Source organism: Oncorhynchus clarkii, unplaced genomic scaffold, assembly GCF_045791955.1.
Source record: "Oncorhynchus clarkii lewisi isolate Uvic-CL-2024 unplaced genomic scaffold, UVic_Ocla_1.0 unplaced_contig_8551_pilon_pilon, whole genome shotgun sequence".
NCBI lineage: Eukaryota > Metazoa > Chordata > Actinopteri > Salmoniformes > Salmonidae > Oncorhynchus > Oncorhynchus clarkii.
The window spans coordinates 1-57,810 of NW_027258720.1; the positions used below are offsets into that span (position 1 = coordinate 1).

The 57,810-nt window shown below is 44.1% G+C and overlaps 3 protein-coding genes and 2 non-coding genes across 5 annotated transcripts; 2 read left to right on the plus strand and 3 right to left on the minus strand.

Annotated features, from left to right (window-relative positions):
• Positions 1–1,810: 1,810 nt before the first annotated feature.
• Positions 1,811–23,143, plus strand: LOC139398319 (uncharacterized). Its single transcript, XM_071144383.1, has 9 exons — positions 1,811–1,948; positions 2,928–3,106; positions 3,877–3,999; positions 4,546–6,946; positions 8,699–8,809; positions 10,286–10,421; positions 12,224–12,349; positions 19,903–20,063; positions 20,931–23,143. The coding sequence occupies exons 2-9, from the start codon at positions 3,047–3,049 to the stop codon at positions 23,141–23,143; spliced, it is 5,331 nt and encodes a 1,776-aa protein (XP_071000484.1). The 5' UTR covers positions 1,811–1,948; positions 2,928–3,046.
• Positions 11,955–12,026, minus strand: trnae-uuc (transfer RNA glutamic acid (anticodon UUC)). Its single transcript has one exon. It is a non-coding gene; the product is annotated as a tRNA-Glu (tRNA).
• Positions 23,144–27,177: 4,034 nt separating the features above from the next.
• trnae-uuc (transfer RNA glutamic acid (anticodon UUC)) lies at positions 27,178–27,249 on the minus strand. Its single transcript has one exon. It is a non-coding gene; the product is annotated as a tRNA-Glu (tRNA).
• Positions 27,250–27,520: 271 nt separating this feature from the next.
• On the plus strand, positions 27,521–36,567 carry LOC139398318 (arachidonate 5-lipoxygenase-activating protein-like). Its single transcript, XM_071144382.1, has 5 exons — positions 27,521–27,662; positions 28,255–28,333; positions 34,537–34,607; positions 34,691–34,772; positions 34,867–36,567. The coding sequence occupies exons 1-5, from the start codon at positions 27,593–27,595 to the stop codon at positions 35,027–35,029; spliced, it is 465 nt and encodes a 154-aa protein (XP_071000483.1). The 5' UTR covers positions 27,521–27,592; the 3' UTR covers positions 35,030–36,567.
• Positions 36,312–39,281, minus strand: LOC139398317 (mesenteric estrogen-dependent adipogenesis protein-like). The gene is made up of 5 exons (XM_071144381.1): positions 39,010–39,281; positions 38,748–38,884; positions 38,064–38,179; positions 37,709–37,879; positions 36,312–37,214 (listed from the first exon to the last, which is right to left on the minus strand). Exons 1-5 carry the CDS (start codon positions 39,204–39,206, stop codon positions 37,194–37,196), a joined length of 642 nt encoding a protein of 213 aa, XP_071000482.1. The 5' UTR covers positions 39,207–39,281; the 3' UTR covers positions 36,312–37,193.
• Positions 39,282–57,810: the final 18,529 nt, after the last annotated feature.

Sequence of the window (57,810 nt, forward strand, 5' to 3'; positions counted from 1 at the left end):
ATTATTAGTATCAGTATTCATATTAGTACAGCAATTATTATTAGTAGTATTCATATTAGTACAGCAATTATTCACATTATGATGACCATGTAATCTTATATTATTATCAAATCTATTAAATAGATTGGACCTCTACTCTACAATGTCTGCTGTGTGTTGCAGGCAACTGTGCTGAATCTGCTGTTCTTCTTGATTTCAATCAAAATGTACCAGTCTCATAGAGGTAGATAGAGGACTCATCCTTGTGTCTGTGACAGAATTATTATTATTATTATTTGTTTTATTTATTTCACCTTTATTTAACCAGGTAGGCTAGTTGAGAACAAGTTCTCATTTACAACTGCGACCTGGCCAAGATAAAGCACAGCAGTTCGACACATACAACAACACAGAGTTACACATGGAATAAACAAACATACAGTCAATAATACAGTAGAAAAAAAGAAAAGTCTATATACAGTGAGTGCAAATGAGGTCAAATAAGGGAGTTAAGGCAGTAAATAGGCCATGGTGGCGAAGTAATTACAATATAGCAATTAAACACTGGAATGGTAGATGGGCAGAAGACGAATGTGCAAGTAGAGATACTGGGGTGCAAAGGAGCAAGATAAGTAAATAAATACAGTATGGGGATGATGTAGTTGGATGGGCTGTTTACAGATGTGCTATGTACAGGTGCAGTGATCTGTGAGCTGCTCTGACAGCTGGTGCTTAAAGTTGGAGAGGGAGATACGAGTCTCCAGCGCCAGTGATTTTTGCAGTTCATTCCAGTCATTGGCAGCAGAGAACTGGAAGGAAAGGAGGACAAAGGAGGAATTGGCTTTGGGGGTGACCAGTGAGATATACCTGCTGGAGCGCGTGATATGGGTGGGTGCTGCTATGGTGACCAGTGAGCTGAGATAAGGCGGGGATTTACCTAGCAGAGACTTATAGATGACCTGGGGCCAGTGGGTTTGGCGCCGAGAATGAAGCGAGGGCCAGCCAACGAGAGCATACAGGTCGCAGTGGTGTGTAGTATATGGGGCTTTGGTGACAAACGTATGGCACTGTGATAGACTGCATCTAATTTGTTGAGTTGAGTGTTGGAGGCTATTTTATAGATGACATCGCTGAAGTCGAGGATCAGTAGGATGGTCAGTTTTACGAGGGTATGTTTGGCAGCATGAGTGAAGGATGCTTTGTTGCGAAATAGGAAGCCGATTTTAGATTTAATTTTGGATTGGAGATGCTTAATGTGAGTCTGGAAGGAGAGTTTACAGTCTAGCCAATGGGCAGTACCATTGAGACAATCCGTTCTGAAGTAATCAATTTTCTTGTCTGATCCTTCCTGATGTCCCGGTTGGACATGGATCAGCCAATGAAGTTAGAAGTCCCACCCAGTTGATTATATTAAAATGGTGGAAGTCCTCAGTCGCACCGCCCATGATAAATAGCCTTTTTGCCACTAGAGGCCTCTATCCTTATCTATGACCAGTCTAGCCAGTAAGGTGTTATACATTGTGTGACCATTGGGGGGTGGTACACCAAAGTCTTTTTCCTCGTTCGAAAGGAAGGTAAAAGCTTGCTACACAACCAGCGCCAGCGATTTTCATTAGCTACCACAGCCACAAAGTCATAAACCCCGCCCATTTTCTACAATTTGTCTTCTTAAAATCTGATTTCCAACCTAACCTCCACCTCATTATTAACCGTATGCCTAAAAAAAAAAAAAAAAAAATTAAGACCAAATTTGTAGCTTTTCATGAATTTTCTACAATGCAGACAATTTTGACTTTGTGTGTGGGTTATCTAGTGGAACGCCCCCAACCGGAAACACAACGTTTCGATCCCGAAAGAGCGGTACACGTGGAAAAACACCGGGGACCCGAGTTGATGAATTAATTAAATTCAGATGGATTATTGGAATCATATTCATCTCTAAATTGGATATAATAAGCGCTTTACTGAGGTATGTTAAAATATTAGCAAGGTTTGAGGTCTAGCGTTTTTTCAAACTGCTAGCTAGCATGGCATTGCTAACAACTAACAAAAACCGCACCACGTTATAGCTAACGTTACTATTTTTTTCACAGTAAGATTAAATCACATTCCCTGCATTGTCATATCAACTGTGTTACGGACATTAGTATGAACGATTATGGGTGTATAACGTTTAGCGATTAATTTAGCTAACTTCGTTAGATATCCAAACGTAATGCCAACGTTTTGCTGCATGTGTACTTTGCCAATGTACTGTCTGTCAGCGTGACAATTGTTAACTTTGACCAACAGACCAGCATCTGCGTTAGACCCTTCTGACTCCCAGAAAGCTCCGACTCAAACTCCCATTCACTAGCTCTGCAAGCGTTATAATGGCAAAATGCGTTCATTGAATTTCGCTGAGAAACTACCTTAATTTACTCCCGTTATGGCCGGTATAAAAAAAAGGCTTAAGTAAATCGGTCAAATAAAAATATTAGCTCAAATACCTTTTCAGTATATCCTGTTACTATCATCCGTAAAATATATTTTCAAATCAACTGGTCCTGGTTAAGCATGATCAACAGTACAACTATAAAACTCGAATAACCAAAATAACTTCGCTCATTGGTTTATTATTATAACGCCTATGAATCGGAGCATTCTGGACTTTAGAGGTCCCTAACGTAAAGATACTGGTTGAACTAGGTAACTACTTAATCATGAAACCCTATATTCTACCCCTGAAAGACCGTGCTTAGCTACACTAATCTTCAGTTCTGGTGGCTAGAATAGGGCTGTGTTGCACATCTGAATAAATATGGTAGTCAATTGCCTTGTCAGAAGGCCGGAGTTCCATTGGCTGACATGGGTTCATTCTCTGACTCTTCTTCTTTAGATACATACATCTCTTGGTAACACTCACTGTACCTAACATCTTCTGCTTTGTTGTTGTCCCTCCCCCATAGCCTACCATGCTGAGGTGGTGAGACTGGGTGGTCACAGTGATATGGTAATGTAAAGTGAATGACGCAGGACACTGACAGTACTGGCTACAACAACAACAAACAGCAGTGGTTTGCCTGTGATGAGTGGCGACGGCACTGGTTTGGGGGCCCCTGGCCCGCTAGCAGGTTATTGGGAAAAAGTCAGTTGAACTCGTATTGTCTTCCTCTCACTTACTGTCACTTGTGCAAAGCTATTTTGGGTCTGAGAGATGCTGTCTGATTGGGAAGGCAGAATCCTCTTGTATCCCAAATCAACATTCAAAATCGATCTGTTGTGTGGGTGCTTTTGAGGGCTAGATTGATTGACATTGACTGCCGGGTACAATGCAAAACTTAAAAATGATTCTCATCGACTGGATTGTAAATCCACTGTAATAAATGATATCTTGAGATACAAAAAAAAAATCTATGATACTGTGTCCTCTAATTTGATACTACACTGTACTATATGGCATTAAGATACTCTCTGATTCTAAATGATACTGTGTACGATACTCTGATGGCACTCAATTCTATTTTGACGATACCATTATCGGGATCCCCTCCCCGATGCATTAAATGAAAACACAAAGCAGGTTATACTCTTTGGTCCTTTAAAAACCTGCTGTAAGTAAAATATTGTGTGCTATATCTTGGAAAATGAATGTCTCTCTGGATGACAACATGTTTACATCTGTTTACAACATTATGGCTGTCTTCCTAAAGAAGTGAAAATCTGCTTTGTTTTTTTGTCTTCTGGCTAAGGTACTAACAAGTGTCACGATACTGGTCATACTCTGTTGTACTCAATGATACTGTACAATACTGTACAATGTGTATTTACTGTATGTGGTCTCTCCGTTGACCAGGTTACCCTCCCCTACTGATATCTATCAGGGATATTAACATGTTTTGTGATTGGTCCCTGCAGATCCAGGAACGCTCAGCTTTGTTGGAGACCTGTCCATGGTGTGCTGCTAAAGGACAGTCTCTGGCCCTGCGCTCCTACAGGATCAACTCCCAGGAGTTCATCACTCTCTGCACTGACCCACAGGTAGGGTAACGTTAACACACACACACACACATGTGCTCACGTACACAGACACACACGTATACACGCGCACACAATCAGCACAACGTCAACAAAAAACAAGGGTGGATCAATGGGTGAATCCTAAACTGTCTGAACAAGACACCGGGTTTAGTAGTTTCCTAGAGAAACTGGCCCTTGCCTGGATTTGTTTTGTTGTCCGCCATTGTGGCAGTATTATGAGAGAGTCCAGTTTTGGCTGAATTCTGTGTTACTGTCAGCGCAGTAAATGCATTCAGAAACTGTGCTAAAGTATCCTTTCACTCTGCTAGTTTATAGTCTTGAGTGTTGTCCTCTAGTGTTTTCCTGGGCCACATCCTTCAATGCAAGAGTGAAAACAAGTGGTAGGATCAAGAAACAATATGAAGCCAATGTGAAGTTTGAACTTCCCCGACAGTTACCCATCATTTCTTCATTCAGCCTCGCCTCTTGCCAGGCCATTGTAAATATGAATTTTCTTGCCTGTTTTAAATAAACAAATAAATCAAAGTAACTTATTCTCCCCTACAGTGCCTGTTTCCCTTGGTCTCTCGTCCTTTGGAGGATGTCCTGGCCAGCCTCGTACCCCCTCTACACCAAACTCAGACAGGGAGCAAGAGGAAGAGCCCCTGCGGGTTGGAAAACGGAGACCCTGTACCTTCCCCCAAACATGCACGATCGGTGGAGTCCGAAGTGGCCGAGGACGGCGTTTCACAGAGTGGAGCTCTATCAGTCAGCGGCATCACCAGCAAACTCAATGGGGAAGAAGAGTGCTTTAATGGGAAGAAGGAGAGAATCCGCCAATCAGAACACACCAGCATGGATGTGGTGAATAAAACCCTCAAACACACACTTCCTGAGACTGAGAGGGGAGGGGCCAACGCATATCACAAGGATTCTGGTTGGTCGATGCCAGAAGAAATGGACCAGGAACTCCTAGAAGAGGAACAAGATGGTGTCTGTCGCCCAGAGGACGGTACACCAACTTTAGACAAGGGTTTTCCTCTCCAAAAGAAGATGTTACCAGTCTTACAGGTGGCCGTTTCTGCTGTAGAGTCTACTGTAGAGTCTGAAGGTGAACAAAAGGAGGTTCTCTCTACTTTACAGGAGGCTGTATTTGCCCGAGAAAATACTTTCTCTGCCCCGCAAGTAGCCATTTCTCTCCCAGAGAAGATTTCACGTCCCTTACATGTGGCCGTTTCTGCCTCAACGTCTGCCCCAGAGAAACCCTTGGCCAAGGTTGCCTTAGTGGAGGTTGTCCCTACCTTCGAGGACACAGTGTCTCTCTTAGAGGCTCTGACTGCCCCAGGGGAAGTTACACAATCACGTCAGAAGGTTCACCCTCCCTTACAAAGGACTGTCAAGGTTGTGTCTGCGCCAGAGAAGGTTGTGTCTGCGCCAGAGAAGGTTGTGTCTGCGCCAGAGAAGGTTGTGTCTGCGCCAGAGAAGGTTGCGTCTGCGCCAGAGAAGGTTGTGTCTGCGCCAGAGAAGGTTGTGTCTGCGCCAGAGAAGGTTGTGTCTGCACCAGAGAAGGTTGTGTCTGCGCCAGAGAAGGTTGTGTCTGCGCCAGAGAAGGTTGTGTCTGCGCCAGAGAAGGTTGTGTCTGCGCCAGAGAAGGTTGTGTCTGCGCCAGAGAAGGTTGTGCCTGCGCCAGAGAAGGTTGTGCCTGCGCCAGAGAAGGTTGTGTCTGCGCCAGAGAAGGTTGTGTCTGCGCCAGAGAAGGTTGTGTCTGCGCCAGAGAAGGTTGTGTCTGCGCCAGAGAAGGTTGTGTCTGCGCCAGAGAAGGTTGTGTCTCTGCGCGCCAGAGAGGTTGTGTCTGCGCCAGAGAAGGTTGTGTCTGCGCCAGAGAAGGTTGTGTCTGCGCCAGAGAAGGTTGTGTCTGCGCCAGAGAAGGTTGTGTCTGCGCCAGAGAAGGTTGTGTCTGCGCCAGAGAAGGTTGTGTCTGCGCCAGAGAAGGTTGTGTCTGCGCCAGAGAAGGTTGCCATGGTTCCACCTGCCATGGAAGCTGTCCTGGTGTTGCAGGATGCTCTGACTGTCTTAGAGAATGCTTCACCTGGCATAAAGGAGGGTCTCGCTGTCTTAAAGAAAGATGAGGAAGAGGAGTGTTTAATCGAGGAGAAAGACGTGGCTATACTTGTGGCTTTGGATGATGTCCCTGCCTCAGAAGAGGTTGAGAAGGCTCTACCTGCCTTGGTGGAGGCTGTCCCTGCCTCAGAAGAGGTTGAGAACTCTCTACCTGCCTTGGTGGAGGCTGTCCCTGCCTCAGAAGAGGTTGAGAACTCTCTACCTGCCTTGGTGGAGGCTGTCCCTGCTTTAGAGAAAGATGAGGAGGAGGTGGCTACACCTGCCTTGATGGATAATGAGTGCGGAGAGGATGATCTGTCTGTCTTTGACGAGGAAGAGTGCTCCCCAGAGGTGATGTGTAGGCCCTGTAGTGTGGACCTCAGTCAGAGCAAAGTGCCTGTTGAAGTTCATGATGATGATGATGGTCCTATCAAAGCTAGAAGAAGAGCTCAGAACACCCGGCAACTAATCAGTAGCGAGGACGAGATGACCGGCGAAACCATGGAAACAGAACGGGAAGGAAGCGTCACTGAGGAAGTGAAAGTCGTGCCATCACCGCCAAAAAAGAAAATGGGCCGGCCGAGAAAGACTTCTATTATTAAATACACGCAGGTAGTGGTGCCCAACTTTGACCCGGAAGTGATCTCAACTGAGGAGTTGGTTCCGGTTCCCGGGCCTCACCTATTCTGGAGGAATGAGCATAGTCTGTGTTGGCTGGACACCTTGCTGGTAGCGCTGGTCCACCTTCACACCCTGAGGGACAGACGGCCCACCAAGAGGCCCACTGTAGGTCAACCTGTCTGGGACCTGTGTGAGAGTTACAACCGGGCCTGTGGTCTCATCACAGCCTACCAACACACTGGCGCAGGTGGGTGGACTTATCTATTTAGTAAGTTTTATTTGAATTGATGTACAACATTGGCAGCTAAGAGCTGAATATCTATTTTGAACGGGGAAGAATGTATCCGCACACACACCATCCCTTTGATACAATACATGTATTGATTGAATTACCCCTCTACAGACTTAGCCCTGTCTAAGCTCGATGTCGGCGGGGTTGTACTAAGCTATATGGAATTGTTTTAAGAAGGTCATACCAACGATAATTTATCTATTTGATTTAGAATTTTAAGACTGCTTGAAGTGTCATTTAAAAAAATAATAATAATTAATTTTTGGCCTTTCTGCTGTTAGCCCATACAAATGAATTGTATAAAATATTTACTACATGGATAAACAGATGGTCCCCTCCCCCCAACAAAAAAAATCTGAAGTAAGTTTGTTCAGAAATGTCTGTCCTATATTTGAGAGAGATAAAAGAAGAGGAAATATTATTATTTTATTTATTTATTTACATGTATTTAGCCATCAAAATGATGAAATAACACATATGGAATCATGTAGTAACCAAAAAAGTGTTAAACAAATTAAAATATATTTAATATTTTAGCCACCCTTTGCCTTGATGACAGCTTTGCACACTCTTGGCATTCTCTCAACCAGCTTCATAAATAATGCTTTTCCAACAGTCTTGAAGGAGTTCCCACATATGCTGAGCCCTTGTTGGCTGCTTTTCCTTCACTCTGCAGTCCAACTTGTCCCAAGTCATCTCAATTGGGTTGAGGTCAGGTGATTGTGGAAGGCAGGTCATCTGATGCAACACTCCATCACTCTCCTTCTTGGTCAAATAGCCCTGACACAACCTGGATGTGTGTTTTTGGGTCATTGTCCTGTTGAAAAACAAATGATAGTCCCACTAAGTGCAAACCAGATGGGATGGCGTATTGCTGCAGAATGCTGTGGTAGCCATGCTTGTTAAGTGTGCCTTGAATTCTAAAAAAATCACAGACAGTGTCACCAGCAAGACGCCTCCACACCATTACACCTCATCCTGCATGCTTCACGGTGGGAACCACACATGCGGACATCATCCATTCACGTACTCTGCGTCTCACAAAGACACGGTGGTTGGAACCAAAAATCTCACATTTGGACTCATCAGGACAGATTTCCACTGGTCTAATGTCCATTGCTCATGTTTCTTGGCCCAAGCACGTCTCTTCTTCTTATTGGTGTCCTTTAGTAGTGGTTTCTTTGCAGCACTTCGACCATGAGGCCTGATTCAAGCAGTTTCCTCTGAACAGTTGATGTTGAGATGTCTGTTAATTGAACTCTGTTAACCATTTATTTGGGCTGAAATTTCTGAGGCTGGTAACTCTAATGAACTTATCCTCTGCAGCAGAGGTAATACTGGGTCTTCCTTTCCTGTGGCGGTCCTCATGAGAGCCAGTTTCATCATAGCGCTTGAAGGTTTTTGCGACTGCACTTGAAGAAACTTCCAAAGTTCTTGACATTTTTCATATTGAATGACCTTCATGTCTCAAACTAGTGATGGACTGTCATTTCTCTTTGCTTATTTGAGCTGTTCTTGACATAATATGGACTTGGTCTTTTACCAAATAGGGCTTCTGTATACCCCCCCCCACACACACACACACACACACACACACACTTTATCACAACAGCTGCCTTCATCAGGGCTTCTCGTGTATTAATCTATTACCTAATCCTTAATACATGTTTACACCTGTTTGTGTTTTTCTCCCTCATCTCTCTCCAGACGGTGTTGTCAGAGTGCCCTCTGCGGTGTTACAGAGGGTCCAAACTGAGATGCAAGCCATCAGGATGTCCATCTTTAGACTGCTGGAGCCCCTACTGAAATGTAAACTGGGTAAGAACCTGGCTGGGGGCCTCCCGAGTGGTGCGTTGTTCTAAGGAACTGCATCACAGTGTTAGCTGCGCCACTAGAGATTCTGGGTTCGAGTCCAGGCCCTGTCGCAGCCGGCCGCGACCGGGAGACCCATGGGGTGGCGCACAATTGGCACAGCGTCGTCCGGCTTAGGGGAGGGTTTGGCTGGCAGGGATGTCCTTGTCCCATCACGCACTAGCGACTCCTGTGGCTGGCCGCTCGCAGTGCACGCTGACCCGGTCGCCAGGTGCACTGTGTTTCCTCCAACACATTGGTGCGGCTGGCTTCCAGGTTAAGTGGGCATTGTGTCAAGAAGCAGTGCAGCTTGGTTGGGTTGTGTTTTGGAGGACGCACGGCTCTCAACCTCCGTCTCTCCCGAGTCCGTACAGGAGTTGCAGCGATGAGACAAGACTGTAACTACCAATTGTATACCACAAAAAAGAGGTAGAAAAAATAAATAATAATTTAAAAAAATTAAAAACAAGAACCTGGCAGGGAATCAGAGGTGATTGGTGATGGCTCTCAGCAGTTCATAGGTCAACCAACATGTGTGAAAGCTAGAGTCTTTCTGGATAAGAGCATCTGCAAAATGACTCAGATGTGTAATAGGCTATTTGTGCATGTGACCCTGCTCTTACCTACTTAGTCTAAAGTAATATACAGTGCATTCAGAAAGTGTTCATACCCCTTGACTTATTCCACATTTTGTTGTTGCAGCTTGAATTCAAAATTCATTAAGTTGTTAGTTTTCTTTTTGTGCAAATGTATTACATTAAATACAGAAATATCTCATTTACATAAGTATTCACACCCCTGAGTTAATATTATATTGAAGCACATTTGGCTGTAGGTCTTTCTAGGTAAGTTTCTAAGAGCTTTCCACACTTGGATTGTGCAACTTTTGCGCATTATAAAAAATAAAAAAAAATGATTTGAGCTCTGTCAAATAGGTTGTTATCATTGTTAGACAACCAGTTTCGGTTCTTGCCATAGATTTACAAATAGATTCACTGTCCTCTTGGTAAGCAACTCCAGTGTAGATTTGACCTTGTGTTTTAGTTTATTGTCCTGCTGAAAGGTGAAATCCTCTCCCAGTGTCTGGTGGAAAGCAGACTGAAGCAGGTTTTCCTCTGGGATTATGCCTCTTCTGTTTCTTTCATTTTTATCTTGTAAAACTACCCATTTCATAATGATTACAAGCATACCACCTTCTCAACCATCTCTTACCTTCAGAACTAACACAAACATACCACCTTCTCAACCATCTGTTACCTTCAGAACTAACACAAACATACCACCTTCTCAACCATCTCTTACCTTCAGAATTAACACAAACATTCCACGATTGATTAAAAATGTACCTGATTTTACTTTGTGAGCTGACCCTGATTTTATTTTTTTATATATATTTTTTAATCCCTGACCTCACCCTGACCCCTGCTGTCTCCTCTCCTGCAGGTCAGAATGAGACACCTGTGTTTGCCCTGCCCCTCCTTCTCAGGGCTGACTCCTGGGCAGAACCTCTCTTCCAGCAAACTTATGAGTGGCAGTTTGAGTGTATCTCAACAACTTGTCAACATGCCACCAACACCAAGTAAGAGCCATCTTGAACTTTTAGGGACAGTTTTCTAGACATAAATATATAACCTAGTCTTGGACTAAGAAGCACTTTCAATGATGAATCTTCATCTCTCTGTGATTTAGTGATCAATATCATTATTAGTCATTATCCTAGAAGATATGTGGGGCAGGTTGCAAGTTCAAACCCCCGAGCTGACAAGGTACAAATCTGTCGTTCTGCCCCTGAACAGGCATAACTGTAGACTCTGTCATATTAACCTAATGGTCAGTACTGTAGACTCTGTCATATTAACCTAATGGTCAGTACTGTAGACTCTGTCATATTAACCTAATGGTCAGTACTGTAGACTCTGTCATATTAACCTAATGGTCAGTACTGTAGAATCTGTCATATTAACCTAATGGTCAGTCAGGTGAGAGAGCAGATTGAAACAATGAATGAAAACAAACGTTTACTCATCTAATTCCTTCCTCTATTTTGGGGATTGATATGACTCATTGAGAATCTTGGACCAGTACAGGTTTACCAAAATAGACAGGGAAGCAAGTTTACCAATATAGACAGTGAAGCAGGTTTACCAATATAGACAGTGAAGCAGGTTTACCAAAATAGACAGGGAAGCAAGTTTACCAATATAGACTGTGAAGCAGGTTTACCAAAATAGACAGTGAAGCAGGTTTACCAATATAGACAGTGAGGCAGGTTTACCAATATAAACAGTGAAGCAGGTTTACCAAAATAGACAGTGAAGCAGGTTTACCAATATAGACAGTGAAGCAGGTTTACCAATATAGACAGTGAAGCAGGTTTACCAATATAGTCAGTGAAGCAGGTTTACCAATATAGACAGTGAAGCAGGTTTACCAAAATAGACAGGGAAGCAAGTTTACCAATATAGACAGTGAGGCAGGTTTACCAATATAGACAGTGAAGCAGGTTTACCAATATAGACAGTGAAGCAGGTTTACCAATATAGACAGTGAGGCAGGTATTTGGCAACATTTTAGCAGTGCAAAGAGCAAACAATACTGTGAACCTATTGGTCTAATTAAGACTCTTCAAGGAACTTGGCCCAGTATCTACAATACAGATGGTGAAAAGGGTAGCGAATTAGTCTGTTGGAACTAAACCGTTATTTACTGGGGCGGCTGGTAGCCCTGCGGTTTAGAGCATTGGGCAAGTAACTGAAAGTTCCCTGGTTTGAATCCCAGAGCCGACGAGGTAAAAATGGTCTGTTCCCTTGAGCAAGGCACTTAAACCTTAAACCTGTTCGTAGGCACTTAAACCTTAAACCTGTTAGTTGTTCTGGATCAGAGCGTCTGCTAAATGACTCAAATGTAAATCTCATTGAATATTTCCTGTAGTTTTTGGTTTGGTATCTTTTGATGAGCTTGACTCAGTACAAGTTTACCAGATGATGAAACGAATAGATATTATTTGTTGAAACCTTCATCTCTTATATTCCTGTGTGAATTAAAATGTAATTGGTTTAGATGGCTTATAATACTTTTTAAGTGAGATGAAAACTATAAACAAAAAGACTCATTCCCATACCGGGAGTCGAACCCGGGCCGCCTGGGTGAAAACCAGGAATCCTAACCGCTAGACCATATGGGAAGCTGTGTCTGTCTGTATTTTAATTGGGCTTTTGAATAGTAACAAGAACAATGATGTAATGTTGACAGAAAGGGAGTGTACAAGGACATTTCAGAAAATAATTTTCATTAAACAAATAAAGGGGGAAACTGACTCACTCAACTGGACCAAAAGGTCTGTGTGTCTTTTATTTACTATCAAATGTATTTTTCTTTCAGATGTAAGAAGACCCTCACCACTTTCACCAAGGTGCTTTCTGATTGGCACCCTCTCAACGCAGCCCACCAATCACGTTGCAGCAAGTGTAATAAGAGGAAGCAGACCAGGATGTTGGTGCTGGAGAGGTGAGGGCGCAACTTCTAACCTTTCATACCTGGGGTGTATCTCAAACCAGGGTTGGGGACAATTCTGTTTTTTTAAATTCTGGAAGTAAATGAAATTGAAATTCTGTTCACGAATTGAGAAGTCGTCACAGAAAACAATGGGCAACTTCCTATTCAGTGGAGGAGTAGAACTGAATTGACCCCAACCCTGATCTTAAGTGAATTCTGCTCCGAGGATTTCCAGGCCCTTTTCTCTTTACCTATTCATTCAGTGCAGATGGAGGAGATGAGTAGTGGAAGCCACTGTAGACTATTGAGATGGAGCCGTATAGTTGATATTGTAGACGATTGAGATGGGGCCGTGTAGTTGATATTGTAGACGATTGAGATGGGGCCGTGTAGTTGATATTGTAGACGATTGAGATGGGGCCGTATAGTTGATATTGTAGACGATTGAGATGGGGCCGTATAGTTGATATTGTAGACGATTGAGATGGGGCCGTATAGTTGATATTGTAGACGATTGAGATGGGGCCGTATAGTTGATATTGTAGACGATTGAGATGGGGCCGTGTAGTTGATATTGTAGACGATTGAGATGGGGCCGTATAGTTGATATTGTAGACGATTGAGATGGGGCCGTATAGTTGATATTGTAGACGATTGAGATGGGGCCGTGTAGTTTTTAGAGGGCTTGAAGTTGACGTATGATGCCACCCGGTGGCCATGTTTGAAGACCACCGCATGAATTCTTCCGATAACAGCTGACTAGCTTCCAGAAAGAACATGATAACAGTGCCTAAAACGTCTTTGATTCATCAGTATTTGGCTGCTCTAACATGGCAGGAAAGACAACGGGGGAAAAAAAAACATGTTTATTGATTCCCCACAATCATGAAACACCAGGATACACCAACTGTCAGAAAAGCGAAGAAACATTTTTGCCTGTCAAGACCTGAACCCAGACAACTGTCAGTACAGGGTCTGCTACGATCATTTCATCACTGGTAAGTCAAGTCTGATCAATTTCCAGTTTAGTTTAGCCGTTATGCTAACCAGGTGTTGACAACACTGTTAAACAAAATTAGCTAGAAAGATAGCTTGTAGTCTAGCTATTAGCTTGTAGTCTAGCTATTAGCTTGTAGTCTAGCTATTAGCTTGTAGTCTAGCTATTAGCTTGTAGTCTAGCTATTAGCATGTAGTCTAGCTATTAGCATGTAGTCTAGCTATTAGCATGTAGTCTAGCTATTAGCATGTAGTCTAGCTAGTGTAGTATTCCTAATGTGATGAGTAGATTGGATGGTCATAATGTAGGCTATTAATAAGTGGGTAGTGGCATAGGCCTATAGGTTATTCTGGAGACCTTTCTGTGGCCTTATGACAAACATTTCATGGACTTGTAAAATGACTGGAGACATTAGCAGAATATTTTTTTAAAAGACGATGGTAGTCTCGGCCTACTTTGCTGACACTTGACAACAGATGAATGAAAACGACCTTGTCTAGAATGTAACCATATAATCTAGGCCTATGAAAAGGGGTCATGGCTAGAAGGGATCCAGCTATTGGTAAATTAATGTCAAGTCATTTTTTTTGTTTGTTGCATTTTAGCTAAACCTTTTCCTTACCCTAATAATTATCCTAACCTGCTATGTTAATTATCCTAGCCTGCTATGCTAATTATCCTAGCCTGCTATGCTAATTATCCTAGCCTGCTATGTTAATTATCCTAACCTGCTATGTTAATTATCCTAACCTGCTATGTTAATTATCCTAGCCTGCTATGCTAATTATCCTAACCTGCTATGTTAATTATCCTAGCCTGCTATGTTAATTATCCTAACCTGCTATGTTAATTATCCTAACCTGCTATGTTAATTATCCTAACCTGCTATGTTAATTATCCTAGCCTGCTATGCTAATTATCCTAGCCTGCTATGCTAATTATCCTAGCCTGCTATGTTAATTATCCTAACCTGCTATGTTAATTATCCTAACCTGCTATGTTAATTATCCTAGCCTGCTATGCTAATTATCCTAACCTGCTATGTTAATTATCCTAGCCTGCTATGTTAATTATCCTAACCTGCTATGTTAATTATCCTAACCTGCTATGTTAATTATCCTAACCTGCTATGTTAATTATCCTAGCCTGCTATGTTAATTATCCTAACCTGCTATGTTAATTATCCTAGCCTGCAGCGTAAATTCTCCTTATTAGCTACGAAAAGTCAAATGACGTAGTCGGATCCCTTCTAGCGATGACCATGAAAAGAGAAGACGCAAATTGAACAATCTGAGGCTCTTATAGCCTGGAGGAGGACATTATTGTCCAATGACCCAGTGATCATTTGTAGAGAACTTGATTCATAAGTAGAGGTAAAATGAATGGACATTACAGCATAGGACAAATGCCTCACTGGGATATGACAACCTGTTGTGTTGAGTAATGTTCCAGCCCAACAATATATTGAATATTTATATGACACTAAAACACCTGAACGAATTAAACACAACCAAAAGATTATGAGCCATGATGGTATTGGTGACCTTAAAGAAATGATATTCTAACATCAGGTGTGCCTCTCGTGTTTATGTACTGTAGGTTCACCAGCTGACCTCTGTCAAGACACCCATGTCGACTGAATTCCCCCTGTGAAGATCACCAATGCTGCAGGACCATCAGTTTCCCCCCTGTGAAGATGACCAATGCTGCAGAACCATCAGTTTCCCTCTGTGAAGGTGAGTAATGCTCCAGCACCATCAGTTTCCCCCCTGTGAAGATGACCAATGCTGCAGCACCATCAGTTTCCCAACTGTGAAGATGACCAATGCTGCAGCACCATCAGTTTCCCCCTGTGAAGATGACCAATGCTGCAGCACCATCAGTTTCCCCCCTGTGAAGATGACCAATGCTGCAGCACCATCAGTTTCCCCCTGTGAAGATGACCAATGCTGCAGCACCATCAGTTTCCCCCTGTGAAGATGACCAATGCTCCAGCACCATCAGTTTCCCCCCTGTGAAGATGACCAATTCTGCAGCACCATCAGTTTCCCCCCTGTGAAGATGACCAATGCTGCTGCACCATCAGTTCCCCCCCCTGTGAAGATGACCAATGCTGCAGCACCATCAGTTTCCCAACTGTGAAGATGACCAATGCTGCAGCACCATCAGTTTCCCCCCTGTGAAGATGACCAATGCTGCAGCACCATCAGTTTCCCCCCTGTGAAGATGACCAATGCTGCAGCACCATCAGTTTCCCCCCTGTGAAGATGAGTAATTCTCCAGCACCATCAGTTTCCCCCCTGTGAAGATGACCAATGCTGCAGCACCATCAGTTTCCCCCCTGTGAAGATGAGTAATTCTCCAGCACCATCAGTTTCCCCCCTGTGAAGATGACCAATGCTGCAGCATTTTATACTTCTTCGTCCTTTTCCAGATATGAAAGGAGCCATCCTTCAGTTAGACACATTGGTTGTCAAATGCTCTACTTTGGTAAATCTGAATGATTTATGTTGTGCCATTTGAGTAGTGAGCACCTTGTCATGACAAAATAAACCGTGTGAGTATATACAATGTCATTTTAAACCAAATGTAAACTACTAATGTTTATGATATTGTTAACATACTGTATTTTAATATATAGTTGTATAGGTGATATTAAAACTATATTGTGTGTCATCTCTGCTTCACCCCATTGAATAAAATGTATTTCTTATAGCCCAACTATTGTTTTTTTTCTTTTTACGATTTAAACACATTTAGCATAGACAGTGTAATCGTTGTGGTAGTCTTTGGCAAACCATCTTCATTATCACAGTGGAACCTCCAAGTGCCTCTCAGACCTTCTGGCAGACAAGTATCTGGCATGGAACTTGGTGGTAGTAGTTTGTGTGCCTCTCAGACCTTCTGGCAGACAAGTATCTGGCATGGAACTTGGTGGTAGTAGTTTGTATGTTCTAAGATAAGGATCCCATCATCTCCTACCAGACATTTCACCACCAATATTACAAGGGTTGGATTTGCACTAAAACAATGTCATGTCAACACAAGGCATGTAAAACATCTGGTGTAGTCTTAGCCTCTACAGTGCATTCGGGAAGGATTCAGACCCCCATTGACTTTTTCCACATTTTGTTATGTTACAGCCTTATTCTAGAATGGGTACACTTTTGTTTTCCTCAGCAATCTACACACAATACCCCATAATGACAAAGCAAAAACAGGTTTTTATAAATGTTTGCCTTGAGACTACAAATTGAGCTCAGGTGCATCCTGTTTCTATTGATCATCCTTGAGATGTTTCTAGAACTTGATTGGAGTCCACCTGTGGTAAATTCAATTGATTGAACATGATTTGGAAAGCCTCACACCTGTCTATATAAGGTCCCACAGTTAACAGTGGATGTCAGAGCAAAAACCAAGCCAAGAGTTCGATGGAATTGTCTGTAGAGCGCCGGGACAGGATTGTGTCGATCTGGAGAAGGGTACCAATAGGCATTGAAGGTCCCCAAGAACACAGTGGCCTCCATTCTTAAATGGAAGAAGTTTGGAAACACCAAGACTCTTCCTAGAGATGGCCGCCCGGCCAAACTGAGCAATCGGGGGAAGGGCCTTGGTCAGGGAGGTGACCAAAAACCCGATGGTCACTCTGACAGAGTTCCTCTATGGAGATGGGAGAACCTTCCAGAAGGACAACTGTCTCTGAGGACCACCAATCAGACCTTTATGGTAGAGTGGCCAGATGGAAGCCACTCCTCAGTAAAAGGCACAAGACAGCCCCCTTGGAGTTTGCCAAAAGGCACCTAAAGGACTCTCAGACCATGAGAAACCAGATTCTCTGGTCTGATGAAACCAAGATTGAACTCTTTGGCCTGAATGCCAAGCATGAAGTCTGGATGAAACCTGGCACCATCCCTACGGTGAAGCATGGTGGTGGCAGCATCATGTCTGGAGGAAACCTGACACCATCCCTACGGTGAAGCATGGTGGTGGCAGCATCATGTCTGGAGGAAACCTGGCACCATCCCTACGGTGAAGCATGGTGGTGGCAGCATCTTGCTGTTGTAATATTTCTCAGCGGCAGGGACTGGGAGACTCGGCAGGATCTAGGGAAAATGAACGGAGCAAAGTACAGAGAGATCCTTGATGAAAACCTGCCCCAGAGCGCTCAGGACCTCAGACTGGGGCGAAGGTTCACCTTCCAACAGGACAATGGCCCTAAGCGCACAGCCAAGACAAAGCCGGAGTGGCTTCAGGACAAGTCTCTGAATGTCCTTGAGTAGCCCAGCCAGAGTCCAGACTTGATCCCGATCGTACATCTCTGGAGAGACCTAAAAATAGCTGTGCAGAGACACTCTCCATCCAATCTGACAGAGCTTGAGATGATCTGCAGAGAAGAATGGAAGATACTCCCCAAATACAGGTGTTCCAAGCTTGTAGCGTCATACCCAAGAAGACTCGAGGCTGTAATCGCTGCCAAAGGTGCTTCAACGAAGTACTGAGTAAAAGGTCTGAATACTAAATGTAAATGTCATATTTCAGTTTAACCATTTTTGAACGCAGTAACGTAAATTGTGTAACAAGTCAAAGGGTCTGAATACTTTCTGAATGCACTGTACATTGTTGACTGGTATACATTTTTTTTTCTTGAACATATAGCTCAACAATATGTAAATAATGTTAGTCGATAATGCTTCAGATGGACAATGTCAAAAGGGGTGCATTGCAAATGCCTACAAGGCAGCGTTTCTCAATCTCGGTCCTTGGGACACACAGCGGTGCACATTTAGTTTTTTTTGTCCTAAGTCTACACAGCTGATTCAAATCTTGATGATAACTTAATTATTTAAATCAGCTGTGTAGTGCTAGGGGCAAAAAAAATGGAATGTGCGTACCGAGGACCAAGTTTAGGAAACCCTGCTATAAAGGCTTATGCCATCACACTGTAGGCCAGTGGTTCCCACTCCGGTCCTCGAGAACCTCCAATAGCACACAGTTTTTATTGTAGCCCCGGACAAGCACACCAGGCTGCAACAAAAATGGCTGGGAACCACTGCTGTAGACCTATGGCTGCATTGGCGTTGCAAAATGCTGCAAAATGGGTTCACGTGGCTGATAATCCTGAACAAAAGTGACAATCAAATAATACTAATTGTAAGAGCTTACAACTGAACAAAAGGTAATGTTCATTTGAGAATATGACACACAAATTAGACAGGATTGTGAGCTGTGATGAATCAACATTGACACCTAGTTCATCTTGAATAATAGTTTTAAAGTGAACAATTAAAACAAGTTTAAACACTTCACTTCAAAGAATCAACACTATTTCAGATAATTTTCAAAGTGTTTCGCGAAAAACTAACTCCTATGTAAAGGTTAGACGTGTTAGTAACAAGTAGGCTATTATTATTATTATTATTATTATTATTACTAAAGCATAAAACATGTAAATACCAGAAGGGGCCAACATTGCTCCACTGATCCCTGATCTACTGGCTGGGAGGACTTCTATTCCAGCCCAGCAATAGCACACTTCATTTTGATCAATTGAATCATGTATGTTAGTGCTGGGTTGAAACAGAAGCCTGCACGCCCAGCAGGGTTGGCCTTCTCCAGTTGTAGGAGGTTTCTACATTGTGTGTGTGACCTTTTTAAAATGTATTTTTCTTTACTCAATATGCCAACACATTTTACACATATAATCCATGGTTTAAAAGGATCCTTATTCTCTTGGGACATTCTTTAGGACCTCTTCATCTGCAGACAGGGTTTCACCGCTCTGTGTATCGGAGGACAGAACACATCACATAGAAACAGGCTGCGTTCTACTCCAGTTAGACAGCACTAAATATTATGTTGCTGTGTCTCTCATAGTTTTCCTCGCTAGGGACTGTAAACTGGGGAATCTTTTCATAGTGTCCTCCCACAAAGGTACCTAGCCTACCCAGAGTACTACTCTCCCTTCTCTGACAGCAGGAACTGCCATCTATTCCTTTCACCCGTTTCCATGGCTGTTAGCTAGCTAGCTACAAATGCATTTTGAGTTACAAAAATAAATAGATCAAGATAGGTAGCTAATATGAAGTTAGCTTGCTGGTGATATTTAATTTACTTATACAGTATGTAAAATCAGCTAGCGAACATTACATTAGCTCATTTGAGTTAGCCTGCAGCTGTCATTTTCAAAATTATATTTACTTACTTGAATAGGTTCTTCCACTGCCTCCGTTTTCTGGGTCCTTAGAAAAAAATAAATAATGGGCAATCTTCCCGACGTTTACGGTGATAGCAAAACGCAGCCAGCCATGGGGACGATTGGAGGACTTGCTGGTCTTCCAAAGCTAGGTGATTTGTGAAGCAACTGCAAGCGCTCGAGCTTGTCTTGGTTTTCCTTTTTTCATGTTTTCTGTTACAGATTGTCGTTCTGTTACCAGTCGGGTGCAGATGGAGGACAGGAAATGAGTAGAGGATTTATCATCCAACGATCGAGACACCATGTTGTAGATAATGTCTTGCTTTCTCTACCTCTTTTTCCTGAGGCTGATATGTATTCTGTCTGTTCCTCCAGGGTGTCTCCTGTGTTTGTGCTGCACTTTGTAGAAGGTCTTCCTGACAACGACCTCTGCGTGTACTCCTTCACCTTTCAGCAGCAGGAATACTCCGTCACCACAGTCATACAGTATGACCAGCAACTCAAGCACTTTGTCACCTGGATACGCAGAACTGACGGTCAGTGTGACTTTGTCATTTAGTTCAGTATAACATTATTTGTCCCTTCAGGGGCAGTTGACTGTCATTTCCTTAGTAAAGTTTGTGTTGTTGTTGTTTACTGGTCAACAAGTAAATTTGTGTTCTTTGTAAATGTATATGTCGGGATTATCAACTTCCCCAGTCAGATGAACTCGTGGCTACCATTTTTATGTCTCTGCGGACAGTTTGAAGGAAATTGCTAACTAGTGTTAGCGCAATGACTGGAAGTCTATGGTAACTACTAGCATGCTTATAGATTGCTAGTTAGCATTGGCTCGCGAAACTAACTCTTAACTTCCTTCGTACTGGATGCAAGGACATAAAAATGGTATCCCTGAGTTCATCTGACTCTGGAAGTAGATAAAGGGCTTAATTGCCAAAATCTCGAAATATCCCTTTTAAGAATGCTATATATAGCTTATTCATACCTCCATTATCAATGGATAGAAGCAATTATATTTCATAATTGAAAAGTAATGTCAGTCTCTGTCTAATTATGTGTAGCATTTATAAAATGCCAATCAGTAAGTCTCTACATTGTGTTGGGTTAACTCTTTAAAAGAGATGGACAGCACACCAAAAATACCTTCAATAATCCATTTAGTTATCACAAGGATTCAGCACCTTCCTACGATTGAGGAATGATCAGAGTGAGCATGTTATCCAGTCCTCTGTGACTGTCCACAACCAGTGTATAGAACCCATTCCTCTGTGACTGTGGTAACTCTCCCCGTCCACAACCAGTGTATAGAACCCATTCCTCTGTGACTGTGGTAACTCTCCCCCTCCACAACCAGTGTATAGAACCCATTCCTCACTCTTCTCTCATGCTGTCTCTCCCCACAGGATCGTGGTTGGAGTTTGACGATCTGAAGCACCCTAACTGTGTCTCCCACACCCAGCTGGTGGTCCCTCCTAGAGAAATCCATGTTGTCTTCTGGGAGTTGAAGACCGACAGACCGGACAACCCACAGACACCCTGCTCTCCCCCTGTATCCCTGACAAGCACTTTACTGATACACAAAGAACTGCAGCAACCTCCCTTAGCCAAACTCTTTGTCAACAATGAATCTCAAGACATCTCTCAGACGGTCTCTGATGATGCGGACACTGACATGGACACCGCCAAAACTGCTGGCTATATTGATAACGATATGGACGCAACATTAACGAATAACGTTAACTCTCCCATCGCCATCGGTTCCACCAGTGTGCTTCATGGCGTACCGGTTCAATCCTGTTACCACAACCTCTCTCTCCCCCTTCACAACGACACAGCCGTTGTCGAGGCACTGACTGTGTCTGACGATACCGACATCATGGACGCCACGGTAACCACTGGTAAAGCTGGTAACTCGTCTATCAGCACCACACTGCTTGACACCTTCGAGGGCCTCTCCCACGATGACGTTGTCACCCTGACGCTCGTAGAGGTTAAAGTTGGCTCTGATGGGAGGCCGTTGGACGACAACAATGTCTCCCTGGCTCCCGGGCAAAATGGAGACCTCAGTCCTCCTCTACCTGCTCCTACACCTGAGGCTGAGAACCCTGCACCTGCCCACGAAATGCCCCCTGAAACAGATGTTGTCGTCATCAAAAGGCCATCGTCCCCTGATACTGCCAGTGTGTTTCTCCTTGCCAGCAGTGACGGTCCTTCTGAGCCCGACTCTGAAAAGCCCACTCCTCCTAGTCCTCCCAGACTCAGAAGGGGCAGAAGCACCAGCAATAAAGCCAAAATGATGGCATCCAACACTCCAGTTGCACCAGCAGCTAAGGTGGTCGCAACAACACCACCAAGAACAGCTACACCAATGGCACTTCCTGGAAAGTGTGGTGGAATAATCCTGCCCTCAGTTGTATCTATGATGTCACCGTCATATGTGGAACCCAGCACCCCAGCACCAGAGGCCCCTACTCCTCCTTCTCCCCCGCCCCACTCCAAACCCACTACTACCTCCACCTCTCTGCAGAGCAAACCCGGCCTTCCACCACCCCCGGACCCCAACTCTCGCTGGTCCTACCTGCTTAGCCTCCACCCCACCTCCATCCCCAATCCCCCAAGACCAACCAGTCACTTCAAACACTCAACACCCAACCGGTTCCAGCAGCTTTCACATAGCTGGCAGACCCCAAGCATGGCTCCCCCCAACCCAGACGCCAGGTTGAAGAAGCCTCCGCCTCCGCCTCTACCCAAACCCAAACTAAGTAAGGTGGACAACGAGGCCCTGCCGGTGAAGGCTGCCGAGATGTACGGAGGGTTCCAGGCCAGAAGCAGGATCGTAAATATAAACATGAACAGCCCCTCCAAGACTTCATCTCCCACCCAGCTTCTCTCTCAAAGAACTGACCCTCAAAATGGCGCCTGGAAGATACCAAGTCAACCTCCCGCCCTCGTCTCGCGAAAACCACTGATCAACCACACCACTTCAGCAGTGCCTGTTGTGACCTCACTTCCTCCCTCTCCAGGAGTCACGGAGATCCCTAAAATCTCTTCCTCCAGGAAACACAGCCCCGGCAGTCAGGTCAGTGAGACCGATGCCCTCAGGTACAAGCTGCTGAAGAAGCTGAAAGCCAAGAAGAAGAAACTAGAGAAGCTGAATCAGATGCTGGGTTACCAGGGGGGTGCGGGAGGACGTGGGGAAGTAACCTGCACACCAGACATCACTGATCGGAGTCCCTCCCACACCGTGAGCTCTAGTACCTCTGTCTACGACAGCCCCGCATACGACCAGTTCTTTGCTGACCTTCTGTCGCCGGCGACGACCGCCAGCAACCTATCGCCGGACAGCACGGGCTTGCTGGAGATGCTGACCACCAATGGGCAAGAAGGGGGCGGGGACTTGGCGTGTGGGGGGAATGGTATTAGTGGAGCCTCACAGGTGGTGACACCTGTGATCTTGCATCCGGCCAATCACGGCGTAGTAGTGCCACAGCCTGGTCTAGCCGAGCCAATCACGACCTCTGGTGAGAACTTCCTGGAAGAGTTCATATCAGGGTCGGCCAATCAGCAGACGGAGATGGAGACAGATACCCTTAGTGCTCTCGACCTGTTCTTTTAGGCACGTTAACTACAGGTCTAGGATCTGCTAACAACTCTTACCCAACCCCTAAGCTTAAACTTTGGGGGGAAATGCAAAGCTTACCTCAGATCAGTGGGTAAGTCTACGTCTCAAATGGCATGCTAATCCCTATATAGAGCCTCTGGTCAAAAGTAGCACCATAGAGATCCTATTAAATTAAACTACTCTAATTCCTAATTATATGAGTAGTGCACTATAAAGGGAGTAGTGTGCCATTTTGGATGCATACAGACAGTTTCTAGCAGAAACTGCATGCTACTATTCCTTTCAGTCGGGAGAGTGAGTGAGTGAGTGAGTGAGTGAGTGAGTGAGTGTGTGCTTGGCATCAATGGGTTGTTCTGTTCTGGGTAGCATGTGTTACATGAAGCGGAATCAAACTGCCATTTTAAAGAGAGAGTTCACCTAAATTACAAAGTGACATATTGGTTTTCTTACCCTGGAAGCAGTCAATGGACAAGGTACGATGGCGATCCATGCTTTGGTTTAGTTTCCCTGCCACTGTTTCCACGGTTTCCACGTTTTAGCGTTTGTGGCACAAATCCCATTCAAGTCATGGGACCGATGTATTATTTTCTACACATCCTGTTCAAATCATATTTAAGTGACTTTGGTTAGATTCACAATGAATTTTAGATCATTTTAGATGGTTAGGACAGGATGCATGAAAAATGCTAATATCGGTCCCTTGGATGGGATTTCTGATACAAATACTAAAACGTTAGCATATGGAAACAATGCCAGGGAAACTTAACCAAAGCACGGATTGCTGTCATCCATAGACCTGCTTACAGGGTAAGGAAACCAATGCATCATTTTGTCATTTGGGTGAACTATCCCTGTAACTCTGGTAAGCACTCGGATATCGCTCATGTATTTTTTTGTGGTTTTACCAAGAATGTTGAAGTTGAACATGGAGTAATGTTAATACTCACTGAGGTTTTGTCCTCAATGGCACCCTATTCCCTACATAGTGTCCTGCTTTTGACTAGGGTCTATAGGGATCTGATCAAAAGTAGTGTACTTTTTTTTTTTAAAGGGAATAAGGTACCATTTGTGATGGAACCATTGTACTTACAGGTTCTGAGGCTTTAAGGGAGATTCAAAATGGAGGTTGTTTCAGAGTATTCTGGAACGTTAATAGACCCAATTATTTGATCCTGCTTTGTGGAAAAAAAACTGCTGAAGACAACATATGCTGTTTTTGTTGGCTTTTTCTTATTTGAGTTTGTCTGAATTACTTGAAAACTAGGATAAAAAGCCTGACATCTAGGATAAAAATATGTTTGTGTTTTAAAGGGTGGTTCGAACTCTTATCTTTTGAATGTATTTTTTGTAATACAAAACTGTGACAGAGTTCTAAAATGTTGTACTGAATCAGATACTGTATGTAATTCTAATAAAATATTCTTTACATGGATACACATGTTTTGGGGGGTATTTGTCTGAGCCAGAATCTAATAATAGTTTTTTGTATTTGCGTGAGTCCGTGTGATGTAGCTGTACCTCTTGGACAGAACGCTTGTCGGTCTTACCCCCCCCCACAAACCATCTCCTTATTTATTTGTGAATGGTAGGTAGTGGGAAATACTGTGACTCCTTGTAGCAAATCAATCAGGAGGCAAAATGCTCCATATTGACAATTTCTAGAATCTAGAAGAAATTGTTCTTGGGGAGAGTTGTGAGAAATGAACTAGCCTGTTCCCAGATAGGTATGTGCTATCATGCCAAATCCTGTGGCATGATGGCACAATAGACAGGTAGTGATACCCAGGCTAAGAATCATCAGCAACCTGCAGGAAAGTATACAGACTTTACTAAACTAAAAACGAAGGGAAGGGATATGAAAATGTGGTGATGTAGCTTTGTAGTTGTGGTCTGATTACACGGTGATAAATTGTATTGAATATACATCGTTTGGGAAGTAGTTTCACCACCGCCTGTTTACTGGTAATACAATTTCACTAGTAGTGACGCTACATATAGCATACTTTACTTCACCATAGCAGGCTCTTCGATAGTGCTAATGCGCTCCCTAAAGACCATGTCCAGTTACCCAACTTCAGTTTTTCAATATTCTACCAAAGATGATAAATAAGAGTTTATCCAGATTTTTATTACTTTTCAAGGTTCCTGTATGTGTAAGTGGGCGTTACCTCTTTCGTGTGAGCTCACGGGTCCTCCATAATATCTGGCATACTCATGCAAAAGAGAGAAATGCAGCTTTAAGCCCCCACCCTCTTCAACATACATATTAACGAATTGGCGAAGGCACTAGAATAGTCTGCAGCACCCGGCCTCACCCTACTAGAATATGAAGTCAAATGTCTACTGTTTGCTGATGATCTGGTGCTTCTGTTACCAACCAAGGAGGGCCTACCGCAGCACCTAGATCTTCTGGGCCCTGACAGTAAATCTCAGTAAGACAAAAAATAATGGTGTTCCAAAAAATGTCCAGTCGCCAGGACCACAAATACAAATTCAATCTAGACACCGTTGCCCTAGAGCACACACAAAAACTATACCATACCAACCAAGAATTCACAAAATGGGATAAACACCAAATTGAGACTGCATGCAGAATTCTGCAAAAATATCCTCTGTGTACAACGTAAAACACCAAATAATGCATGCAGAGCAGAATTAGGCTGATGCCCGCTAATGATCAACATCCAGAAAAGATCTGTTAAATTCTACAACCATCTAAGAGGCAGCGATTCCCAAACCTTCCATATCAAAGCCATCACAGAGAGATGAACCTGGAGAAGAGTCCCATAAGCAAGCTGGTCCTGAGGCTCTGTTCACAAACACAAACAGACCCCACAGAACAGCAACACAATTAGACACAACCAAATCATGAGAAAACAAAAAGATAATTACTTGACACATTGAAAATAATTTACAAAAAAACAGAGCAAACTAGAATGCTATTTTGCCCTAAACAGAGTACACAGTGGCAGAATACCTGACCACTGTGACTGACCCAATATTAAGGAAAGCTTTGACTATGTACAGACTCAGTGAGCATAGCCATACTATTGGGAAAGGCTGCCTTGGGCAGACCTGGCTCTCAAGAGTGCATACTGCCCACAAAATGAGGTGGAAACTGAGCTGCACTTCCTAACCTGCCAAATATATGACCATATTAGAGACATATTTCCTTCAGATTACACAGACCCACAAAGAATTCAAAAATAAACACAATGTTGATAAACTCCCATATCTACTGGGTGAAATTCCACAGTGTGCCATCATAGCAGCAAGATTTGTGACCTGTTGCCACAAGAAAAGGGCAACCAGTGAAGAACAAACACCATTGTAAATACAACCCATATTTATGTTTATATATTTTCCCTTTTGTACTTTACCTATTTGCACATCGTTATAACACTGTACATATACATAATATGACATTTGAAATGTCTTTATTCTTTTGGAACTTCTGTATGTGTAATGTTTACTGTAAATTTGTATTGTTTATTATCTACTTCACTTGCTTTGGCAATGTTAACATATGTTTCCCATACCAATAAAGCCCTTAAATTGAATTGATAGCTGGCTCTGGTCTACTTATTGTCCCCTCCCGCTCGCCCCATCCGCCCCGACCATAAAAAATTAGCCAGTGACATATCTCGCCTTGGGGCACCTGCTCCGCGGGGCGGGGGAAATAAGTAGACCAGAAAGAATTACGGAGTGTTTTGTCTCGCTTTCTCTACCATCTCTGGTTCTATCTAGCTACATTATGTAAATTATTATCAAATAAGGTATTTTATCAGTTGGAGGAATCAATGTTTTGTTTAATTTATTGACATAAATTATACATGTGTAACAGTCAGTACTAGCTAGGCTGATGTATTGGATGTTCTCTCGACTATCTTACGGTTACTAACGCAGAATACTCCTCGCCAATTGGAACGTCAAGCATGCATTAAAAGCATAATTGTAAAAATATGTAAGTACATTTAATTGCCTATAAAACGATTTATTGGTGAGAAGACTAGTAAGAAAAATACTCGTTCCCATACCGGGAGTCGAACCCGGGCCGCCTGGGTGAAAACCAGGAATCCTAACCGCTAGACCATATGGGAGTATGAATTTGTTTGTCATCAATGGGGTTTTGAATGAACTACGCAATGACAACAACAATGAAGTTGACGGAAAGGTGAGGGAGCTCCGTTACCAATACACACATCACTAAGGAAATCATGTCTGAGAAATAGTTTGCATAAAAACGGAGGAAAAAAACGGACAGTCTAACAGGAAGTGCAAGAGAGAGAGGGAGAGAGAGAGAGAGAGAGAGTGAGAATGTGTGCGTGTGTGAGAGAGAGACAGACACAGAGAGAGTTATAACTGTTGTCTCTCCTCCTCTATCCTTATATTCAATAAGCCTGTCCTCCCTCTGTTCTATCTGTCCCTCCGTTCTGAGTCGTCATGTTGTCCATAGTGGTGGAACACATCTTTCTCTTGGTCATCGTCACTCTCATTAGCGTCCTACAGAATGGTAAGTTAATTAATACACTTCATATCAATTATTTAGGTTATTATTATTATTATGATTTTTTTTATTTTTTATGTTTGACTAAATGTTTTATTTGATTTAAACTAGGATGTTCCATTTACATGAATAATATATGTATAGAAAGGAGGCCAAAAAGACAACTGTGGCGAAGTTACTTTTTTCTGGGTCTTTTCCCCAGACACACATTAAACCTAATCCTGGTATAAAAACCACTTTCAATGCCGATTTTTTTAGTCCAGGACTAGGCTTAATCTGCGTTTGGGAAACCGGCCCTATCTCAGGTAAGAGACTATAAATGTAATATATTTTTTGTTTGAACCAGGAAATCCCATTGAGATAAATAATGTCTTTATAAATGGTGACCTGTGGAGGATTTACTCACATTGTAAAGTAGACATTACAGACATTAGTAGTGGTGTTCTTTTTTTTTCATACTGTAAAATGTATTTATCATTTAACCTCTCGGTTGATGCTTTGAATTGAATACTATGCCTTACTTTTAAATGACTGTATATCACTTGATAACCAAGTCATTTCTGAACTGTTTTTGTTTTATCTGTCGTGTTATTTCCAGCTTTCTTTGCAACAAAGGTAGAGAGGGAGGGTAAAGAGCACAACAACAAAACTGCTTTTGAGAGAGTGTCCTGCGCCAAGTAAGTAACTTTCACACACACACGCACACCCACACACACACACACCATTTTTCCCAGACACACATTAAACCTAATCCTGGAATAAAAATATTGCTTTTAAATGCTAGTAAAACTAAGTGCATGCTCTTCAACCGTTTGCTGCCTGCCCCACTAGCATCACTGCTCTGGACGGTTCTGACCGAGAATGTGTGGACAACTACAAATACCTAGGTGTCTGGTTAGACTGTAAACTCTCCTTCCAGACTCACATTAAGCATCTCCAATCCAAAATTAAATCTAGAATCGACTTCCTATTTCGCAACAAAGCCTAGTTCCCTCATGCCGCCAAACATACCCTCGTAAAACTGACTATCCTACTGATCCTTGACTTCGGCGATGTCATTTACAAAATAGCCCCCAACACTCTACTCAGCAAACTGGATGTATTCTATCACAGTGCCATCCGTTTTTTCACCAAAGCCTCATATACTACCCACCACTGCGACCTGCATGCTCTCGTTGGCTGGCCCCCACTACATATTCGTCGCCAAACCCACCGGCTCCAGGTCATCTATAAGTCTTTGCTAGGTAAAGCCTCGCCTTATCTCAGCTCACTGGTCACCATAGCAACACCCACCCGTAGCACGCGCTCCAGCAGGTATATTTCACTGGTCACCCCTAAAGCCAACACTCCCTTTGGCCGCCTCTCCTTGCAAAAATCTCTGAAGCTGGAGTCTTATATCTCCCTCTCTAACTTTAAGCATCAGCTGTCTGAGCAGCTTACCGATATCACTGTACCTGCACACAGCCAATCTGTAAATAGCCCAGCCAACTACCTCATCCCCATATTGTTACTTATCCTCTTGCTCTTTTGCACCCCAGTATCTCTACTTGCACATTATCATCTATCACTCCAGTATTAATGCTAAATTGTAATTATTTTTGCCTCTGGTGCCTATTTAATATTTACCTCCCTACTCTTCTACATTTGCACACACTGTACATATATTTGTATTTTCTTGCGTGTTATTTGACTGTATGTTTGTTTATGTGTAACTCTGTGTTGTTGTTTTTGTCGCACTGCTTTGCTTTATCTTGGCCAGGTCGCAGTTGTAAATGAGAACTTGTTCTCAACTGGCCTACCTGGTTAAATAAAGATTAAATAAAATAAATAAATATAAAATACACACACACACACACACACTATGTACAATTACATTCTTTCCCTGTGTATTCAGAATGTGAACTAAGCCCATAATGTCACGTCCTGACCTTAGTTCCTTTTTTATGTCTCTATTTTAGTTTGGTCAGGGCGTGAGTTGGGGTGGGTATTCTATGTGTTGTCCTATATTTGTGTATTTCTGTGTTTGGCCTGGTATGGTACCCAATCAGAGGCAGCTGTTTATCGTTGTCTCTGATTGAGAACCATACTTAGGCAGCCTGTTTTCCCACTATGATTTGTGGGTAGTTGTTTTCTGTCTTTGTAAGTAGTTTACCAGACGGAACTGTTTCGGTTGTTCTTTTTGTTACTTTGTATTTTTAGGGTTCAGTGCTACTGATTAAAATGACGAACACTCACCACGCTGCATATTGGTCTGATCCTTCCTACTCCTCCTCAGAAGAGGAGGAAAACCGTTACACATAACCCAAACAAGGACGTACCATTTCAACTGTGTTTAACTGTTGATCCAGCTGGTTATCATTTCTTTACTGCTTATTTCATTTACATAAATGCTACTATCCCCGTGTATCAAGCCATAACCTAATAATAGCCATGCTGTAACCCACACAAGACTGCGTGTGTTTCTTTACACATTAGTTGTGTTGCCAATGGGAGAAGGGTTTTGCATATCCCATGTCTCCTCTCTCTCTTCCATCTGGTCACCTTTTACATGTGATTTCCATCTCTCTTAACATTACTAACCATCACATGGAGTTTCCTCAAAGTCCAACCAGACCAGGTTATAGCACCCTATTTTCTATTTATAGTGCGTAACTGTTGACCAGGGCCCATACAGTAGTGTAATATATAGGGAATAGGGTGTAGAGAATAGGGTGTAGACTCTGCTTACTGTGTGGAACTGCCCTGGGTCTTTAGGGGAGGTTAGACTCTGCTTACTGTGTGGAACTGCCCTGGGGTCTTTAGGGGAGGTTAGACTCTGCTTACTGTGTGGAACTGCCCTGGGTCTTTAGGGGAGGTTAGACTCTGCTTACTGTGTGGAACTGCCCTGGGTCTTTAGGGGAGGTTAGACTCTGCTTACTGTGTGGAACTGCCCTGGGTCTTTAGGGGAGGTTAGACTCTGCTTACTGTGTGGAACTGCCCTGGGTCTTTAGGGGAGGTTAGACTCTGCTTACTGTGTGGAACTGCCCTGGGTCTTTAGGGGAGGTTAGACTCTGCTTACTGTGTGGAACTGCCCTGGGGTCTTTAGGAGAGGTTAGACTCTGCTTACTGTGTGGAACTGCCCTGGGTCTTTAGGGGATGTTAGACTCTGCTTACTGTGTGGAACTGCCCTGGGGTTTTTAGGGGAGGTTAGACTCTGCTTACTGTGTGGAACTGCCCTGGGGTCTTTAGGGGAGGTTAGACTCTGCTTACTGTGTGGAACTGCCCTGGGGTCTTTAGGGGAGGTTAGACTCTGCTTACTGTGTGGAACTGCCCTGGGTCTTTAGGGGAGGTTAGACTCTGCTTACTGTGTGGAACTGCCCTGGGGTCTTTAGGAGAGGTTAGACTCTGCTTACTGTGTGGAACTGCCCTGGGTCTTTAGGGGAGGTTAGACTCTGCTTACTGTGTGGAACTGCCCTGGGTCTTTAGGGGAGGTTAGACTCTGCTTACTGTGTGGAACTGCCCTGGGTCTTTAGGGGAGGTTAGACTCTGCTTACTGTGTGGAACTGCCCTGGGGTTTTTAGGGGAGGTTAGACTCTGCTTACTGTGTGGAACTGCTCTGGGTCTTTAGGGGAGGTTAGACTCTGCTTACTGTGTGGAACTGCCCTGGGGTTTTTAGGGGAGGTTAGACTCTGCTTACTGTGTGGAACTGCCCTGGGTCTTTAGGGGAGGTTAGACTCTGCTTACTGTGTGGAACTGCCCTGGGGTCTTTAGGGGAGGTTAGACTCTGCTTACTGTGTGGAACTGCCCTGGGTCTTTAGGGGAGGTTAGACTCCTTACTGTGTGGAACTGCCCTGGGGTCTTTAGGGGAGGTTAGACTCTGCTTACTGTGTGGAACTGCCCTGGGGTCTTTAGGGGAGGTTAGACTGCTTACTGTGTGGATCTGCCCTGGGTCTTTAGGGGAGGTTAGACTCTGCTTACTGTGTGGATCTGCCCTGGGGTCTTTAGGGGAGGTTAGACTCTGCTTACTGTGTGGAACTGCCCTGGGTCTTTAGGGGAGGTTAGACTCTGCTTACTGTGTGGAACTGCCCTGGGTCTTTAGGGGAGGTTAGACTCTGCTTACTGTGTGGAACTGCCCTGGGTCTTTAGGGGAGGTTAGACTCTGCTTACTGTGTGGATCTGCCCTGGGGTCTTTAGGGGAGGTTAGACTCTGCTTACTGTGTGGAACTGCCCTGGGGTTTTTAGGGGAGGTTAGACTCTGCTTACTGTGTGGAACTGCCCTGGGTCTTTAGGGGAGGTTAGACTCTGCTTACTGTGTGGAACTGCCCTGGGGTCTTTAGGGGAGGTTAGACTCTGCTTACTGTGTGGAACTGCCCTGGGTCTTTAGGGGAGGTTAGACTCCTTACTGTGTGGAACTGCCCTGGGGTCTTTAGGGGAGGTTAGACTCTGCTTACTGTGTGGAACTGCCCTGGGGTCTTTAGGGGAGGTTAGACTGCTTACTGTGTGGATCTGCCCTGGGTCTTTAGGGGAGGTTAGACTCTGCTTACTGTGTGGATCTGCCCTGGGGTCTTTAGGGGAGGTTAGACTCTGCTTACTGTGTGGAACTGCCCTGGGTCTTTAGGGGAGGTTAGACTCTGCTTACTGTGTGGAACTGCCCTGGGTCTTTAGGGGAGGTTAGACTCTGCTTACTGTGTGGAACTGCCCTGGGTCTTTAGGGGAGGTTAGACTCTGCTTACTGTGTGGATCTGCCCTGGGGTCTTTAGGGGAGGTTAGACTCTGCTTACTGTGTGGATCAGCCCTGGGGTCTTTAGGGGAGGTTAGACTCTGCTTACTGTGTGGATCTGCCCTGGGGTCTTTAGGGGAGGTTAGACTCTGCTTACTGTGTGGATCTGCCCTGGGTCTTTAGGGGAGGTTAGACTGCTTACTGTGTGGAACTGCCCTGGGTCTTTAGGGGAGGTTAGACTCTGCTTACTGTGTGGATCTGCCCTGGGGTCTTTAGGGGAGGTTAGACTGCTTACTGTGTGGAACTGCCCTGGGTCTTTAGGGGAGGTTAGACTCTAATGGGTTCCTGTACAGATGTTAAACCTAATCCTGGACTAAAAGGCACACTCAATGGAAACAGCCCCATTGTACGTGTTTTGTACTCCAGGACTTGGCTTAATCTCAGACCAGGAAATCGGCCCACAGGGTGCATCTCAATAGTATGAAGTGGCTTCCTCTCCTTGTCTCCTTTCCTTCAAATATTCTGGTCAAAAAAAGGAATAACATAGATAAAGACATGAAGGAACAGAGGATCAGGACTGTTGTTTCATTGGAGGCCATCGTTGTTGCGATGATGTACTTCCTGTATTAAAAAAGGAAGCAGTGGACCCACACCCTTTCTCTGCTCCTCACCTTGTTGCATTGTCCAGAAATAACCTGCCTGTAAGCATTTCATTGGACGATGTCTATCATGCATATCTCGTACATATGACTAATACAACTTCTCTGTAGAGAGGACTAAGTTAAGGTGGTTAGGCTGACATCACGTGTGTGAAGAAACACACACACACACACACACACAAAGTGAAACATTTCGCAATAAAGAACAAAGTTCAGGAAGTTGCTGTGTAGCTGCGCTGTCACACAGGAACTATATTTTTGTATTTTCAGGAAGAGGTGGTGTTTTTATTGCAACACCCCTCCCTCCAATCACTCCTCCTTCCTAGTGAGAGAGCAGGGCTGAGGATGTTGTCAACCCATTTCATCATTGTTACTTTGCTGACTGCATACTACAGAGTATTTTACTGAAGACAGAATATTTGCGATGGCTCTCGTGACTCAGGGCTCTATTCATTATTGAAGCGTTACAGCTTCCGCTATAGAACTTCAATAGCCATTTCCGATTGAGCCGACATATGTAGCTTTTACCGTGAGCGCAGTCTCCGCTAAAGCAAGAACATTGCCTTTACATGTCAATCGCGCTGTAAATGTGGAGTTTCCACTGTATGGATTAGAAGCCTAACACTTCATACGAGTCGAGTCTCAGTGTGTGTTTGTATTCACTGTAATTTCAGCATCAAACTGTCTAAACCCAAGGGCTCTATTTCAATCAGATCTGCTTTAGCCAACATCCACATAGCGGTGGAATTTAGGTAGAGCTGTCGAAGCCACAAGTGGCTTCCGTGTGGACTCGGTTGGGTAGATCGGGGTATTTGCAACACCAGCATTTACACGCATCGCACACACACCGCACGGGCACGCACACACACCGCACGGGCACGCACACACATTTGGGGGTGGGGTTGCCTGGGGGACGTGAGGGGTGTAATCATGTATTTATTTGTTAATAACATGTCAGAATGTTGGGTTGACTCCTGTCTTAAATATAACTATTATCTGGTTAAGAGCCTCTGCTAAAGGACTAAAATGTAAATTATACCTAAAGCGGGCATTGCCATTGGCTGAGTCTCATCAACATAAATCCCGTTGTAAACTGTAATCTACACCTCCATTAAGATGCTAGAAATCATTATTTAATTGAATGATTTTTCAGTTGGAGCGTAATTATTTCTGAATGGCCTACACTTTCTCGCTCTGAACTTCTAACACCAGTAGGGCAAGTGTGGATTATTACTTTTTGACCTTTAAATAACTTGGCAACTCAGTTAAGAACAAATTCTTATTTACAATGATGACCTACCCCGGCCAACGCTCGGCAAATTGTGCGCCGCTCTATGGGACTCCCAATCATGGCCGGATAGTGATAGAGCCTGGATTTGAACCAGGGACTGTAGTGACACCTCCGACATCGCCAAAACACACTGCTATGCATGTGTCTCCTAGCGCCGGTTAACCCTTGATCTGATTGAATCTAGGCCTAACTGGGGTTTTCATCATGTGTTTCTCTTGTCTGTCTCCACAGTCGTAACTGTATGGATTCCTACCCGACCTTCCTAGCAGTGATGTGGTGTGCTGGGCTCTGCCTTAACCAAGGTAAATCATCCAACAGATACTGTAACATTCCCCAGTCTCTCTTTTCATCTAGCTAACACTGTCTGTGATCTTGGTGTGTTCAGCTCCTGCTGCCTTCGCAGGGATCATCTACCTGGTGGCCAGGCAGAAGTACTTTGTCGGGTACATGGGTCAGACATCTCAGAGGTGAGAGTGTGTGTGTGTAAAGTATGTATTTGTAACTGATTGACTGCTGTTTTGTATGTGTGTGTGACTAATTAACTGTGTTTCTGTCTGACAGCACTCCAGGGTTCCTGTTTGGGAAACGCGTCCTGGCCTTCCTCATCCTGATGTGCATTGTGGGTATCTTCAACTTCCTGCTGGTGCGTTACCTCGGCAACGACTATAAAGACACCATGGAAACGATCACCAACGCAGCCTCTGCTCTACTCCTCATTCCCTGAACTACGGCAGTGACTATAAAGTCTGTTTTGTGTCTGTGTTGAGGTACTACTGAAAGTGACTATAAAGTCTGTTTTGTGTCTATGTTGAGGTACTACTGAAAGTGACTATAAAGTCTGTTTTGTGTCTATGTTGAGGTACTACGGAAAGTGACTATAAAGTCTGTTTTGTGTCTGTGTTGAGGTACTACTGAAAGTGACTATAAAGTCTGTTTTGTGTCTATGTTGAGGTACTACTGAAAGTGACTATAAAGTCTGTTTTGTGTCTGTGTTGAGGTACTACTGAAAGTGACTATAAAGTCTGTTTTGTGTCTGTGTTGAGGTACAACTGAAAGTGACTATAAAGTCTGTTTTGTGTCTAGGTTGAGGTACTACTGAAAGTGACTAAAGTCTGTTTTGTGTCTGTGTGTATTTGCACAGTGCAAGGGGAGCAAGTATGGTGATGTGATGGGTGATTCAATGTGGTGCAATTATCCACTTCTGTGCTCAATCATTTCATGTTTTATATTCTTTATTGTCTGGGAAATAAAAACACAACAGCTACATAGTATTGAATTCTATTGAAGATGTATAAAATAAGTTGATATGCCACAGCTATCCCTCTAAATGACATTTAACAGTTTCTAAAGTCAGTCCAAGGTGACCCTTCATCTGAAGAGCATGCAACATCTACATTCAAATGTCCTAGAAATCATGTCGCCCCATGTTCTAGAAATCATGTCGCTATGTTCTAGAAATCATGTCGCTATGTTCTAGAAATCATGTTGCTATGTTCTAGAAATCATGTTGCTATGTTCTAGAAATCATGTCGCCTGATGTTCTAGAAATGTCGCCATACACAATTTTAAAATGTTTTCTAACAACGTAAATAGCCTTCAGAAAGTATTCATACCTCTCAACTCAACACATTTTGTGTTACAGCCTGAATTCAAAATGGATTAATTTGATTTTTTTTCCCTCTCACCCAGCTACACACAATACCCCATAATGATGAAGTGAAAACCTGTTTTTACAAATGTTTTCCAAATGTATTGAAAAGTAAATACAGAAATACTCCCGAGTCAATACTTTGTAGAAGCAACTTTGGCAGCGATTACAGCTGTCTTTCTGGGTACGTCTAAGAGTTTTCTACATTATTATTTTGAAAATTCACTGCTCAACTGAGGGACATTACAGAGAATTGTGTGTTGGGTACAGAGATGAGGTAGTCATTCAAAAGTCATGTTAAACACTATCATTGTACACAGTGAGTCCATGTAAACTTATTATGTGAATTGTTTACTTCTGAACTTTAGACTTGCCATAAGAGGTTGAATACTTCATTAAAAAAAAAAAAAAATCGGATTTTTTTTTTATTATCTAAAAACATCCTTCCACTTTGTCATTATGGGGTAGTGTGTGTAGGTCAGTAACAAAAACTCAATTGAATCCATTTTAAATTCAGGCTGTAACACAACAAAATGTAGAAAAAGTCAAAAGGATTGAAATGCTTCCTGAAGGCCCTGTATATATGAACTTGATAAAACAACTTATTGTAAAGTATTTTGGGCTATTCTTTCAATAGTTTCTTGCCGACTGGCTTACTCCATCTTCCCAGTGACATAACAATGCAGCCGAGGGTTAAATTCTCAACCCAAAGCAGCAGCACTGACCATCCATGTCTTACACTAAACGAGATGATCCAGTCTACTGATAAACAGCTCCCCCCAGTGGTGGAATCCTGCATAGCAGGCAGCAGGTATCCCAGCTTCTCACTTCAACTGAAAGATGTCGCTGTCCACTGAAACATTGGCCTTGGAAGAGGCGAAGCGAGAGGATTTTACCGCCCTAAATATGTCCGTGTGAGATAAGACCCTTCTTGTATGGAGGTCTATCAGAGTGTAGAATTACATGGGGCTAATTTGATTTGAAGTTTGTACATTTTAGACTGTTTCAAATGGATGAAGGTGGCATTCGGACAGCTTTGCAAAAAATGACTTGGTTGTGCCTGTTGCCCTCTCATTTGGCTAGTATGGTCCCACCTGACCTCAGTTGCATTCAAGCATTGAGGACATGCATTTCCATTGTTAGTGGTCACTCGGCTACCTTGTCAATATAATAGATCATATTTGGCCTATGTCCAGTCTTCTTGCCCATCAAATAGTAATTATGGATTCTTGCTAAGGTCTCATCTTCCATGGTAGGAGATCTACAGGGAAGAAATCACAAAGTAAATAAACATGTGTTGGTTTTACTTCTTCCTAGATTGAGCACCCTACCTATGGCCCAATCATCTCCTTCCTCCCTCCCAGAGTGGACACCCTAGCTATGGCCCAATCACCTCCTTCCTCCCAGAGTGGACACCCTAGCTATGGCCCAATCACCTCCTTCCTCCCAGAGTGGATCCATTCCCCTCACTGATTTGAAAGAAAATGACCGGTATAAGAAATATTGTGGAGGAGTGGGAGTGTCCACCATATCTCAATGCTTTTAGATTGGTGGGAAGTTGTGAACAAGTGCACACTTCAGGAGGACAGAGATATAATTGTGACGCACCGTTTGATGGCCACAAGTAAGATTCAGAGAAACACAGATTATTCAGCAGTAAACTGTCCGCAGTAGAGAATATACATCAATAAGCTAAGAGGAAAGTTCCAGATACATTAATAAATAAATAGTCCTTATTCATTTATTGTATTTGACCTTGAAATGGCGTTTGCTGAAGCCGAGCCAGTGTGGGAAGTCGAAGAGGGCATCCGAGTAATATTTCAGGGTGAAGCAGGTATCCTTCCACACGGGCGTGACCTTCTCTCTGTTGCCTAGGAGACAGAAACTCTCCCCTGCCCAGCCACGCAACGCATCACACAGGTCAATCTGAAAACCAAAAAAGCAGAGGGAAAAATGTATTTCAACTTTACATAAAAAAATTATAATAAATATGAATATGACATTTTCAATGTCAACATCTTGAAAGGTGGCTGCGTAAAGAAAATAAGCTTGTTATCTAAGAATTATTCTTTAAATGTAATTTTTATAACAAAACAAATGACAAACTCACGTCGACCCTGTAGCTCTCCCCAGCCACAGAGGAGATAGTCCTGTCCAGGCCTCTCTCAATCTCCCACTTGATCAGAGGGTTACGACCATCAATGGACACCACATACTGCTGGAGCACTGGGGAGGGAGGGAGAAAAGGAGAGAGAGAGAGAGAGAGAGAGAGAGAGTCAGAGAGAAAGAGCATCAGAAAGAGTCAGTCAGTCCTGTGAAGGCCACTGTGTTAAGTTAGGCTGTGAGTCACACTTAAAAAGGTCACTCTGCACCGCCTGCAACTGGTCAAAAAACACAGTTACGTCCCAAGTAGCACCATATTCCCTTTGTAGTACAATATATTGACCATAGCCCTGGCCAACAGTAGTGTACTATATAGGGAATACGGTACAATTTGGGAAGCAGGGAGTGACTCATTATAACCTCCATATGGAAGGGCCAGCCCAGGTTAAAAATACATAAATAACGTTGTTGTTTCACTCCATGGTTAAGAACTATGTACTGCTGATATCCACCAACACACATACTGTATCAGGCTAACATTTACTCTTGTACATATGCAATCTGGTATTTGATGCAGTAAAGAGTAACGTTATGAAAAGTCATTTAGGAAAACCATGGACGACAGCGCAGAGTACGCCGTGTCTGCTGCAGCCTACAGGTCCATTGTAGATAGAACAGTGAAAAGTTGTACCTCTTATGTTTTTGGGAGCTTTCTTATCTGTCGATGAAGGTTTACTTTCACATGCAGACACCAGTATATATATCTTTTTTGAGGTTAGGTTCTTCCTGAAGCGAGTGTAATCTCCCAAATTGCGCACTGTGATTTTCCTGAAAGAAAATAAATTGTTGGATACATTTTCGATTGCTAGTTAAGAAGTTGATGCTCAGCTGAATTAATTATATTTTCAAGGCTGACTAATGTATCAAACTTTTAAAATGAACATATTCCTTACTTTCCCTGCGAGTGTTGGAAGACTACTTTTCCTCCTCTGGATAACTCGAAGTCATCGATGAACACGCAGCAGTTTTCAGGATCGCTTTTCACGAATCGGCAGCCAGCCTCTACGGTGAAACCGGGCGGAGGGTTCCGCAAGAATTCCTCAACTTCTATAACTTCCATCGTACAACGGGGGACGTCTGTGATCGTCATGTCTTTGGAGTTATGTGGAGTTTTCTGTCTCGAGCAATGTCTGTTTTTCTGCTGCGATTCCAGATCACGTGATGAGGAAATAAAGGTATTGTAACCCCAGATGGGCGTGATGGGCGTTCCGGATCTTTTCAGTGAGCATTTCAAAACAAATACAATCTGAACAACATAATAGAATATTGCACCATATCAAAGAAAAATAAGTAACAACGTGCAAAACTGCAGCATCCCAGTTAAAACATTAAACTGGTCCCTCTTTTCTCTCTTCTTTATTGCCGTGTTATAACCAGCAGCACACATAAATGCTGACCATACTTTGCTTTTATGAGAGATTTGCATTCAGAAATGCAAGCTGCCTCACTTTCGGCTGATGCGGTTTCTTCTCTCAGTATTTATTTGTCCCGTTTTCGAGAAGACCCTCTCAGAGCCGTTTGGGAGCCAAAAGAGATGGCTCTTTTTGGTGAGCTGAGCCGAACGAACCGGCTCACTGAAAAGAGCCAGAACGCCCATCACTGGTTCATCTCTGTCATGAGAGAGTCTCCCTGTCATGACTTTAGTAAGCCGTGGGGAGACAGAGGCCTTGTTCTTCCACCAGCTCAGAGGATCTGCAGCGGATCCTCCAAATAGGATCGGACCTCCATTATGGCGTCTGCTGAGGGTTTCCTTCCTGCTGCATCCCCAGTTGCTCTCTTGTCAAACAGCATCCAAACAGCAGATGTTTGTGGCACTACTGCTGGTCCTTTTGCTCCATCTGCTCCCTCTTCTTCCTGTTGCCCTGGTGCCTGAGCCAGCTGACTGCTGGGGCTGTCCCTCCCTGCTGCTGAGGTTATTCTTTGAAGAGCCTCATCAATCGCTCTGGCATCACTGAAGGCTAACTTCTTAAACCTGGGGTCAAGTGCAGTGGTTTCTGATAGCACGTGATTATATTCCATTCTGTGGAACTTTCTGTCCGTTGATGAACATAAGGTGTCCATCAACTCTGTCACGTGTCCTGTGGTTACATTTGCTTCTCTCTGGTGGCTTGCTGTGATTGGCTTACACAGGAGTATCATTTTTGAGGCTGTCACATAGCTGAAAAGAGAGAACAGTAACTTATTAGTTCAGGTTCATGTTTTGTCTTCTGATACTACATTCTCATCTACTGCTCATATACATATATAATACTGGAGTAAATAATGATGTAACAATAACTGCTTACTGTACCTCTCTCCACTGATCTCCACGGTGACCTGCTCAAAGGGTTCCAGGACTCCTCCTCCACCACCTCCCATTCCTCTCGGGTCAGAGCATCAACAGCTGCATTGACAACGACCAGGGTAGAGATGATAGCATCATTTGACTCGAGAAACCGCTTCAACATATAAAATGTTGAATTCTACCTTGTAGTGCAGTCTTGTTTAGGCCTCAGCTCAGGCATCCCCATCTGGCGTTGTGTAGACTTTAGTTTATCTGCACCTACTGTGCTCCTGTGGAAGTATTCCACAGCTGCTTTCACTTTGTCCACAGTGGGCTTCATCACCGTTTTATTTCTCTATTTGGTTAGGTCAGGGTGTGATGTGGGGTGGGCCTCTATCCGCGATGTCGGCTCTGGTGCGAGACATAGACCCCGCTCCACCTCTGGCTCACCCCACTTTGGTGGCGCCCCTGGTGTGGGGACCCTCGCCGCCGACCCCGGACTGGGGACCCTTTCTACCCCACATCACACCCTGACCTAACCAAATAGAGAAATAACATGTCTCTCTAAGGTCAGGGCGTGACACACCTTCAGAGCATCTCTTACAATCAGGTTGATTGTGTGGGCAGGACATGAATGATGGGTCCATTTTAAAATGTTCATGACTTTGGTTATGTTAGCTGCATTGTCGCTAACACAACAGACCACTTTTCCATCTACTTGCCATTCTCTGGCCACTCAACAGCTCCTCTGCCAAGTTCTCTGAACTTTAAGCAGTCCAGAAGACAGCTAGACATTGAAACATCTTCAATGAAGTGACATGTAACCAACATGTAAGAAGTGGTTACCCTTGATGTCCAGCAGTCAGTGCTAAGGCAAACTGCTTTTTGGACTCTTTCTCGCTGGTCCATAGAAGACTGCGTTGCTGTGGGTTGCGGAGTAGGTCTACTTGACTGAGTGGATACATCGCCACGTGTGGAGGTGCTGGTTCCACCACTATCACCAATACATCTCCACCACTATCACTAGCAGGCCTACTTGACTGAGTGGATACATCTCCACCACTATCACTAGCAGGCCTACTTGACTGAGTGGATACATCTCCACCACTACCACTAGCAGGCCTACTTGACTGAGTGGATACATCTCCACCACTATCACTAGCAGGCCTACTTGACTGAGTGGATACATCTCCACCACTACCACTAGCAGGTCTACTTGACTGAGTGGATACATCTCCACGTGTGGAGGTGCTGGCTCCACCACTACCACTAGCAGGCCTACTTGACTGAGTGGATACATCTCCACCACTATCACTAGCAGGTCTACTTGACTGAGTGGATACATCTCTCCGTATGGAGGTGCTGGCTCCACCACTACCACTAGCAGGCCTACTTGACTGAGTGGATACATCTCCACGTGTGGAGGTGCTGGCTCCACCACTACCAGGCCTACTTGACTGAGTGGATACATCTCCACCACTACCACTAGCAGGCCTACTTGACTGAGTGGATACATCTCCACGTGTGGAGGTGCTGGCTCCACCACTACCACTAGCAGGCCCGCTAGTTTCTCGAAGCTCCACTACAGCTAGCTTCACAGTTGGCTGCACAGTTCGCATATACCGGTGTAGGTTGTGCGTAGAACCGGCTTTATATGATAATTTGTTTTGGAAAAATTCTACCTGTGCTCTAACATTGTCTACATTATTAAAATGCATCCAAATGTTACTGTGATTCCAACTCATTTTCCAGCTGTTGTTTTCACAGCTGTCCTTCTTCTCTCTCCTCGACTGGAGAGAGAGGAAGCATGAACGACCCAAACACCCGGCTCAAACAGAGGGATGCTATGTTAGCTAGCTGGCTATAACAGAGGGATGCTATGTTAGCTAGCTGGCTATAACAGAGGGATGCTATGTTAGCTAGCTGGCTATAACAGAGGGATGCTATGTTAGCTAGCTGGCTATAACAGAGGGATACTATGTTAGCTAGCTGGCTATAACAGAGGGATTATATGTTAGCTAGCTGGCTATAACAGAGGATTGCTATGTTAGCTAGCTGGCTTTAACAGAGGGATGCTATTTTAGCTAGCTGGCTATCCAACACAGGAACTCTTCCGAGTCAAGGTAAGCTTTTGGTTTTATTCATTTATTGCCACGGGGCCCGCTGGTGTAACTGCTAAACTGCTTGCTGACTACACTGTACTGCATGATTGTAGTGCGTTTACCAACCCGTTAGTTCTAGTAGCGATGTTGACTATGTTGTTAGCTAGCTAATAATGGCGATAACGATCTAGGCTGTGTGTAGAGGTTAGTGGTTATGATATGAAGGTTTAGCTATGGAAAGTATTTTTTCGCCCGGTTCACAGTCAGCTGTGAGGACACAGCAGTTCACCGGACACAGGACTAAATCCAAACATGACACTGTTGATTTTATGTGCATTTTTACATTTACTGTACTTTTTGCCGTATTTGTAGATAACAAAATCCTCTGGATACATTTATTCAGCAACATGATAATAATATTCCTTGAAAATGTGGGGTAGGTGCAACAGAAGACCAAAAAAAAAAATGACAAGGGTTTGAGTGAGAGGACTAACTGGTGTCTCCAAGTGGACACACACCTCTCCAAAGTGTTCACAGTTCCTAAGTCATTTCAACTATAAGGTGCTTTTTTTGAGCTCTCCTATTTTTGCTGTTGAGGAACTAGAGCAAACACACTTATAGTTATTTTGTTTACAACAGCCCTGTTGTATCCCTGCTTTTACACAACTACTGTTTACGCAATCCTAAAAGGTCCATTATAAATCCCTGGGTCAGGTGGGTCATTATCTGAATGCTTGTACTATTGCCAACATGACTAGCTAAATGTTACAAGATGATTCAATGAAGCAGATTGTAATTTTTGGTGCTCATGAAATGAAGTCATATGAGTGCTCTCAGATGCGTGGTCCACAGCACATTTTTCACAGCAATACAAACAAACAGGCTCATTCTGTTCAGGACAGCCCAACATATAACACCATGTCATCTTGAAATTGTACATCAAACATAGTGATGTTGAACTTTGACACTGTATATGAGTTTTATAGAAATGTGAAGTCCACATTTGGACTACTTGTATTATAATCCTCAACATCTCATTTTTCAAAAATACACGTCCTCTTAATTGACAGAATTCCCCTCACTCAGACAACAAAACATTTGCAAATGTTACCCGATTAGCGGGTACTCTGGTTCAGAACGGCTGTCAGTAAAACAGAGAACCTGAGCTCCGACGTCATGTTTAGCATGTTACTGTACAGCCACTGCGTTCCAATTTAGGCTCTTATCAGTGTCCAAATCTGCCATTTTCAACCAGCATACAAGGTAAGAGTGTAAAGGGCTACTGAGAGTTCAACCAAGCCAACCAGTTTATTTACCACAGGCTGAGTTGCTAAAGCACTCATTATCTTTATTAAGTCTTTTGTCTGAAAGGATCTGGGTGTGTGTGTAAAAGTCTGTGCAAATGTGTAGTGTTTGTGCGTCGGTGAGTGTGATGTGTGCGTCTGTGTGTCTCTTTCTGTGAGAGAGCAGAGTGTGTATTGTGTTGATAGAATCTGATTGGGGTCACTTGTCCAACCCACTTGTCCAGCGTAGCCTAGTGGTTAGAGCGTTGGACTAGTAACCGGAAGTTTGCAAGTTCAAATCCCTGAGCTGACAAGGTGCATATCTGTTGTTCTGCCCCTGAACAGGCAGTTAACCCACTGTTCCTAGGCCATCATTGAAAATAAGAATTTGTTCTTAACCTACTTGCCCAGTTAAATAAAGGTAAAATAAATATATATATAAGTTACAAATAGTGCTCAAGTGGGTTGAACTGATTTGACATCATAGACCCCTTCTTTCTCTCTCCACCCCTCCCAATTCTCTATTCGCTTCTCTCTCTATATTGAGCCCCCCCAGATGATAAGTAAAAAAAAACGGTAATATTGTGAAGCAATATCTCTCTGCCAAGTCCTTTTTTAATTCGTACTCAAACTGTTGTAGTACACTGAAATCGCCAGAAGAGGTCCCCATTGACCTGTCTCTGACTCCTCAACTGTTATTTGACTGCAAAGAATGAGACAAGACAGACAGAAAGACACATAAGAGGGAGAGACAGGAAAGATAGGGGTTGACTATAGTCTACACTAGACAAAGAACATTGAATAGTGAACAGGGAACAGTGAACAGAACAGTGAACAGTGAACAGGGTACAGAACAGTGAACAGAACAGGGTACAGAAAAGTGAACAGAACAGTAAACAGGGTACAGAGAGCAGTGAACAGGGTACAGAACAGTGAACAGGGTACAGTGAACAGGGTACAGAACAGTAAACAGGGTACAGTGAACAGAACAGTGAACAGGGTACAGAAAAGTGAACAGAACAGTGAACAGGGTACAGAACAGTGAACAGGGAACAGAACAGTGAACAAGGTACAGAACAGTGAACAGGGTACAGTGAACAGAACAGTGAACAGGGTACAGTGAACAGAACAGCGAACAGAACAGTGAACAGAACAGTGAACAGGGTAAAGAACAGTGAACAGGGAACAGAACAGTGAATAGTGAACAGGGTACAGAACAGTGAACAGGGAACAGAACAGTGAACAGGGAGGGTAAGAACAGAGACAGGAGAGATGAGAAGGGTGCAACTAAAGAGACTAGGAATGAGTGAATGGTAGAAGAAGAAAAAATAATCACAGATTGATGGGAACGAAAGAGGTTGGGGGTTTAACTAAATAATTTATCGAAAGAATGATAGCAGGAGAGAAATACAAAATAATGAAAAGAGAGAGGGAGAGAGATGTGTGGTTAAAGAGAGAGGTGTGGGTAATAAGAGAAAGAGAGGTGTGGGTAAAGAGAGAGGTGTGGGTAATAAGAGAAAAAGAGGTGTGGGTAAAGAGAGAAAGAGAGGTGTGTGGGTAAAGAGAGGTGTGGGTATAGAGAGAAAGAGAGGTGTGGGTAAAGAGAGGTGTGGGTATAGAGAGAAAGAGAGGTGTGGGTAAAGAGAGGTGTGGGTATAGAGAGAAAGAGAGGTGTGGGTAAAGAGAGGTGTGGGTATAGAGAGAAAGAGAGGTGTGGGTAAAGAGAGAAAGAGAGGTGTGGGTAAAGAGAGAAAGAGAGGTGTGTGGGTAAAGAGAGGTGTGGGTATAGAGAGAAAGAGAGGTGTGGGTAAAGAGAGGTGTGGGTATAGAGAGCAAGAGAGGTGTGGGTAAAGAGAGGTGTGGGTATAGAGAGAAAGAGAGGTGTGGGTAAAGAGAGAAAGAGAGGTGTGGGTAAAGAGAGGTGTGGGTATAGAGAGAAAGAGAGGTGTGGGTAAAGAGAGAAAGAGAGGTGTGGGTAAAGAGAGGTGTGGGTAAAGAGAGAAAGAGAGGTGTGGGTAAAGAGAGAAAGAGAGGTGTGGGTAAAGAGAGAAAGAGAGGTGTGGGTAAAGGGAGAAAGAGAGGTGTGGGTGAAGAGAGGAAGAGAGGTGTGGGTGAAGAGAGAAAGAGAGGTGTGGGTGAAGAGAGAAAGAGAGGTGTGGGTAAAGAGAGAAAGAGAGGTGTGGGTAAAGAGAGAAAGAGAGGTGTGGGTGAAGAGAGAAAGAGAGGGGTGGGTGGAGAGAGAAAGAGAGGTGTGGGTAAAGAGAGAAAGAGAGGGGTGGGTGGAGAGAGAAAGAGAGGTGTGGGTAAAGAGAGATAGAGAGAGGTACAGTGCATTTGGAAAGTATTCAGACCCCTTCATATAGACTCTCAGACTATGAGTCACAAGATTCTCTGGTCTGATGAAACCAAGATTGAAATCTTTGGCCTGAATGCAGTGTCACATCTGGAGGAAACCTGGCACCCACCCCTATGATGAAGCATGGTGGTGGCCGCATCATGCTGTGGGGATGTTTTTCAGCAGCAGGGACTGGAAGACTAGTCAGGATCAAGGGAAAGATGAACGGAGCAAAGTACAGAGAGATCCATGAAAACACTCAGGACCTCAGACTGGGGCGAAGGTTCACCTTCCAACAAGACAACGACCCTAAGCACACAGCCAATACATCGCAGGAGTGGCTTTGGGACAAGTCTCTGAATGTCCTTGAGTGGCCTAGCCAGAGCCCACTTTAACCTGATCAAACATCTCTGGAGAGACCTGAAAATAGCTGAGCAGCAATACTCCCCGTCCAACCTGGCAGAGATTGAGAGGATCTGCAGAGAATAAGGTGAGAAACTTCCCAAATACAGGTGTGTCAAGCTTGTAGCGTCACACCCAAGAAGACTCGAGGCTGTAATCACTGCCAAAGTTGCTTCAACAAAGTACTGAGTAAAGAGCCTGAATACATGTGTAAATGTGAAATTTTAGGTTATTTTTTTTATACATTTGCAAACATTTCTAAAAACCTGTTTTTGCTTTGTCATTATGGGGGTATTGTGTGTAGATTGATGAGGGGGAAAAACAATTTAATACATTTTAGTATACGGCTGTAGCGTAACAAAATGTGGAAAAAAGGCAAGGAGTCTGAACACTTTCCGAATGCACTTTATGTGTGGGTGAAGAGAGACTAATTTATCACCGACCTCAACCCAGAGTCTTAGAGCCTTCACAGTCAGCCCACTAACAGCCCTCTCAGACCACAGTAAAATCACAGTGTATCTGAGAAGAGCAGAACCCAACCATGAAGCATCACGGCCCAATAAATGACATGGTACAAAACAGGTCTATATGGATGGATTGCAAACAGTACAGACATCTTCCCACAAGCAATTAGCAGCCAAAAAATAAATCTCTCCTGGACAACTTTTTAGCCTTAACATTCTCCTACAGCAATGAAGGTGGACATTTGGCCGTTTGGAACATAAACTTTATATTTAACAAATTAGCCTCCTTGGCTAATATAAAAAATTAAAATAATAGATAATGAAAAATGGTTAGATAATGATTGAAGAAATGTAAGGAGGTCATTGAGAAATATATCTAATCAAAAACCAGACAACAAAAATAGTCACCTTTAATATGGAGAAACACTGAAGCAATACAAACACACCCTAAGAACAAAAAATAAACACCACTTTAGAAATCAGCTGGATGGAATTGAGGAATCTATTCGCCTTATTCTGGAACATCACAGTGATTGTGTTTCTATTTCCGGCAACATTCGTGCGACGCTAGCGCGTGCTAGTGGTGGCAGGTGAAAGCGGGAACTTTTAGTTGAGAGATTGATAGTTTTACACTGACAGGACCGCACAAAATCTTTAAATTGATCAACATGGCAAGCACTATTTGTTCAGTACGAGGCTGTCACAATAATTGAATGAAAAAGGGGGCAGTTTTACAACAACAATGTTGTGAACACCAACCCCTAAGGCGATCTGAATATACCTGTGGAACCCCACCGACATCCACCTCCTGAAGACACAGTCTTTGCGGCTCTGGCTCAAAGCGTTAAACCTAAAGAAACCACCAACACTTCCCTTCGTGTCTTCTTCCTATCACTTCTTTGACAAGAATCCTACAGTGGAGCTTCCTTAACCTGAAAAATGGCTTGACTACAATGCTCCACTTGAGAAGAAGCGTCAAGGTGTTGGTCAGGCAGTCATCAGTGACAGGTAATAGGCTGACCACACCGCTTGCGTCACGTGCACACAAGCGTTGCAAAATAATTTTAGAAATCTATGTTATTCAATTATTGCACCCACACTGCTCGCGTCTGCGTTGCCAAGGGCTAAAATAGAACTCCTTTCTATTTCTGACGCAAATCGCGCTGCAAGCCCTGCCTCTCCCATCTCCTCATTGGTTTATAGAAGCAGGTACCCACGTGCAGTCTCCTCATTGGTTATACCCACGTGGTTGATTGAAAGACGAACTGTGTTGCCGGTTGGTGTAGTAATATTATGAAAGTTTAGATGCCAATCACCATATAAGTTCAAAGATGAAAAAGCCTGGAAGGAGAGATGACTAGAAACTATTCGGTTGACCGTTTTATGTGTGGATTGATTGTCGTAGTAGGGGACCTTGGGCATTTCAGGTAAAATAACAACTCAATGTTTATATTCCAGGACAAATGAGCTAGCAACAGCAAGCTAGCTAAATAGGACAAATTAGCTAGCAAGTGCAAGCTAACTAAATAGGACACATTAGCTAGCAACAGCAAGCTAGCTAAATAGGACAAATTAGCTAGCAAGTGCAAGTTAACTAAATAGGACAAATTAGCTAGCAAGTGCAAGTTAACTAAATAAGACAAATTAGCTAGCAAGTGCAAGTTAACTAAATAGGACAAATTAGCTAGCAAGTGCAAGCTAACTAAATAGGACAAATTAGCTAGCAACAGCAAGCTAGCTAAATAGGACAAATTAGCTAGCAAGTGCAAGTTAACTAAATAGGACAAATTAGCTAGCAAGTGCAAGCTAACTAAATAGGACAAATTAGCTAGCAACAGCAAGCTAACTAAATAGGACAAATTAGCTAGCAAGTGCAAGTTAACTAAATAGGACAAATTAGCTAGCAAGTGCAAGTTAACTAAATAGGACAAATTAGCTAGCAAGTGCAAGCTAACTAAATAGGACAAATTAGCTAGCAAGTGCAAGTTAACTAAATAGGACAAAGTAGCTAGCAAGTGCAAGTTAACTAAATAGGACAAATTAGCTAGCAAGTGCAAGTTAACTAAATAGGACAAATTAGCTAGCAAGTGCAAGCTAACTAAATAGGACAAATTAGCTAGCAAGTGCAAGTTAACTAAATAGGACAAATTAGCTAGCAAGTGCAAGTTAACTAAATAGGACAAATTAGCTAGCAAGTGCAAGTTAACTAAATAGGACAAATTAGCTAGCAAGTGCAAGTTAACTAAATAGGACAAATTAGCTAGCAAGTGCAAGCTAACTAAATAGGACAAATTAGCTAGCAAGTGCAAGTTAACTAAATAGGACAAATTAGCTAGCAAGTGCAAGCTAACTAAATAGGACAAATTAGCTAGCAAGTGCAAGCTAGCTAAATAGGACAAATTAGCTAGCAAGTGCAAGCTAACTAAATAGGACAAATTAGCTAGCAAGTGCAAGTTAACTAGCTAAATTGGCATAAAGGTTTAATGCTTATCGACCGGTTCCCATTAATGTCATTGGTTCAGAGTTTGTTTTGATATTTTAACCTGCGTGTTGTGATCACTTTTGGTGTAGGGGGACAAAATAAATCTATGCACGATGGCGCATGCGCGCAGCCGGTTTGGGTTCCGTGTAAACCTAAGGCGAGCAGTTTGCCTGCTCTCATTTTGTGTCTCCCTCTTCTATCTAAGCACAGTCTCATAATAGCACAATTTATTTCCTCTACAACTCAATAAAACATTCCCATTTTATATATACTTAATTGTTATGAGTATTAAATATTATAAGAACATCCATGCAGTATGGTGTTTTATTGTATGGTTTTGTTATTAATTGTCCATTGACTTGCTTAACGAGCCATACTGATTTCTTAACAGATGAGACAACAGGCTCAAGTGTTCACCAAATTGAAAATGGGGATTTGCCAACAAAGACAGAAGGAATGGATATGCCTTCAGAGAAGGATGCCCAAACCCAATGGGAAGACCCATCTCTAAGTGATCACAACTACAGCTCAGGTGATCACGTAAAGCCCCACTACCTGTGAGGCAGGGACACAGTGCCCAGCAGCACCTCTCTCCAAAACCCTGCTGAGAAAAAGCACTCTGTCCACTGCATACAGGCTTGTCTCTTGCTACCTTTCCTACCCTGGCGGAACATCTTCTAACCCTCTACAAAGGCAGCTTTCAGTTAGACCTGACAGACCAACTTCCGATGACACTGAAGCTGAAGCTCAACTTGCTGCAGCAGTACCTAGCAGAAAGGTTTGGTGTTTCCCAGAGGATTGTCAGTCGAGTGATTAGTTATTGGATTGACACGATGGAAGGGAATCTCAGAGAGTACATTCCGTGGTTGCCAGGGGAGACCATCCGTGCTAGAATGCCACAATGTTTTAAGAACCACTACCCAGGAACAACTGGCATGATTGACTGCTCAGAAACTGCTTTACAGAAGTGTAAGAATCTGGATTCAAGGGGGGTCATTCAGCCATTACTACGCCCAGAACACTACCAAGTACCTGGTGGCCATTGCACCTGGTGGTCTACTGATGTTTATCCCCTCAGCATATGGAGGTAGATTTAGCAACAAATATATAACATCAGATTCTGGGTTCCTGGACTACCTCTGTCCAGGTGATGAGGTCATGGCTGACGGGGCTTCACATTCCGTGATATGCTACAGGAGTGGAAGGTCAAATGAACAATTGCAGCCTTCACAAAAAGAGGCGCGCAGCTGTCAAGAGGAGGACACCACATCTACAAGACGGATAGCTAACGTGAGGGTTCATGTGGAACGCTTAATTCAAAGGCTCAAACGGTTTAGAATCATCTCACAGACAGTGCCAATCAACCTCTCATCTAAAATGGACAAAAAACACGTTGAATCTGTGCTGCCCTGTGTAACCTACATGGTGATATCATTCAAGAAAATTATGAATGAACTGACTAGTCACATGCCATTTACAAGGTCGATTTCCAAATATGAATTAAAGTTGTAAAAAGCTACGTTAAGTAAATGTCAATTCATTTTATAACAACTTGACTTAATTATTTGTTTTACATTACTCATGAATATGAATAAAAAACAAAGCCATAAAAACAATTTCCATAATACTGTGACAGTTGATGCATTAAGGAGAGGTATATCTATAATTCCATGTGTATAACTTGTATTATCATCTACATTTATGATGAGTATTTCTGTTGAATAATGTGGCTATGCAAAATCACTGGATGTTTTTGGAATGGAGTGGAGTGAATGGAGAGTGAATGGAACGCGCCAATGTAAACTCATATTTTGATAAATATGAACCGTATCAAACAAAACATACATGTATAGTGTAACATGAAGTCCTATTAGTGTCATTTGATGAAGATCATCAAAGGTTAGTGATTAATTTTATCTCCATTTCTGCTTTTTGAAACTCCTCTCTGTGACTGGAAAAAAATGGCTGTGTTTTCTGTGGCTATATGTGGTGACCTAACATAATGTTTGTGGTGCTTTTGCTGTAAAGCATATTTGAAATCGGACACTGTGGTGGGATTAACAACAAGAATAGCTTTAAAATGGTATGAGATACATGTATGTTTGAGGAATTTTAATTATGAGATTGTTGATGTTTTGAAAATGGCGTGTTCACTGGCTGTTGTCATATCCGTTAACGGGATTGCAGCCACAAGAAGTTAAAGAATTGGCAAAAACATTAGAAGAATCGGCAGCACCTGGTCTCACCTAACACAACACTGAAATCAAGTGTCTACTGTACATAGATGACCTGGTGCTACTGTCTCTCACTAAGGGTCTGCTGTACGCAGATGACCTGGTGCTACTGTCTCCCACTAAAGAGGGTCTGCTGCTTGCAGATGACCTGGTGCTACTGTCTCCCACTAAGAAGGGTCTGAAGTATGCAGATGACCTGATGCTACTGTCTCCCACTAAGAAAGGTCTGCTGTATGCAGATGACCTGGTGCTACTGTATCCCACTAAGGAGGAGATACAGCAGCACCTAGATCATCTGCACAGGTTCTATCAGACCTAGGCTCTGACAGGTAATCACAGGTTCCAAAAACGACATGTATCTAGGACTAAATATCAGCAACACAGGTAGCTTTCACATTGCTGTGAACGAGCTGAAAGACAAAACAAGAAGAGCATTCTATGCCATTAAAACTAATATTGAAATCGAAATTCCAATTAGAATCTGGTTCAAAATGTTCCAATCAGTTATAGAACCAATTGCTCTAATTAACATTAAAGTATGGGGTCCACTCTCTAAAAATGAATTTACCAAATGGGATAAACATCCAATCGAAATACTGCATGCAGAGTTTTGCCAGACTGTATTGTACAAAGAAAACGTCCAAATAATGTATGTAGAGCAGCATTTGGCCAAACCCCCTCCTTATTCTAATAGAATGTTCGGGCTGTGTTCGGTGGTCAACGTCGCCGATCTTTTAGCCATCACTGATCCATTTTTCATTGGTTTTGTCTTGTCTTCCATCACACCTGGTTCCAATCCCATCAATTACATGTTGTGTATTTAACCCTCTGTTTCCCCTCATGTCCTTGTCGGTGATTGTTTGATTGTATGTTTGTGCAAGTTATGTGTTGGTGCGCGACGGGTTTTGTACCCTCTTTGATTATTTTATATATATATATTTTTTTGTGCGGTTTTTGTTAACTTTTACTCAGTTTATGCCAAGTTCGTTCTCCTGCGCCTGACTTCCCTGCCACCAACACGCACCCATTACAGAATCCCCAACGCTTCTGTGGAGTCAGCAGGAAAAAGGAGCGCGTCCAGGAGCATGCAGTAATACTTTACCACCTTGGTGCCGCCATGAACCGCGTTGTCCAGACAATGGACCACTGGGAGAGACAGGGAGTTCTTCCAGCGCCTCCACCAGCACAACCGGGGTCTCCCCTGAGCGCCCCTTTCCCACCTGAACTCAGTGGGATCCGTCTCTTCTTGCCACAGGAGTACGACGGGAGTGCTTCCAACTGCCAGGGGTTCCTCCTTCAATTAAACCTCTATCTGGCCACGGTCCACCCAGCTCCCTCGGACTGTGAGAGGGTGTCCGCCCGCGTCTCGTGCCTCACCGGGAAAGCCCTGGAGTGGGCCAACGCCGTATGGAGAGAGGGAGATGCGGCGTTGGACCAGTTTGAGGAGTTCACCTGCTGTTTCCAGGCAGTCTTCGACCACCCACCTGAGGGTAGAGCGGCGGGTGAGCGCCCACCCGTGGATGTGCCTTTCCCTGTTCACGCCTTAGATAGTCGACCATTAGGGGCAGGGTTGGTTAGGGGGCATGGTGACGTGGGGGGGTTCATACGGAGATAATTAGTCTCTTCCTTATTGACTCTCCTGCGTTTCCCGTGGTGCTGGGCCTACCCTTTTAAGCTTGTCATATCCCCACTGTTTCTTGGCCACAGAGTGCTCTTACAGGGTGGTTGTGAGAGTGCTCAGGTATGTGTTTAGGGGTTTCCGTTGGTGCGACTACGGTGGAGAGTCCAGACCAGGTCTCCACCGTGCACATTCCCCCTGAATATGCCGATTTGGCTCTCGCCTTCTCTAAAAAGAAGGCGACTCAATTACCACCTCATCAACGGGGTGATTGTGCGCTAGATCTCCTGGTAGACGCTGCACTTCCCAGGAGTCACGTGTATCCCCTCTCACAGGCGGAGACGGAGGCTATGGAAACACATGTCTCCGAATCCCTGCGTCAGGGGTACATTCCTCCACTTCACCCGTCTCCTCAAGATTATTTTTTGTGAAGAAGGAGGGAGGTATGCGTCCGTGTATTGACTACCGGGGTCTAAATAAGATCACGGTGAGGTATAGTTACCCACTACCGCTCATAGCCACAGCAATAAAGTCAATGCACGGGGCGCGCTTCTTCACCAAACTAGATCTCAGGAGCGCTTACTACCTGGTGCGTATCCGAGAGGGAGACGAATAGAAGACGGCTTTCAGTACCACCTCTGGGCACTGTGAGTACCTCGTCATGCTGTACGAGTTGATGAATGCGCCATCAGTCTTCCAAGCTTTTGTAGACGAGATTTTCAGGGCAGGGTGTAGTGGTGTATATTGATGACATTTTGATATACTCCGCTGCACAAGCCGAGCATTTGTCCCTGGTATGCAGAGTGCTTGGTCACCTGTTGGAGCATAACCTGTACGTCAAGGCTGAGAAATGCCTATTCTTCCAACAGTCCGTCTCCTTCCTAGGGTATCACATTTCCAAGTCAGGGGTGGAGATGGAGAGTGACCGCATTGCAACCGTGCGTAATTGGCCGACTCCTACCACGGTAAAGGAGGTGCAGCGATTCTTAGGGTTTTCCAACTAGTATTGGTTTTGATTTGATTTTTGATTTGATTTGATTAGTACCGGAGGTTTATCCGGGGGTTTTGGTCAGGTAGCGGCTCCCATTACTTCACTGCTGAAGGGGGGCTGGTGCGCTTGCACTGGACAGCTGAGGAGGACAGGGCTTTTAGCCACTTGAGGGCTTTGTTTACCTCGGCTCCCGTGCTGGCCCATCCGATCCCTCTTTGGCGTTCATAGTGGAGGTGGACACGTCCGAGGCTGGGATATGAGCTGTGCTCTAACAGCGCTCGGGTACGTCACCGAAGCTCCACCCTTGTGCCTTGTTCTTGAAAGAGCGGAGTTTCGCGGAGCGAAACTATGACGTGGGGGACCGGGAGTTGTTGGCTGTCGTCAAGGCTTTGAAGGCGTGGAGACATTGGCTTGAGGGGGCTAGACACCCTTTTCTCATCTGGACTGACCACCGCAATCTGGAGTACATCTGGACTAAACCCTCGCCAGGCAAGGTGGGCCATGTTTTTCACCCGTTTTGTGTTTACCCTTTCTTACAGACCAGGCTCCCAGAACGTTAAAGCAGACGCATTGTCCCGGCTGTATGACAGAGGAGCGGCCCATGGATCCCACTCCCATACTCCCCGCCTCTTGCTTGGTGGCGCTGGTAGTGTGGGAGCTGGACGCAGACATTGTGCGGCCGTCACGTGCAGAGCCCGCTCCCCCTCAGTGTCCAGCTGGGTGTCTGTACTGCGACCGGCTGATATATTGGGCCCACACGTCACCTGTCTGCGACTGGCTGATATATTGGGCCCACACGTCACCCTCCTCTGGTCATCCTGAGATCGGCCGGACGGTGCGCTGTCTTAGTGGGAAGTACTGGTGGCCCACTTTGGCTAAGGATGTGAGGGTTTATGTTTCCTCCTGCTCTGTGTGCGCCCAGTGTAAGGCTCCTAGGCACTTGCCCAGAGGTAAGCTACAAACCGTGGTAAGCTACGGCCGTGGTCGCACCTGTCGGTGGATATCATAACCGATCTTCCACCTTCACAGGACAGGGTAACACCACGATCCTGGTCGTTGTGGATAGTTTTTCTAATTCCTGTTGTCTCCTCCCTTTCCCGGTCTCCCTACGGCCCTAAAGACTGCGGAGGCCCTATTTACTCACGTCTTCCGGCACTACGGGGTGCCTGAGGATATAGTGTCTGAGCGGGGTCCCCAGTTCACGTCGAGGTTCTGGAGGCCGTTCATGGAAGGTCTGGGGGTCTCGGTCAGCCTACCTCAGGTTTTCACCCCGAGAGTAACGGGCAGGTGGAGAGAGTTAGGATGTGGGTAGGTTTCTGAGGTCTTATTTGCCAGGACCGGCCGGGAGAGTGGGCAGCATCCGTGCACTGGGCAGAGATGGCCCAGAACTCGCTCCGCCACTCCTCAACTAACCTCTCTCCCTTCCAGTGTGTATTGGGGTATCAGCTGGTTCTGGCTCCTTGGCATCAGTCAGACCGAGGATCCTGAGGTGGTTGACTGGTTCCAGCGCGCAGAGGAGACATGGGACGCCGCCCATGTCCACCTTCAGCGCGCCTGCTAAGCCAGAAAGTTGATGCAGACCGTCACCACAGTGAGGCCCCGGTGTTCGCCCCAGGGGACTGGGTCTGGCTCTCGACCCGAAACCTGCCCCTCCGCCTGCCCTGTCGGAGGCTTAGTCCGCGGTTTGTGGGGCCATTTAAAGTCCTGAGGAGAGTGAACAAGGTTTGTTATAGGTACAGCTTCCCCCCGATTACCGCATTAACCCCTCGTTCCATGCGTCTCTCCTCAGGCCGGTGGTGGCTGGCCTGCTCCAGGTGTCTGAGGTGTGGGAGGTTCCTCCACCCCCTCTGGACATCGATGGGGCCCCGGCGTACTCTGTTTGTTCCATACTCGATTCGAGACGTCGGGCGAGGGGCCTTCAGTACCTCGTGGACTGGGAGGGGTATGGTCTGGAGGAGAGATGCTGGAGGACGTGTTGGATTCTTCTATGCTGCGAGAGTTCCACCATCTCTATCCGGGTCGTCCCTGAGGTTGGTGTCGACACGCAGCTCAGGGGGGGGGTATTGTCACAACTTCCGCCGAAGTCGGCCCCTCTCCTTGTTCGAGCGATGTTCGGCAGTCGACGTCACCGATCTTCTAGCCATCACTGATCCATTTTCCATTGGTTTTGTCTTCCGTCACACCTGGTTCCAATCCCATCAATTACATGTCCTTGTCGGTGATTGTATGTTTGTGCAAGTTATGTGTTGGTGTGCGACGGGTTTTGTACCCACTTTGATTATTTTATATATTTTGTTTTTTGGAGTTTTGTTAATTTTTGTTAAACGACTACGTTTATACCAAGTTCGTTCTCCTGCGCCTGACTTCCCTGCCACCAACACGCACCCATTACCAGAAAAAAGAACCACCACATTACATTTTACAACCATCTAAAAACAAGTGACCCGAGAACACTCCATCACACAGCTCTGCAATGTCAAGAAATGAAACAAGAGAAATGTCCCTCAGCGAGCTGGTTCTGAGGCTCAGTTCACTAACCCAAACCAACCCCACATCACACAGAACATCTGGCCCAACCAAATCATCACAAAGCAAAAATAAAAATATATCACCTATGCCATTTGGTTCTAAACAGATAGTACATGGTGGCAGATTATCTGACGACTGTGACTGAGGAAAACATTGACTAGGTACAGACTCAGTAAGCAGTCTGGCCCCTGCCAGCGCCGTCCAGCATCACTACTCTGGACGGTTCTTAGAATATGTGGACAACTACAAATACCTAGGTGTCTGGTTAGACTGTAAACTCTCCTTCCAGACTCACATTAAGCATCTCCAATCCAAAATTAAATCTAGAATCGGCGTCCTATTTCGCAACAAAGCATCCTTCACTCATGCTGCCAAACATACCCTCGTAAAACCTACTATCCTGACGATTCTTGACTTCAGCGATGTCATTTACAAAATAGCCTCCAACACTCTTCTCAGCAAACTGGATGCAGTCTATCACAGTGCCATCTGTTTTGTCACCAAAGCCCCATATACTACCCACCACAGCTCTTGTTGGCTGGCCCTCACTTTATATTCGTTGCCTATCCCACTGGCTCCAGGTCATCTGTAAGTCTCTGCTAGGTAAAGCCCCATCTTATCTCAGCTCATTAGTCACCCCCTCACTGGTCACCCCCAAGTCAACTCCTCCTTTGGCCACCTTTCCTTCCAGTTTTCTGCTGCCAATGACTGGAACGAATTGCAAATATCACTGAAGCTGGAGACTCATATCTCCCTCACTAACTTTAAGCACCAGCTGTCAGTGCAACTCACAGATCACTGCACCTGTACATAGCCCATCTGTAAATAGCCCATCCAACTACCTCATCCACATACTGATATTTATTTTTTCTCCTTTGCACCCCAGTATCTCTACTTGCACATTCATCTTCTGCACATTTATCACTCCAGTGTTTACAGTTTTTCTCAGTCGCTTTGGTGCATTTCTTAGATCAAAAGTGCAATTCTTGAT

What these genes read in the sequence shown, in the direction of transcription:
- LOC139398317 (XM_071144381.1), bottom strand. Translation starts at nt 39,206, where the DNA reads ATGACGATCACAGACGTCCCCCGTTGTACGATGGAAGTTATAGAAGTT. An exon ending in TTCCAACACTCGCAGGGAAA is followed by an intron (nt 38,885 to 39,009) that starts GTAAGGAATATG and finishes ATTTTCTTTCAG; the next exon opens with GAAAATCACAGTGCGCAATT. An exon ending in GGGAGAGCTACAGGGTCGAC is followed by an intron (nt 37,880 to 38,063) that starts GTGAGTTTGTCA and finishes TTTGGTTTTCAG; the next exon opens with ATTGACCTGTGTGATGCGTT.
- LOC139398318 (XM_071144382.1), top strand. Translation starts at nt 27,593, where the DNA reads ATGTTGTCCATAGTGGTGGAACACATCTTTCTCTTGGTCATCGTCACT. An exon ending in CATTAGCGTCCTACAGAATG is followed by an intron (nt 27,663 to 28,254) that starts GTAAGTTAATTA and finishes TGTTATTTCCAG; the next exon opens with CTTTCTTTGCAACAAAGGTA. An exon ending in GAGAGAGTGTCCTGCGCCAA is followed by an intron (nt 28,334 to 34,536) that starts GTAAGTAACTTT and finishes CTGTCTCCACAG; the next exon opens with TCGTAACTGTATGGATTCCT.
- LOC139398319 (XM_071144383.1), top strand. Translation starts at nt 3,047, where the DNA reads ATGAGTGGCGACGGCACTGGTTTGGGGGCCCCTGGCCCGCTAGCAGGT. An exon ending in CTACCAACACACTGGCGCAG is followed by an intron (nt 6,947 to 8,698) that starts GTGGGTGGACTT and finishes ATCTCTCTCCAG; the next exon opens with ACGGTGTTGTCAGAGTGCCC. An exon ending in CAACATGCCACCAACACCAA is followed by an intron (nt 10,422 to 12,223) that starts GTAAGAGCCATC and finishes TTTTTCTTTCAG; the next exon opens with ATGTAAGAAGACCCTCACCA.